This window comes from Halichoerus grypus, chromosome X (genome assembly GCF_964656455.1).
Source record: "Halichoerus grypus chromosome X, mHalGry1.hap1.1, whole genome shotgun sequence".
Classification (NCBI taxonomy): Eukaryota; Metazoa; Chordata; class Mammalia; order Carnivora; family Phocidae; genus Halichoerus; species Halichoerus grypus.
Window position 1 is genome coordinate 131,204,026 of NC_135727.1, and position 71,405 is coordinate 131,275,430.

Sequence of the window (71,405 nt, forward strand, 5' to 3'; positions counted from 1 at the left end):
GTCCCCGCTCCGTCCTTCTATCCAGAGGGGCTCAGCAGCCACCGTGGCCAGGACTCCATGCCCAGGTCCCTCCAGAACCTGGCCAGTCTCCTAGCACTCAGTGAGTGCATGACCCTCCTGTCCTGGGCAGCTGGAGAAACAGAAGCTAACCTTATTGCTTTTTCTCTTGTACATGGAAGGCCAGTGGAGACTTGCCCCGTGAAGGTAAGTTTGGCATGCACAAAGGGACAATGGCGGATCAGCTGGTCAGCAAAGCCAGACACGAGCACGATCTTTCCACTGGAACACTGGTCCATGGAAGCGTGGTGCCCTCTCAGGCTCTGAAGGTCGGTCATTTTTCCTAATGAATACCTACCAGCCTCGGTGCCAAACAGACAACAACCGCAGGTCTTCCCGCCCCTCGTGAAGGCAGCAGAAATCATTCAGCAACCTGTCCCATTGCCATGGTGCATTTTATCAAAGCTTGCACCACCTGCATGACCTTGCAATGATACTTGGCCCGTTCACCATTTTGGGGGACCCTTTTGCATATTGGGGAATATGCAAAAGCTATATTATCCGTGCAAACAGGAGCCCTCCTCCCCTGACCCTGGTCCCAAGCTCGGTTATTTAAAACCGGGTATTTTTCTTCATTGAGGTGAAGTTCACATCCCATAAAACTCACCATTTGCAAGTGAACGGTTCGATGGCATTTAGTACGCTCACTGGGTTGTGCAACCACCAGCTCTATATAATTCCAGAACATTCTCATCTCCCCAAAGGAGACCCCATCCCCATAAAGCAGTCCTTCCCTGTTCCCCTCCCCAGCACCTGGCAGTCCCTAACTCACTGTTTGCCAGTGGATTTGCCTGTTCTGGACATTTCATATAAATAGAATCACACACTGTGCAGCCCTTCATGTGTCTGCTTCTCCCATGAGCATCGTCTGTTCAAGGTCCATCCACGTGGTAACAGGTGTCAGACATTCACTCTTTGTTCGTGGCTGAGTCATATTCCCTTGTAAGCACCCCCCCCCCCCAAGGAAAGAAAACCCGTTATTTTAGCTTTGAAAGAAAGCGATAGGGCATTCTGCTGATTTTGTGAACTGGGTGTGTTTTTAGCACATGAGCTGGGAGCAAGTGTGAAGCCAACAGCGTCCCCCTGCAGACGTCCTACTAGCTCGTGCCCGAGTACCTGTGGGATGGGAAGGTTCAGTCTCTCAAGACGTAGAAACCTGCGCATTGCATTAACGATGACTGGGAACGAGTGATAGGACCCAGCTTGGGCTATGCTACCATCCTCAGGAGTCACCGATGCTACACTCCCTGCAAGAAAAGAGACAGCCCGCCTTAGGCATGGCCATTGGAAGGTGTTGGGGCAGCAAATATGTTTGTTCTTTGCCTTGCATGCCTGCTTTCTCTCTTGGGTCCTCTAGCGGTCAGCTCCCTGCAGACAGATTTGTCTCTGCTCTCCACGAATCATACTAGCAAAGAGGTGAGCCCTCCTCTTCTCAGCTCTTGAGGCCATCCGTTTATGACAGTTAATTTTACATGTCAGCTTGGCTGGGCCACGGTGCTCAGATTGTGGCCAAATACTCTTCTGGGTGTTTCTGTGACGTTAATTTGTGAATGAGATACACGTTGAAATCAACGGGTTTTGAGTAGAGGACATTGCCCTCCCTGACGTTGGTGGGCCCCGTCCAATCAGTTGAAGGACCTACGCGAACAGAAACGGAGCTCCCCCCTGAGCAAGAAGGAATTGAGCCTGCAGAAGTTTTCAGGTTCAAACCGTAAGTCTTCACCGGGTCCCCAGCCTGCGGGTCCAACCTGCAGATTTTGGACTTGCACCTGCACAAACATATGAGTCAATCCCTTAAAATAAATGTCTCTGTGTATCTATCACCTGATTGACCGAGCTCGAATCAGGTGTCTGAATCCAGTATCCACCCTGGTGCCATCAGCAGCTCCGCCAGAGGTCAAACTCCAGATCGGGGCTGGAGTGGAGGAGGGTGTTTCTTAGAGAAAGGTTATCAGGGGAAAATCGGGAGTAGGAAGGATGGCACAAAGAATTCTTTAAAAAAAAATTAAAAGTGAAATCGTATGGTATTTGTCTTCCTCTGACTGACTTACCAAGCAATGCTGAAGGTGGCAAGGAAAATATGGGGTGTCATCCAATATCAAATCCACCAGGAAAAGGCAAACACTGGGAGGCTATAGGGGTAAAAGAACAAAGAGAGAAAAAGTAATGTGGAAAATCAGGTGAACATATAATACATACAGATGTTATCATATATATGCATGAGGACCACATGACAGCTGCGCATCCCAAAAAGACTGCTGTCAGGAGGGTCAGCCAGAGACGGACCCGGAGGGACAGCATGGATTGATTCCTTCTTTTAGGACACAGTTTCTCAGCCTTGGCACTAGTGACATGTGGGGTGGGTCATTTTCTGATGTAGGGCGTCCTGGGCACTGCACGGTGTGGAGCAGGGTCCCTGGTCTCCACGCCCCATGTGCCAGTAGGATATCCTCCTCAGTGTGACTGCCAGAAATGTCCCCTGGGGGCAGAATTGTCCTTTGTTGTAAACCACTGCCATCGATAGATAGATAGAGATGATGGATAGATAGATGATGGATGGATGAATAGATAGATAGATAATAGATGATAGATAATAGATAGATGGATGATAGATTATGGATAGATGGATGGATGGTTGATAGATAGGTAGATAGATAATAGATGGATAGATAGATGATGGATACAAGGATGATAGATAAATGATGGGTGGGTGGATAGATAGACAGATACCTACATAAGTGGATACATAGATAGATGACCAATATAAAAATATTTAAATGATAGATAAACACATAGATACATAGATGATGGATAGATGGAGGGATAGATACATAGATGGATGGATGTATAGATAGATAGATAGATGATGGATGGGTAGATGGATAGATGATAGGTGGATGGATGGATGGATGGATGGATGGTTAGTTGGATGAACAGATAGATGAATGGGTAGATGAATGGATAGATATATAGATGGATGGATGGATAGATAGATGAATGAGTAGATAGATGGATAGGTAGATAATGGATAGATGCATAGGTAGATGGATAGATGATAGGTGGATGGACGGATAGATATGATGGATACGTGGATGATAGATAAATGATGAATGGGTGGATGCATAGACAGATACCTACATATGTAGATACATAGATATATGATTGATAAATGATAGATAAATACATATATAGATAGATGATGGATGGATGGTTGGATGGACAGATAGATGATGGACAGATGGATGGAGAGATATATAGATGGATGGATAGATAGATGATAGGTGGTTGGATGGATGGATGGATGGATGGATGGATAGATGGATGGACACATAGAAATGATTGACAGGTATAGATGATGGATGAATACAGATGACGCACACACACATACAAACGTAGAGAGACAGATGAGGCTCTTTGCCCAGTTTCTGAGCTCTGGAAAACAGGAGAGTCTGAGAAGCAGGGAAGAAAGGCCCCTCAAGCACATGTCTTCACTGTGACGGGAGGACATCAGACGAAGGGTGGCCTCACGCTGACCCCAGAGGAAAACCCCAAACCACATGGGGGTGGGTGCTCTCTGTGTGTGGACCCACAACCGCCAGGTGCCTCAGGTTCAAGCTCTTCACTGTTGCAAAAGTGAGCGGACATCGCCACGGCCCCCAGCCTTGCAGACGAGCCCCCTGTGGGAGCTGAGGGCTTCCGGAAGCCTCTCAGGGAGGAAGTGGGGCTCCGGGGGGACAGCGCCTCAGGAGGCCAACTCACAGCCCAGCCTTCCCACGGTGTTGGGGCCTAAATCGGGGGCCCAGGGGAGACCCCACCTTCCATCCTGGATACCCATGCTGAGGAGTCTGGCTGATGCAGGGGTGAGCACAGAGGGGCCAGGGACCCACCAGCACCGATGCCCGGTTATCCACTGAAGTGTGTGTTCTATCCACATCTCTGTTTCCCAGGACGCCATCCAGGACCCCGTAGGACATCGAGGGGCTCCTCTGGGCTGTGACACTTTCTCAGCTCGCCTTGTTCCTGCTGCCTTTTGGGCAGTTTCGAGGCGTGCTGGTTGGGGAGTTTGTAGGATGTGTCTCTGTTGGGGTTTATTCGTGTGATGTTTTTCTCATGATTAGACTGGGGTTGTGGGTTTCGGGGAGCAAGAGCATAGAGGTGACAGACTCTGTGGTCACGTCGTATCGAGGGCGCCTGCTCTCCGCATGACTCATCCCCGTGGACGCCGACCCTGAGCACCTGGCTGAGGTGTGTGGGACAGGTGTCTCCACTGTGAGGTCATGACTTCCCTCCTTTGGATTCTCTGCTCTTTGGAAGTAGCCCACACTCAAGGGTGGGGATTCAGGTGAGGAGAAGCGATTACCTTAGCACATCATCTCCCTACCCAGGTCCACTGCTCCCAATTCTGTCTCCATTCCGCCTTCCGTGTGGCCCGCTGAAGGCCTTTGCTTAGAGGCCACATCAGTAGTCCAAGCACAGGGGTTAAGTTAGGACACCCGCAGTGGGAAGGAACAGCCCTCCACGCCCAGCCATGCCATCCTATATCCCACACCACCTGGAATTCCACATTAGAGATTCATTCCATTGGCGTTAATGAGCTAGTTCCTGAAGCCTTAATGAACTGCTATTTTAATGGGAGACAATTTAATGAACCCCATTTCCAACCAAGACAAGAATAGACCCAAGATAAGGAATATCCCAAGATCAAAGGCAGAAGGGTGACCTGACTTGTTGGGTCCTGTCTTCACTGCTTGGTGGGTTCAGCAAGCGGGTGACCATATCCCGAATCCCCATTCTGTGCATAGCCACCATTGCGGCCCACGTATGTCTGGTTTTCTCGAGCTCTCTGGGACGCAAGGTGTCTGGGGAATGAGCCAGGCGTGCACGTGGGGTGGGTCATGACCGTGAGCCACCCGCCAGGTTATCAGTGACACCCACCGCGGAGCGCTTCCCAGCGCAAACCCCTGGGTTCAGAGCAGAGCGCCGGTCAGACGTCCCGGCCGACTGTGGCGAGAGAGCGCTTCGTGTTTGCCAGGGAGGGTGTGCATGTGCGCGTGTGTGTATGTGACCATCACGTGTCCGTCCTGGGACGCAGACGCCTCGTTTCAGTGTTAATATTCCACCAGGAAATCATGCATCCACAGTGCTGCTCAACGGCCAACATGGGAAGCTGAGTGTATGCAGACGAGTGGATAAAGGAAATGTAGTGTATATATTATATCGTATTATATTTTATGTTTTATATTATGCTATGTTATATTATATATAGATTATATCATATAGATCATATATTGTATTATACATAGATTATATTTTATTATAATTGTATATATTATATACTATATATACATTATTATATATAGATTATATTATATAGATCATATATAGGTTATATTATATAATATATGGATTATATTTGATTATATATAGATCATATTTGATTATATATAATTATACACTACCTATACTATATTATATATAACAATTATAATCTGGATATAACTATATACTATATATACTATATAATTACATAAAATATGTTCTATTGTGTTATTATATATTATATAATATATTATTTTATATTGTTATAAATTATGAATATAATTATGATATATAAATATAATTCATATATTACAAATTATATTAAGTAAATATTATATATAACATATTATAATTATTACATATGATATATATTATATATTATACATAATTTTGTGTATTTTATATTTTAAGTATATATTTTATATTTTTATATATATTTTGTAAATACGGTTTTATACTTTTTCTTATATCCGTAGTGGAATATCACTCAGCCTTGACGACCCAGGCAGTCCCGCCATTTGCAAGAACATGGGTGGACCTCGAGGGCGTGTCGCTGAGCGTAATACGTCAGACAAATACACATTCTGCACGCTCGCACTTGTACGTGGAATCTAAAATGCTCAGACTCACAGACGCAGAGACCAGACCGTGGTTTCCAGGGGCTGGGGGTCGGGAGACGCGGAGTCGTTGGTCCAAGCGCTCAAACTTTCCGCTAGAACACGAGCGAGTTCTGGGGGACCTCACATACGGTACGGTGACCACAGCTAAGAATGTGGTGGTAATTTGTGACAGACGGCCTGGGGAAGACTCACACACCCGGGGATTTAAAATGGGGATGCTTTTTAAAAAAATTAACAATAAGTAGGTAAATAAATAAATAATAAAATGGGGAGCTTTTAAAAATGTAAATAAACGAATTCATAAATAAAAGTGAAAAATGAAATGGGGATGCTTTTGAGTCCTCTGTGCGTGGGGAGAGATCGGGGGGCCCTGGACATCTGGCGGGAATGGACAGGTGTGGCCGTCGCGTGTGTGGTCTGGTGCGGGGCCGAGTGCAGGGCTGGAAGGCACGGATGGATTCTCATTGAGATACAATTCACGTGTTTATTTACTTTTTTTAAAGATTTTTATTTATTTATTTGAGAGAGCGAGCACAAGCAGGGTGAAGGGCAGAGGGAGAAGCAGGCTCCCTGACGAGCAAGGAACCCGATGCAGGACTCGATCCCAGGACCCTGGGATCACGACCTGAGCCGAAGGCAGACGCTTCACCGACTGACCCACCCAGGTGCCCCCAATTCACCTGTTTAAAATGTACAAGCTTGGGGTGCTGAGCACGTTCCCAACATGGTGCAACCACCACCTCTGTCTATTTCCAGAACCTTCCATCCTCCCCAGAGCAGACCCCGTCCCCAGGCGCGGCCACACGCCGTCCCCCTCCCCAGCCGGTGGGAACCACCCATTTGCTTCCCCGTCTCCGTGGATCTGCCCACTCTGCACGACCACACACGACGTGTCCTTGTGAGTCTGGCCTCTCTCGTGAGCACCGCGTCCTCACGGTCCATGCATGGGGCAGCAGCTGTTGGAGCTCCGTCTTATTCCATCCACGCATGGACCCCATTGCATTTCTCCGTCCATCTGTGGACGCCGGGCTGTTTGCACCATTGGGCTGCTGTGCACGTCCCGTGTTGACCCACAAAGCACTGAACACAACACACCCCCCCTGAGCTGCAGGACACGGGGACACCGGCTCTTCTTCGTCGCCTGCTCCCGAGAGCCTGGGGCGTGGTCGACAGGCCCACACCCCGTGGCCTGGCTGCACGCCACGTCTTCAGGGAAGTGGCACTGCGTGCTGGGCCTCCTGCACCCGCGAGCTCGTCTCCTTGCATGGTCTCATCGATGCCAACCCTGGAGACAAACGGCCACCGTCAGATGGGAGGGCCAGATAGCGCTCTGCGTGCGGTGCACGGGGCGGAGGCTGTGTGGCTTCCCTTCCTGTGTCCTCGCCCCGCTCACGATGACGACAGGATGTACCCCGAGCTGCAGAGATGGAAAGAGCTGACTGGACAGGACAGCAGGACAGCACGCTGCGTGGTTCCTGCAAACCCACGCAAGGGGGGCTCGGCGTCGCCGCCGCCTCTCGGGGTCAGGTTCGTTCGGAAAGGTGATGCTGGTACGGGATCACGACCTGAGCCGAAGGCAGACGCTTAACCGACTGAGCCACCCAGGCGCCCCCCCATCCCTTCACTTTTTGTCAGAACCGCACGGAGCCCCGACTTCTCCCCTCCTACCGCCGGGCGTGAAAACATCGCAGGAATCGGGCAGAAAACGGGCTGCTCGAGGTCCCCCCAGGCTTGTCCCAGCAGGGGCTCGCCCAACGCACGCTTCCTTGTTTCTCCCACCCCTTGCAGCAGAGGGAACCGTGGACTCATGGGGATCTCGGGGTCCCCATTTCCCACAGACAGACGTCTCTATCGCTCTGCACTCACCTGTGCATGGTGACTGTGCCCAGAAGCAAGGGCTCGCCGTTAAGAGGAGCCGGGGTGCGTGCACACGCCCGCCCTTGCACCGTGTCCCGTTTCCACTGCCTGGAGGAGCGATCCAGGGGTGGCACCTCAGGACCCCTGAGGCGCGGGGGTGTAGTGCTCACCCTGGGTCTGCACAGACCCCATGCACAGCCGGGTGTCAGGATTCACGGTAGTGATATCCTACAGAGTCCCCGGGAACCCTGAATTAGCCAAAACTGCAGCAGGGTCCCCCGTGGGGGGGCACCATGGGAGTCACCACGTTTCCATCAACCCGTCCATACATAACCCTCATTTATGGTGTTTCTGCATAAACTCACCTTATTGAATCCCCCCCAAAAAACCCCCAAATAAACAAACCCAAAAACATGGCTCTAAATCAACCGCCAAAGGACACTTTTCAGCAGCGTGAGCCGAGAAGAGAAGGCAGGACATCACCTCCTTCAGCCCCACTGGGAATGTGCCCGGCGGGGGCTCCCATTTTTGGACGCTTTGCCCGTGCTGGAAAAGGACCGAAAATCACCCAATCGAGTGTTGATTTTGGAGGTTCCAAATAGATTGTGTCTGGTGCACGGATTTGCAAATGTGGGATTCACCCACAGTGAGGATGGATTTTAGCTCCCCGGGACCGAGTCCGCGGAGGGGCGTTGAGGTTGGACTGGGACTCGGCAGGCTCGTGACAGGTGCACAGCGGAGTCTGAATGGCGGATTCATGATCTCTTGGCGGAAACTAGCGTCCACGGGCCCTTTGTACGTGAGGTGACATCAGACCGTTCCTGCCTGAGGGCCTCGTCCCCAGCATGGGGACGGGACAAACAGAACGGGGTCCCTGCACACGGGGGAGTAGGACTCGGCCACAAAAAGGAAGGCAGCTCTGACACCTGTTGCCGCCTGGATGGATCTGGAAATCCCGGACGCCCTGTGCGAGACCCAGACGCCCAGGGACAAACCCTGCACGATGCCGTTTACAGAAAACGTGCAGAATCAGAAAATGCACAGACAGACAGCAGGCTCCTGGTGGCCGGCAACTGCGGAGGGGACGGGGGCTGACTGCTCACAGGGACGGGGTCTCCTTCCCAGGAGGGGGATGTATGTGTTCCGGAAGCAGACGGAGGTGGTGGTTGCAGAACATTGCGAATGTACGAAACGTACTAAATGTCCCTGAGTTGTGCACCTTGGACTGGTGAGTTTTCGTGTTGTGTGTATGGAGGTCAGGTTCACAAAGGCACACGAGGGAGAAGAGCCCTTGTCCCCATGTCCCCTGGGCAGCTGCTCAGCTCTGGGTTCCCTGGGCTGTGACGGTCGCTCCGAGCCACCTTGCACGTCTGCCCACCTGCTCCCTGCCGTGCTCCGTCCCAAGGGATTCATGCTCCGCCTGCTCTGGGGACCAGAAATCTGAGATCCAGGCGGGGCAGGGCTGCTGAGATCCAGGTGGGGCAGGACCACTGAGATCCAGGTGGGGCAGGACCACTGAGATCCAGGCGAGGCAGGACCACTGAGATCCAGACGGGGCAGGGTCGCTGAGATCCAGGCGGGGCAGGGCCGCTGAGATCCAGGCGGGGCAGGGCCGCTGAGATCCAGGCAGGGCAGGAGCACTGAGATCCAGGCGGGGCAGGACCGCTGAGATCCAGGCGGGGCAGGGATGCTGAGATCCAGGTGGGGCAGGACCGCTGAGATCCAGGCGGGGCAGGACCACTGAGACTCAGGCGGGGCAGGGTCGCTGAGATCCAGGCGGGGCAGGACCGCTGAGATCCAGGTGGGGCAGGACCGCTGAGATCCAGGCGGGGCAGGAGCACTGAGATCCAGGTGGGGCAGGACCGCTGAGATCCAGGTGGGGCAGGGCTGTGCTCCCTCCGAAGGCTCCAGGGGAGAGTCTCTCCTGCCTCTTCCAGTCTGGGGCTCCAGGCGTCCCTGGGCTCGTGGCTGCGTCCCTCCCGTCTCTGCCTCTGTCTTCACGTGGCTTCTCCTCTGTGTGTGTCTCCTCCTCTGTGTCTTATAGGGACACCTGTCCTTGGATATAGGGCCACCCCGATCCAGGATGAGCTCTTCTCAGATCCGTTACTAATCACACCTCTCCATACCCACAGGCTCCAGAGGTTCCCACTTGGACATAATTTTCAGGCTCCCCCTCTTCCAATTCAAACCCGTGCACCTTCCTTTGCAAAATGCCATTCCCACCCATAAGCGGCAGGTCATCGTGCCGGACGAGAGGGTGCAGCATGGCGGGCACGAGCCCGAGCCCCCTGTGGCCTCAGCCCCAGCGGGGAGCGGTCAGCTGGGCTGACGGCACGGCAGCCGCGGGCAGAGGAGGGGGATGTGCAGGAAGTGCCTGGAGAGCTGTGACAGCAACGGTTGCCATCAGGATGTTTCCTGCTCGCCCTCATCGTGCCCCCAGACAGCTCCCAGGGAGGCTGCCGCGTGCAGTGACCCGGGCACAAACAGGCCGACTCCCGGGCTTCATGCTGAAGCCAATGCTCGCGGGAAGCCAAGGCGTCCTGCACAGGAACTAGATCTGGCCGGACGGACAGTCCTTCTGCAGACCCTCTAGGTCCCCGTGCGCCCCAGCCACGGCCCCTGGGCTCCGACAGAACCCAGGTCTGACCACAGCTTCCTGCACGCAGCCCCACTCTGCCCCCACGGTCACTCCTGGCTGACGTCCCTGGCCACCCGAGGTTGCCACAAAACCCAGTTCTGACCACAATGAGGAAGTCGGCCGCAGGGATGCTGACCAGGAGGCTGCTTTCCTACCACAAGGTCGGACCTCAGAAGAGGGCGGGCTGGCACAGCTCTTTTCCTTTTCCCGCCCTGGATGCAGACATGACGCCTGGTGCTGTGGCAGCCACTTTGCGCCATGAGGCAACAGACGGGGGAGGATGCTAATTTACCAAGAAGGGTGGTGGAAAAGGATAAAAAGAGAGGGGTCCTCGATGACATCATGAAGCTGTCCACCCCACCCTGGAGGGCTTGTCTCTAGATTTCTTATTAAGTAAAAAAAATAATAATAATTATCGTCTCGTGGATTCAGCCACCAGCTTTCAGGACTTGCTACTGGAAGCCTTCTTAATGAGTCATTCTTTGTGCAGAGAGGACGGACATGCTTCTCCAGCCCTCACTTGAGTATTGCACCTGGGTGCGAAGACCCCTCTCAGTGGCCAAGGAGATGGGGTCCCCTGAGTCCACTTAGGATCTGAGACACAGTACATGTCTAGAGACAATTTCAGCTTTCGGAAGGTACTGTGGGGTGTGTGCTTGTCCTGGAGACGCATGAGGACACTAGGTCCCTGCCCTTTTGTCTGGGGTGCCAGGGATTGAAACATGAGTCCCGTACAAGACACTCGAGTGCCCTACAAGATGCGGAAGGAGCTTTGTCAACCCCACTTTGTTTCCCGCTGAGAGAAACTGTCACCCAGAAGGACCAGGTGCTCCCGGTGACTCCATCCCAGGCATGAGAGCAAGTAAATGTGCCCCCACCCGAGGACAGGTTCTCTCTGATCCTCCTCAGTCACACTTCCCTCCTCCACTTCCCTGTGTCCCACACTGTCCATGGGCACCTTCTAGGGGCTGACAGGCCCAGGGGCTGCTTCTGGGGGCTTGCACGCTGGGGACAGGAGGGCGTGCGTAAGAAAATGACTGTGCCGTTGGCAGGTCAGGGGAGCCATATGACCGACATGACCGCCCCCTTAGCAGGTGCAAGTGCCCAGCTGGGGCTTGGGGGTCTTGGGGTGGAATCCCCCACGAGAAGGGAACTCATGACATTGGAAGGAACTGGGCTGGGGACCAGGGCATCTCAGCCTGGCCTCTCTGTCCCCAGCTGGGGGCCTTGGGAGGGCAGCCGTCAACATCCCAGGAACATAGGCATCCATGCCAGATCTTAACGGGTGCTCGGATGACGTGCAGCCTGATTTCTCAGGGCGTGAGCTGCTATTTCGGGTCCTGCTCTCCCTGCGGGACCTGCAGATTCCGCTAAGTTACTCAGAATCCGTTCCCGGCTCCCCAGGGCACATCCGGTCCCTCTGGCTTCCTTGGAACCAACCCCAAAAAGCCAGCTGCAGGGACTCAGTTGGCCTGTGTGCAGCTGGTCCCTGGGCAGATGAATTTGACATTTCTGGGGTCTAGGACACCTTTCAGACCCCGTGAAGGAAATGAGTCCCTTTCTGTGCAAGGTGCACAAACACACAGCACGACCACCAGAATATGCATCGACAGCCAGCCTCAACTTACGAAGCTTTATGCTCAGGGTCCTCACTGGTCCACCTGAGGTCAACCACGTGCATGGGGGGGCCACAGAGCAGGGCTCAAAAACTCAGCCCTCAGGCCTGATCTGGCCCCCACCTTGCTTTTGTAAATAAAGTTTTATTGGAACACTTCTGTGCCCATTTGGTTTTTTTTTTTTTTTTTTTTTTTTTTTTTTTAAAGATTTTATTTATTTATTTGAGAGAGAGAGAGAATGAGAGACAGAGAGCATGAGAGGGGGGAGGGTCAGAGGGAGAAGCAGACTCCCTGCCAAGCAGGGAGCCCGATGCGGGACTCGATCCCGGGACTCCAGGATCATGACCTGAGCCGAAGGCAGTCGCTTAACAACTGAGCCACCCAGGCGCCCACTTCTGTGCCCATTTGGTTACATATCGCCTCTGGCCACTCTCATGACAACCACAGAGTCCAGGGAGCTCAACGGATGCCGAGTGGACCTCGAAGCTTAAATATTTAGCATCTTCTTCCTTACAGCCAAAGGGTTGCAACCCCGAGCTAGAGCTGCATGCTCACAAAGAGGTCTCGACTCCAGGACACGGCCTTGGACGCATTCAGTCAATGAAGACGGATTCAGCAGAGATGTATTCACCTCATCCTTTAAAAACCTTAACTCTTGCCATGGGATTGTTTTATGATTGGCCGCTGCAACCTGCCCCCTTTGGAACTGACAGGACAGTGGGTGCAGGTGAATCCCACCTGGTCTGTTTCAAGATGAGAGAACTTACCTCAGGAAGATGAAGGTACAGTGAGTCACTCAGAGTCCTATAGATCATATCCACCCAGTAGGCCCTACAGATCCAGGATCTAATAGATCCTATTGATAAAGATCCTATTGATAAATACCACCATCCCCCAGCAGCCTGACAGCCTGGACTCTCGAATGGCGACCGTCAACACTGTCGTGGGAGAGATGTGCCCACCCCTTCTGCAACATCTCAAGGCCTCATCCTCTGTGTGGGGCCAACCCCTCCTTCATGCGTGTGGACTTCCAAAATAGGAGCACCACAGTCTGTAGAAGCATAACATACATAAGTGGATAGATAGAAGGATGGATACATGGGTAATAGTTATAGGTAAATAGATAGATGATAGATAGATAGATAGATAGATAGATAGATAGATAGACAGATAGATAGATAGATGATAGATATGATGGATGGATGGATGGATGGATGAATGGATGGGTGGATAGATATGATTGATAGATAGATAGATGATAGATAGATAGATAGATAGATAGATAGATAGATGATAGATAAATAGATAGATAGATGATAGATAGATAGATATGATGGATGGATGGATAGATGGATGAATGGATGGGTGGATAGATATGATAGATAGATAGATAGATAGATAGATAGATAGATAGATGATAAATAAGTAGATAGATAGATGATAGATAGATATGATGGATGGATGGATAGATAAATGGATGAATGGATGGATGGATAGATATGATAGATAGATATGATGGATAGAGAGATAGATAGTTTTGATGGATGGATGGATAGATGGATGAATGGATGGATGGGTAGATATGATAGATAGATAGATAGATAGATAGATAGATAGATAGATAGATAGATAAATGCTTATGATGGTTGGATGGATGGATGGGTGGATGGAAGGAAAGATGGGTGGATGCATAGATAGGACAGATGATAGAGAAGATAAATATAGATAAGTAGATGATGGCTAATAGGTGATTGATAAGTAGATAATACATAGATACATAGATGATAATTGGATAAATATTGATAGGTATTGTTAGATGTATAGGTAGATATTAATAGATTAATAGGTATAGCTAAATATTGATAGATATTAATAGTTATAAATTATCGATACGTATGGATACGCAGATGATAGAATTCACATGGAGATTAAGATGACAGGTAGAAATAGATAAACGGTTGATAGGTAATAGATGGCCGATACTTGGATAATAGATAGATGCCTAGAAATACGTGAGATGATAGAATAATACAGATAATGACAGATAGATACAGTCTACAGATCGTATATCGACGATAGATAGATGACAGATACGTTCAGATAAATGGAAAGTCTATGGAATGCAGATCGATGGATAACCCTGCACCTCCCCGCGGAAGAGCGGCCCCGTGACACCATCACCAGGTCCCCAGAAGTGACTCAACATCCACAGGACACAGGTGCGGGAGCTCAGAGCTCGATTCCCTGGTATATCTTTCCGGCAGCTTCCGCATCTCTCCCGCCGCACGCAATGTGGTGAATTCGCCCTGTTGCATTGTGGAAACGTCTGCCTCTGCCCTCCAGCCCGCCGCCGCTCCCCGCCGCTGTGGATGCCGACCGGCCCCCCCGTGGGACATGCAGGGAATGAGCCAGGAAACCCCCGAAGGCGGGCGTGGCTGTCGCTGCCCCACGGCCGGGCTGTTCTGACCACACACCAAAAGATGTCGCAGTGCACACAGCTTTAAGAATGCAAAAGGAAATATGTTCTGCTAGCAGTTTTTTTCACTTTTTTTTTAATAAAAAAAAAACAGGAATTAGCTCTGTCTGGGTGGGAGGGCATGCTTGTTTCTCTGCCTCTAAGTTAGGAGGATTGTCCTTGATCCCCGCCCGCGTGCACGGGATTGCATCCGGCAGGCGACACTCGCCGGGTGGGCAGGGTCTCCCCACGGCCTTTTGAAAGTAGCCATGAGGTCGAGGCTGTGAGGCGGGCACCCCGCCCCGGGCAGGGCGGTGGGTGAGCCTCATAGGAGGTGGGGGGCCCCATGGGCTCGGCCCTCGACAGAGCCAGCAAGCGAGCAGACGGTTACTTACACAGGAAATTTCAACACGGGTTTCCTCTCTAGCAAGCCTGCCTCCCAACCGTGGCTGCCGCTCGGAGGTGGACCCTGGAGAATTTGCATTTTGCAACGGCCAGGCCATGCCCCCGTGAGACCTGCCGGAGCAGGACGGGACGGCCACGGATCACTCAGGGCACCTCTGTCCGCCCAGCTGGCTTGCAAAATGAGGACTGCGGACTTCCCGACACCAGACACTGAGGCACCGCAGTGGGCGGCCGTCTGAGACTTCAGGTGAGCCCTCTGCCCTGCGCTGCGTCCCTGCATTGTCGGGAATCCCGGCGGTCCGGCGGGGACGGGGTCTCAGCCGTGCAGACGTGGGTGAAAGGGGGTGGTGCCCACCCAGCCAAGCAAACCCCCAGAGAGTGTGCAGAGCCGCTTAGCCGGGAAACCCTCCTGCGAACACTCATCTGGTCCAAGGCACCTGGGCCGGCCGAGCGGGGCCCTGCATTGGGCGGGCAGTTGGGGCCGCCACATTGACAGCCAATGCAGGGGGCCTCGAACGGGGGGGCGGGGAGGCCCTGAGACCCCGCAGACGAGCCCAGGGTGCCGGATCCTGTAAAACCACGGGGCGTTTGAGTCTGTGCCAAGATGCCCCCCAGCAGCGTCTGGGGAGAAGAGGGCTCGCGGCTGGAGCGCCGGTTGGTCTTCGCTAGGGGTCAGTCACACTGGGTCGCAAGGAGGCGGAACCCCAGGCCACGTGCTTCTGCACCCAAACCGAAGACCGTTTCTCGGGGTCCTTGTCCTGTTTGTGCCATGCGGACGGTCAGGGGCGGGGCGCTCACGCCGGGTGCTGAGAAAGGGCATCGCCCCAGGAAGAAGCCCGTGGCCGTGGTGGGGATCGTGCCCGCGGGGCCGGACATTCTCGGATGTTTCCATGCTGGAGGAAAGGCAGGGCGTCGGGGCACGGCCAATGCCAACGTCGGTGCAGGGAGGGGGGTGTGTCCCTGGGAAGGCGGCCCCCAAATCCTGGTGATCGGGTCTGGGGAGGCAGATGGGACCCAGGTCCCCGGAGGAATAAGGAGGATGGATGTGAGCCTCCGGATGGTGCTTGGAGAAGCGTAGGTGGGTCTGCTTGCCGTGGGAAATATCCCCGCTTAGCCACACCCAGGGAGGCAGGCAGGGCAGCTGGACCCTGTGCAAGGCTCAGCTGGGACCCCCGACCCAAGCACACCCTGTGTTGCCATGTTCAGGACAGGGGGACAGGGAGAAAGGGATGGTTGGTGACAGGGTAGCAGCGCACAGTGGGTAAAAGCTGACCACCGCCCTCCTGGAGATGCCCCGTGACCGGGCAGACGAGCCCTTCCACCAACCCACATCCTGGGGTGTTGCTCCGGGTCCAGCCCCTCAGTCTGCATCTCCTCCTCGCTGTCACCACTGGTGGGCAAGGCACTGTGGCTGGGACCCTCCCTTTCACATCCCCCTTCATGTCCCTGGAGGCAATGGGGTAGGCGGGCAGGATACGGGGACCCAACATGCACCTGCCACCTCGTTCCGCCTCCCCGACTGAGGACGGGGCCTCCGGGAGGTGACCCACATCTGTCACGGCCCCTCTCGTCTTCTCCCCGGGGCCAGCAACACCATAGGGAATCGTGGCCCTGTGACCAAGCTCAGGGAGCAGCTACGGGGACGTCCCCGGGGACAGCGCTGGGCTCCCCCCAGCCGTGTGTGTCAGCCACACGGACGGACACGGGGTGCGCCTTCTCTCTGGAGCAATGAACGGATCCCGCAACTGTGTGCTTCTGAGCCAAGCCGGGATCTCCGGGGTGGGGGAGGACTGCATCCCCATCATTCCCCTGCTCCACACGGGGAAACTGAGGCTGGAAGAGGCGAAGGAGGTCGCCCAAGCACACGGGACCCAGGCTTTCTGCCTCCAGAGCCCGACCGCTAGCCTGCCATCCCATTGATCCAGGCACTGAAAAAGTCATCGTGTGCCGGGCTCAGTGCTGAGTGTTTCCGGGAGGGGGAGAAGAATTCAAAATATTGAGCTGCAGACCTGGGTTGCAGGTTGCAAGGATTTGGGGTGGGAAGAAATCCGGGAGGGCTTCCTGGCAGAGGTGGGGCTCGCCAGATCAATGTGTCACCAAGGATGCCGTGAATGGGAGCGGGGGCAGGGATGGGCTCTGTGTGTTCTGGGTGTGGCTGGGGACGAGCCCAGGAGGAGAGTGACATGTTAGCACCCCGCCCAGAAAAGCCATGGAAGCTTCCGGCACTGCTGAGAATTGTGGAGCTGAGCTTTACAAAGAGATCGGGTTGGGGGGTCCTGGTCTGAGTGCCAGGATGAGAGCCGGGTGGGCCCGAGGAGACAACACCACGCACGCAGGTGGAATCTGTGGTTTGCTAGCAGATGACAGGGGCTGCACCAGAGGGGAGGGCGTCCCCTGTGACTCCCAATGGCTGGGAGGCAGGGAGGCATGGACCAACGCAGGACCGTGCTGTCTGTTGAAGGTGGTGCTTTTTGTGCAGCCGCTGGTGCTGGCCGGACCCCCAGAGAGGCTCATGAACGGGTGCTGGGCTGATGGCAGGGGCCCTGGGTAACCTCAGTATTGTTTACGGGGGGACCCTGACAGAGAGAGGGGCTGTGGGAAGACAGGGGCAAGGGGGTGTGTCTTGGGACAGAATCAAGTGTCAGATACACAGGCGAGGGCACGGTCTCTCTGATATGGCACGGGTGGCATTTGGGCTGGGTTATTCTGTTGTGCGCTGTATGGCATTGGGTGGCATCCCCGGTCTGCACCTGCCAGATGCCAGTACCATTTCCTCCCCTCAAAGTTGGAATGTCCAGAAATATCCCCTGGGGGGAGGGGCAAAGTCATGGCTGGTCACAAACCACCATGATAGATGATAGATCGATGGATAGATAGATAGATAGATAGATAGATAGATAGATAGATAGATAATAGGTAGATATGGTTAGACAGATGGATATATAGATAATGGATGGATGGATGGATAACAGATAGCAATGGATGGACAGATGGATAGAAAAATGGAGGAATAGGTAGGTAGATAGATGATAGATATAGATAGATAGATAGATAGATAGATAGATAGATAGATAGATAACAAGTAGATATGGATAGACAGATGGATATATAGATGATGGATGGATGGATGGATGAATGGATGGATGGATGGTTAACAGACAGATATAGATGGATAGATGGATAGATAAATGGAGGGATAGATAGGTAGGTAGGTAGATAGATAGATGATAGATAGATAGATAGATAGATAGATAGATAGATAGATAGATAATAGACATGGTTGGACAGATGGATATATAGATAATGGATGGATGGATGGATAACAGATAGCAATGGATGGACAGATCGATAGAAAAATGAAGGAATAGGTAGGTAGATAGATGATAGATAGATAGATAGATAGATAGATAGATAGATAGATAGATAGATAACAGGTAGATATGGATAGACAGATGGATATATAGATGATGGTTGGATGGATGGTTAACAGACAGATATAGATGGATAGATGGATAGATAAATGGAGGGATAGATAGGTAGGTAGGTAGATAGATAGATAGATGATAGATAGATAGATAACAGGTAGATATGGATAGACAGATGGATATATAGATGATGGATGGATGGATGGTTAACAGACAGATATAGATGGATAGATGGATAGATAAATGGAGGGATAGATAGGTAGGTAGGTAGGTAGGTAGATAGATAGAGTCTCTCATGCTAAGTCAGGGTGTCTCATCTGTGGCTGGATCCCCCCTCTGATGTGGGGCATCCTGGGCACTGTAGGGTGCTGAGCAGTGTCTCTGTTCTCCACCCACTAGATGTCAGGAGCATCCCCACAAGCTATGATACCCCAAACTATCCCCAGACATCACCAAGTGTCTTCTATGGGGCAGAATCACCCCCAATTCAGAGCTGCCGAGGGAGAGGATGAGAAGGAGCAAGGGACAACACAGCCAGAGGGCTGGGAGGAGAAGCAGGACCATGTCACATTCTCTGGGTCTCAGGAAGAGAAGTGGGCTGGGCCAGGGTGCTCTGGGACACTTTCTCCCATTTCTTAATGTTCTGCTGCATGCTTTTGTTTCTGGGATGAAATCATAGTGGTGATAGGGCACAGAGGTGATAGGGCACAGAGCTCATGTACAAAATAAGCAGAAGCAGGCCACACCCAGGGAGAAATGAGCCAGGGTTTACTGTGCACTGTTCCCGTAGGAAAGTCTCTGTGGTGTGTGTGTGCTATCCTATAGCACAAGATGATCTGACCAAGAACAAAACCTGGCTTGAACAAGTGGCATTTTTATTAATAAGGCAGGAAAAATAGGAAAACTTTTGTAATATTCTGTGCCACAAAGAGAATGGAGAAAGTGTGTGGGATTAGGAGGCCTGGCTTCTGGCCAGCCTGGTCACTCACTGCCTTGGATGTGTCCCATCCACCAGAATGTGCAGTCCCCTCCAAGTACCCTGCAGTTGGAGGCACTGAGTCTCCATATGTGTTGCAGGGGGAGGGGATGGAGCAAGGCCACCCCTTCACTCACGACAAGGACAGACCAGCAGGCACACATGTGGGATGGGATGGGAGAGAACCCAGCAGTCATGGCCATAGGCAATGAATGGGTAGGGTAAGTGCATATGCTGTGGCCTTGTAGATGACACCAGAAAAAATCACCATGAGTTTAGTAATTGATGGATGGGTCAGCGGATGGATGGATGGATGGATGGATGGATGGATGGATGGATGGAAGGATGGATGGATAAAGGGACAGACACATGGGTAGATGGTTAGATGGATGATAGATGAATGAATGGGTGTGAATGGATGGTTGGATGGATGGATGGATGGATGGAGGATGTATGCATGGTGGGTGAATAGGTGGATGGATACATCATGGGTGGATGGATGGAAGGATGGGTTTATTGGGTGAATGGATGAATAAATGGAAGGATGGATTGATGGATGGATGGATAGATAGGTAGATAGTATAGATGGATAGATGGATGGAAGGATGGATGAATGGATGATGTATGGATGGATGGATGCATGAGTGAGTGGGTGGTAGAATGGATAGATGATAGATAGATAGATAGATAGATAGAATAGATGAATGGATGGATGGATGGATGGATGGATGATGGATGGATGGGTGAGTGAGTGGGTGGAAGGATGGATGGATAATGGATGGATGAATGTGTGAATGAGTGGGTGGTAGAATGGATAGATATAGATATAGATAGATAGATAGATAGATAGATAGATAGATAGATAGATAGATAGCTGGTATAGATGAATAGATATATGGATGAATGGATGGTTGGATGGATGGATGGATGGATGAATGAATGGATATATATATGGATGAATGGGTGAGTGAGTGGGTGGAAGGATGGATGGATGGATGGATGGAATAATGAATGGATGAAAGGATGGATGCATGGTGGGTGACTAGGTGGATGGATACATTGTGGGTGGATGGAGGGAAGGATGGGTTTATTGGGTGAATGGATGAATAAATGGAAGGATGGATGGATAGATAGATGATAGATGATAGATAGATGATAGATAGATAGATAGATAGATAGATAGATAGATGATAGATAAAATGGTGAGTTGTATCTCAGTGTAAAGCAGAGAGAGCAGAAGCAAACAGCTGTCTGATGCCCGTGCTCTTACTTCCTCACCCCGGGCTATAAACACTCTGCGGGACACATTGCCAGTGCGCTGGGTGCCACAGCTTCTGAGTCACACTCACAGGAAGCCGCTGAAGGGGCGTTCCTGAAAGCCCCACCACAAGATGCCCGTCCCTAGCTACGGCTGGCCCGTTTCCTTCCCTGAGCACTACTCCCTCCTAAATAAACATGGCCATCGCCACTTGTAAACAGGCATGCAAATAGCAGACAGGCAGAGTTTCTGCCCGCGGGGCCGGGCACAGCCCGGTGTGGGCAGTCCCCCGTGTGCAGAGCATCCTCCCGCTGTGCCTTTGATTTCCAGCTCATGCCAGCACCATGGTGACCTTCCTCACCACTGGTTCCATGCTGGTGCTCTGTATGGATGCCAGGCTCTGCGCGCATCGCCGTTGGTGAAAACGGATCATAGGGGAGAGAGGACGGGAGACCAGAGAGATTATTAAGGGACCAGAGAAATTTTTAGGAGTGCAGACTTTTGGGGAACAGAACTTATTGGAGATACATGGCAAAGATCGTGGGCCTGTGATCTGCATTCCGGGATCCCACTGAGGTCACAAGGACCGGCTGAGTGCGCTCTGCCCGAGCACATTAACAGGTCCCGTGTGCTCAGGCACGATGACCCCACTCAGAGCGTTTGACCTCTACCCCAGCCCAACACAAGAATTACCCTTAGATTCTCTTTCCTACTGAAAATAGTTTCCATCTTGCTCAGCGCATCAGACAACTTCCAGAGTGCGTTATACTTGTCCTCAGACTCCGTGAGGAGGGACATCAACCCCAGGTCAGGCGCCCAGGACTTCCCGTAGGGCACTCGGAGGGCACAGGATGGGTGGCTCCTGAGCCCTTGCCCGGTGCCTCCACGTGATGCGTGACATATGCATGGCATGCTCAGACCTTCTCCTTGGACATTCCCTGCTGCCCTGAATGTCTAGCTTCACACCCTCCAAGCACAACCCAGTCCCAGCCTCACAATGCCATGCCTACCTGTCCACCAGGTGTGAACCGAACACCCCATCCCACCTTCTCTGCACTCACCTAGCAGCACACCAGGGACTCCACCCCATTCCCTTGCTCCGTGACCACTTCTCTTCTTCTGATAGTGAGTGTGTGCAGTAGCCCACAACACGCTGGGGTACCACCCACCGTGTAACACCTCATACACCTGGATGGCACGCCCCACAACAGGTCCCCGTTTAAACACAGGGGCCACATGACACATGGACCTTGAGGACATGATGCTTAGGGAGAGAAGCAGACACACACAGTCACATCGTGTGTGCTTCTATTTATAGGAAATGGGCAGAACATTTCTGTGTGCAGCAAACCTGGCAAATGTACAGTGACAAAAAGCAGATTATCAGTGCCGGTGGGAGAGGTAATGAGGACGGGGATGTCTTAGTCCATTGGGCTGGCCATAACAAAACACCACAGGCAGACATTGATTCCTCCCAGTTCTGGAGGCTGGATGTCTGAGGTTAGGGTGAGGCTGATTCTGTATTTGTGGGGATCCCGCTTCCTGGTCAGCAGTGACCTCCATGCTCCCTGCAAAGGGAGGGAGTGGAGACATCAGGTGTCCACAGAAGCACCGCCAGTGGCTGACTTGGCCTGGGGATTAAACAGAATGTTGCTTACTGTCCAAGTGTTGGGGGCCGGGTGACTAGCCATGTAGATTTGCCTGGGAAGCAGAGGGTCCTGAGAGGCAGGACTTTGGGGGCCAAAATGGGGACAGTCTTGGCAAAATGGGTGTAGTGGGTTGAACGGTGGACCCCCAAAATATATGTCCATGTCCTAATCACCCAGAACCTGTCAGGCTTATGGGGAAATACGGTCTTTGCAGATGTGATGAAGCAAAGGATGTGAGATGAGCTCATCCTGGATCAGGGTGGCCCTAAATCCAATGACAAGTGTCCTTCTAAGGTACAGAAGAAGAGACAGAGACACAGAGGAGAAGCCACGTGAAGATGGAGGCAGAGACAGGAGGTGTAGATACAGGATAAGACTGGATAGATAGCTAGATAATAGATATAGATAGATAGATAGATGATAGATAGATAGATAGATAGATAGATAGATAGATAGATAGTCATGCAGATGGATAGATAGATAGGCAGATGGATAGATAGACGGATGGATGCATGGATGGATGGATGGATGGATAGGTAGGTAGGTAGGTAGATAGATAGATAGATAGATAGATAGATAGATAGATAGATAGATATAGGGATGGGTGGATGGATGGATGGATGGATGGATGGATGGATGGTCCTGCAGATGGATAGATAGATGATAGATGACAGATAGATAGATGATAGATAGATAGATAGATAGATAAATAGATAGATAGATAGATAGATGATAGATAGATAGATAGATAGATAGATAGATAGATGATAGATAGAGATAGATAGATAGATAGATAGATAGATAGATAGATAGATAGATAGATAGATAGATAGATGATAGATAGAGATAGATAGATAAATAGATAGATAGATGATAGATAGATAGATAGATAGATAGATAGATAGATAGATAGATGATAGATAGATAGGTAGATAGATAGATAGATAGATAGATAGATGATAGATAGAGATAGATAGATAAATAGATAGATAGATAGATAGATAGATAGATAGATAGATAGATAGATAGATAGATAGATAGTCATGCAGATGGATAGATAGATAGGTAGATGGATAGATAGACAGATGGTTGGATGGATGGATGGATGGATGGATGGATGGATGGATGGATGGATAGGTAGGTAGGTAGATAGATAGATAGATAGATAGATAGATAGATAGATAGATAGATATAGGGATGGATGGATGGTTGGATGGATGGATGGATGGATGGATGGTCCTGCAGATGGATAGATAGATGATAGATAGATAGATAGATAGATAGATAGATAGATAGATAGGCAGGCAGACATAGTCTCTCATGCTAGACCAGGACTTCTCAGCCTCAGCACTACTGAAATTTAGGGCTGAAGGACTCTGAGGCTGGGCCCCATGTGCACTAGGGTGCTGAGCAGCATCTCTGGTCTCCACCCACCACATGCCAGGAGCACCCCCGCACTCTAGTGTGACCAGCAGAAACAGCCCTGGACATTGTAGAGCATCCCTTGGGAGGCCCAGTCACCCCCAGGTAGAAATTCCTTCACCAACACTGAGCCTGGTTGGGCAGGAACATTCCCTATATCTCATGCGCTGATGGTCCTCAGCATTGAGGGACACTGGGCTCTCCTTGGAGTCTCAGGGAACACCCAATTATATTGACCAGAAAAATCCCCATATGTTGTATCCAATGCAGTGTACTAATACCGAGGCCAGCCCTGGGGGTTCTTCCCCCAAACCGCAGGGTGTCTGCCTGGGGCTCCATGATGAGGATGGATCAGGCACAGCCTCTGATCTCATGTGAGGCCCAAGATGTGGCAGGTGCAGACCACGTGCCCCTGGAGGGTCCCGACATGCGCCACACACTGTGTGGTCTCACCATGAGTGTGTGTGTAAGGTGGGGCCTGACGTGGGTTTGCATCTTCTATGCAGATCTTCAAACACCACCAGCTGTGAGTCTGACCATGGCCACGCTGTGACCTAAGGCTTAACCTCTATTTCCTTTTCTGTGACATGACAAGAGTACTACTTTCTCTCCCCTTGTCTTGAGGATGCTGGACTAACACTCAGGCCTCAGGTGATATAAGACCGCACAGGTACAAGGAGCTGACCCCAGAAATGAGATGCCCTTGAACAGTAGGACCGCCAACAAGCTTGGTGGTTTCAGGCCATTGGGTCACCTAACCTCAGCTTAGCGACCTGTATGATGGGTATATCATCACTCCACGGGGCTTCGTGAGTTCAGTCAGCTCCGTGCCTCCATCATAGGAAAACACGATAAATTATGAAGCATGCATTATTAGCTCCATGATGGTGTTCTCTTATCAAAGCTGAGGTGGGTGGCAGTGTTTTCACTGCCCCTGATCCGTGAGCAACAGGGGTTGATGCTCCGCAGGACTCAAGCGAGTCAAGGTGAATCCGTCATGGTCTTGAGGACATGCCCAGGGCACCCTCCATCTCCCCGTCTTCTGGACCCTCCTGGCTTTGCTCAGAGGCAGGTGCACCTGGAGAGGGGACTCCCGGACATTCCTGGTGGTGGGACAGATTTCCAGGGCCCACATGGCTTCTGATTGGAACACCGATGGACCCAGTCCCTCAAACTTTTCCCAAAACCAAGCTGTCGATCTCCATAGCCTTGCCCACCCCCTGGGGCCCCAAGTCTCTGATGCTTCTGGCAAAATCGCATCTCAAGGTCTGCCCATGCCCCATCCATGTTGAGCTGCCCTGATTCATGGTGGGTGCTTCCAAGTTACCTGATTCTGCCATCCATGGAGAGTCTTGTCCTTGAAGACAGGGTCTGGCTGGAGGGGAACGTGCCAGTTCAAATGCGAGATAGGTCATGTCTTTGGAAAGCAGGGGTCTCAGAGGTCAGAGAGAGAAATGCATTCACCTTCTGCATGGGGAAAAATTAGGATTGGCACCTAGGGTCTTGCTTCTCTGAGGGATTGTGTATTGATCGAGGTTCTCAACAGAAGTAGACGGTGGTGGTTAGTTTTATGTGTGAATGTGGCTGGACCTCAGGATGTCCAGATATTTCGGCTAACAGGCCTCTCGGTGTGTCTGTGTGAGATGAGCATTGCATCAGTGGACTGAGTAAAGCAGACGGCCTTCCCCAGTGTGACTGGGCCTCAGGCAATCTTGCAATCCTTTCTCAACCTGAGGAAAACAGAAGGTGGGTAAAGGAGAATTAGCTCCTTCTGCCTCACTGTCTCCAAGCTGAGACATCTGTCTTCCCCTGCCTTCTGACGGGAACATACACAGGCTGCTCCCTGGGCCTCCAGCCTTCAGACAGGAAATCATGGGACATTTTACCCTCCACAATCATGTGAGTCAATTTCTTTAATAAGTCTCTTTATATATATGTGTATATATCCTACTGATTCTGTTTCTCCAGAGAATGCTGACTCCTACAAGAGCCAGAAGGTTGGAAAGATAGATGATAGATAGATAGATAGATAGATAGATAGATAGATAGATAGATAGATAGATAAAATCAATGGATAGGTAAGTAGGTAGGTAGATAGATGGATGGATGGATGTAGGGATACATGGATAGGTGGTTGGATGGATGGATGATGGATGGATGGATGCATGGATGGATGGATGGATGGATGCATGGATGGATGGATGGATGCATGGGTGGGTGGATGGATAGATGGATGCATGGATGCATGGATGGATGGATGGATGGATGGATGAATGGATGGATGGATGGATGGATAGATGGATGGATGGATAGATGGATGGATGGATGGATGGATGGATGGATGGATAGATGATGGATGGATAGATGGATGGATGGATAGATACATAGATGATGCATGGAAAGATCTATGTCTACCTATAGGAGAGACAGAGACATATAAAGGGTAGACCAGCAGGCAGAGGCTCAGGGAAGTGCTGATGCTGCATCTTGAGTGTGAAGACCGTCTGGACACAGAATTCCCGCTTCTTTAGAGGAGGTCAGTCTGTTTCCTCTTAAAGCCTTCAACTGATCAGACAAGACCTACGCAACCCCATTATGGAGGGCCACCTGCTTTACTCAAAGTCCACTGACTGAAATGTTAATCCCATCTAAAAGAAATACACACGGCAACACGTCGACTCGTGTTTGACCGCAGATTTGGATACCGTGGTGCAGCCAAGTGGACTCATAACACTCACTGTCACATGGCGGCAATGCAAAGGGGGCTCTTTCAGGGCACCCCCACAGCTCCCAGTTGAGGAGCTGAGCTTCTTTCTTCCTTTGTGCAACAGACCTTGTGGCTCATCTTACAGGTAACAAGGGCACGAGGGAACGCGGTTTGGTGTATTTTGGCTTTTGCACTAATCTTTGTGTGGACATATCTTCTCCTTTCTTTTCTCCCCCCAGTTTTATTGAGATATAACTTTGCATGAGCCCCAGGTAGACAACATAATAATACAGCATGGGATATATATATGGGAGCACGGTTTCAAAAGGAAATGGAGAAGATTTGTTTGAATCGATAAACACAGTTTTCTGTTACTAAGTTTTAGGAGGGGGTAAGAAAGAACACTCCAGATGGTTTACATGGTGAAACCAAGAAGAATTAGAACCAGTTCACTGGCAAACTCCTCTTCTTGTGTTTTCTTAATCTGATAGTCCTCTGAGCTTTGTCACTAGAAACCAAAGTGACATCTTTCATTACGTCTGCATAGACTCATCAGACATATCAGGACAGGGTAGCGCAATCATTCCATTCTCTTCCATGAGGTGAATGTTGTGAAATCCAGCAAGTGGGTAGCATACGTGGTCATGAAGACCCCAAAGATAAACAGAGAGGCCCACTGTGGGATCCTTGGCCCTGTCTTCAGAGAAAGATAAAGATCTGCTTCTCATGATCTCATCAGTTTCACAACAACCAGCCCACTGGCCTCTACACCACCCAGGAAACCCAGCCCTTCTCCTGCCTCCGAGAGGCCCTGCAGTTCACAGTGGGAGGCGGGGCATGGGGTTCTGAGTCTGCAGGAGCACACGTCTCCCTGGTAGCAGCCTACAGCACAACAAAAGGATGCGTGTGCATGGGGAAGTTGTACGTAACTCACTAAGTAGAGACCCCACAGAACAACAAGGTACCTAGTTAGAGAGGTGCAAGAGCTACGTGTGAATGCAGAAAGGTTGCCCATGTAGATACGGGACTGCGTTATTATGGGCTGATTTCCATCCCTACAAAATTCAGCTGTCGCACTCCTCACCCCAAGACCTCAGAATCTGGCCTCAATTGGAAATAGGATTTTTGCAGATGTAATGAGGCAAGATGAAGTCACACTGGAGTAGGGTGGGTCCCTACTCCAATACGACTGGTGTCCTTAAAAAAGGGAGAAATTCGGACACAGACAAACACACGGAAGGACAACCATGTCAGGACACAGGGGAGAAGACAGGGTCCGCACACCAAGGAGAGAGGCTTCAGGAGGAACCAGCCTCAGCCCCACCTGGATCTCAGACTCCCAGCCTCCAGGACTGGAAGACATAAATGTCTGTTTATTATTCTGTGAGAAAATAAATTGCAGACTCAGGTACTCCATTATAGCAACCATAGGAAACTCATACAATCAACAGTTGGGACAATTTCCTACACAGCATTAGGACTCCAACCACTGCGGTTTTCTTCTCTGCTTCCTGCCCTAACCTGCTATTTCTCAGAAATGGAGAACAATCCCACAGAGGAGAGAACACCACCATCACCTGGCCGAGGATGGCTTGTCTCCATTGCAACCCTCGCTGGCCTCTGAACTCAAGTGTGGTCTGTGGATGGCTTTCAGGAGGGACTCTTCGTATCCAAGACCACCTCCAGCTGGAGCCTCGTCTGGAACAGACGGATGGACATGCACTGCTCCATGGCATTCTCTCTCCCACCAACTATCTAAGGGGGTACCCCATGGGTCAGAGGCCATGAGAAAGAATGTATGGGCAGGCCTTGGCCTCAGGCCACCCCAGATTTCTTTATCTCAACTCCAGACCCCACGGGCATAAGGATTATCTCCGTTTGGTGACTACCGATCTCTGCCCTCAAGAGAATTGAGCTGGAAACAAATAACGAACAGCTGACCAGAGCTTCATCCCCTGCTGGACCCTTCCAAATAACCCACGGGCCGAAGATTGTGATGAAAAGAGAAAAGATTTTGAACGAATGATGTCTCCGGCAGACATGGCCCCAGAGATGCCCACATCCTCACAGATGCTCACGTCCTAATCCCCATGTGGGTAGGCAGAATAATGTAGGTACTTCCAGAATCTGGAAAAGACAAGGAAACAGATTTTCCCTTAGAGCCCCTACAAGGAGCCAGCTCTGCCGATACTTGGACTTTTAGCTGGGGAAACGGATTTTGGGCTTCTGGCCACTATGGTGGTAAGAAAGCAGATCTCTGCTGTCTAAAGCTTGCGGTCTTTGTTACAGTAGGAAGCTCACACAAACGATAATTAAGACACAACGCATCGAAACACGTAAGATGGATCCAAAGTGGTGAAAACAGGCAAATTCATAGCCACGAATCCATTCATTAGACAAGAAGAAAAACCGAATGCCCACGGTCCAAGGTTCTATCTTAAGTACCTGAAAAGAGCTAGCTCCAACCAAAATAAGGTAGAAGGAAGGAGATGATGAAATGAAGAGATCAGTAGAACAGGGGGAAAAAAATGTACGGGGGTTGGGGTGGGGGGGGAGAAAAAATGTGCAGAGCTGGTCCTTATGCCTGTGGGATCCAGAGTTTACGTAAGACTAGCATCTGCATCATAGGGTTGTTTTAAAGGTTGAATACGATGCACCTGTTCAAGGCTGGCTGCTAGGAAATGCCCGGTAAACGCCCACAATTTACAATCAGGTGCTCCAAAGCAAGTGATACCTAGCTTCGTGTAAACACCCTGTGAAGGTAACGTACATTTGCTACTAAGACCATCGCTGGGACATTATCTGCCTCCTGTCCGTACCCATCTCAACAAGGAAGAGAAAAAGAAACCAAACAACTCTTGCAACACTGATAAGATCCAAGCCCAACGGTTAATTTTCGTGATGAATTTATTAAGTGTTTAATGTATTTGTGTTTTCTTCACCGTGCTTAGGACGATAATGACTTCAAGGCACCCAGGTTTGTTGTAAGCAGGAAAGCTACTTGGGGGCAATTGCTGGTGGAACGGTAACTTCTTGCTCCCACCGTCTGTGGGGGGTTTGAGTCGGGGGCTTGGGGGTGGGCACATTCCCTGTAAGATGCTTCCCCCTCGGCTCCCTCACGAAGCTGTTTAACATTTCGACACGCATTTACAGTCAACAACAAATCAAAAGCGGTCTCTCGGACAAGTGCTTTTGCACGCTGCCCCCTCCCCCCAAGTCCCAGTTGACACCCCCTCCCTCTCCTTGCGTGAAGATTGAGCGCAGCAGGGGGTCTTCAAAGTGAGATGCCCAGGGCGCCAGAGACCACCAGGGGTGGGGTGGAGGGGAGGAGGGAGGTCCCCCGCACACGCTTAGTTTTAAAACAATCAACTCGTGACAACAGAAATAAGGTTGTTTCTTTTCCAATCGACATTCAGCTCAAATGCAAGCTCAAGAAAGTTCTAGAATTCCGGGTGAACAAGAGAAAGCAAGCCCTCCTGCAGGACAAATCGTACTCTTACGCATGTCCCCAGTGGCCCCAAAGGAGATGCCCACCTTCTTAATATTCAACCCCAGGTATCCCAACCCTGAAGGGTCCTGTGTCACCCACCCAGAGGCACCTGTGTGGACGGCCGGGGAAGTGATTCACTCACAAAGCAGGTGCACGGGGCCCATGCAGGGGAAGCTCTGCATTCACTGAAGCGGTGGAAATACGGGTATTTTCAGTTTATCACGCTTCCCTCCTCCACGCCCCCAAGAAGATAGAGCTCCCGTTGGACACACTGAGACTTCTCAACATGGCGGGATCATTTCCCACTAGTTTCAAGATTCATGGGCGGGAATCCCACCGACGAAAGTGTTGCACAATTTCCTCCAAACCTGCTACTCTGTGAGTTAGCAAGCCCTTATTGGAACAAATCCTAGCCTATCTGCTACAGGGACATTGAGTCCTCCTCCTGGGGGACCTCGTAAGATGTGTGGTGAATTCAGCGCCTACTGAAAGCGAAAATGCGATGGTAGATGGATCTTCTGCTGCACGAATGTTCCCTTTTACTCGACATGTGGGAAAACCTTGACCACAGTTCACCTCATTCGGGAAGTCATGTCCCATAACGTTTTTTTTTACTGTTAGGTTTAATAATCGTGGATCAAAGCGTGTGACAGATTTATGTCCCTTGCATATATTTGACCACAATGGCCCCTGAGTCAGAGGGAAAGCCTTTCAGCAGGGAGGGCTCGACGGACAGGAAATGAAACACACGTGTGCATCTCAGTACGTGCACCTATTTTTGTTGTCATGACTTGGATGGGATCACAGCCCAAAGAGTTTCGAGCACGTCTCTAAGACACCAGGCTCAGAATCTGCAAAAGCACTGATAACTACAAAAGGCAGTTTGAGGAGAGGGGAAAAAAAAAAAAAGTGAGATTGCCCAATCTTTAAAAAGACTTCCTTCATGGGTTGGTTAAATACATGGTACGGTGTATAAAGCTGATTATCGCTGGACACGCCTTCAAAACGCTCGGCCAGCGTTTGCATTTTTAAACACACGCTTTGTGCAGAACGGTTTGCATCTCTTAAAACTTAACGGTGTTCCCTGCTAATGGCCCAATTGTTTAAGACTGCACAGAGAAAGCCATTTGGGCTAATTTCCTGGGCCAGGCATAACAAAGGACTTCACATGGGTGACTTAAACGACGGAAATTCTTGCTCTCCCAATTCTAGGCCAAAAGTCGGAGATCCAGACGGGGAAAGGCTGCTGAGATCCAGGCGGGGCAGGCCTGTGCTCCCTCCCGAGGCTCCAGGGGAGGGTCCTCCCTGTCTCTTCCAGCTTCTGGGGCTCCAGGTGTCCCTGGGCTCATGGCCACGTCCCTCCCATCTCTGGCTCCGTCTTCACATGGCTTCTCCTCTGTGGGTGTGTCCCCTCCTCTGTCCCTTATAAGGACACCTGTCCTTGGATTTAGGGCCACTCTGATCCAGGATGAGCTCATCTCAGATCCTTCACTTCATCACATCTGCAAAGACCCAATTCCCCCATAAAGCCCCATTCACAGGCTCCGAGGGTCAGGATGTGGACATATCCTTTTGGGGTCAGCTTTCCAGCACCACCGCCCACAGTATTGCAGGCCACGAATTGGGGTTTGCAGGCACAGAGCTCTCCAGCAGGGTGCGTGTGGGGGAAACTTTCTGCCCCTGAAGGTGAGCAGAAAGAGGAAGCGGCAGGAGGTGGGACCAGTCCCTGGCCGGTCGTCAGCAACCCCAACGCCATGTTAGCAGTGCAGGGCTGAGCTGAGAGCAGCTGAGAATAAGGATCAATAAGCCCACCGTCTCTGCAGTCTGCCCTTAGGGACCCCATTCCACGCACAGCCAGCCTAGAAATGGCTCGACGTCCAAATATAGAAGTGAAAGCCAAACAGAGACATGGGGACGGGCGAAGGTCTGAAAGCTCCCTCCCAGGGACGCTGCCAATGTCTTCCCGGGTCGGACATCTGCGGCCCCTGCAGTCTGGTCCCGGGAATCACCGTGCAACCCCCGCCCCTCCTCACAAGGTGTGTGAGCAGAGGTGGCCCCCCGAAACTCAGCCAGCCAGCCCCAAGACACACACCCTCAGCCACGTCCAGGCCCTGCACAGCCCTGTGGCCAGTGAAAAGGTCAGGGTTGAAAATCCCCACCTCCTGTAGGACAGAACCGAGATTTTTGCCTCGCCCAGGGCTGCCGACGGGGATCACTTCCCTCCTGGTGCGCGTGTGTGGGTCTCTCTCGAACACCCCTCTCAGAGGGTGGCCAGCTTGTCTCCGCTGCTGGGGACTCTCCCGGCTTAGCCCTGAAAATCCCTCCTCCTGGGAAGCCCCTGGGTCCCCACCAAGTGGGCCAGTCGCTGGCCACAGCCGAGAGCCCACGCCGGCCACCCGGAGGACCCGACTCCGGGCGTGGGGAGCGAGGTGGCGTCCAGGCTGACGGTGCTCCGGGAGGCCAGGGCTGGAATGACACCTGCTAACGTGACCGTAGCCTCACCTGACCCCTTGCAACCTGCTTTGATCTGGGGACTCCAAGCTGCTCCTGACCCTAAAAAAAAGAAGCACCCACCGCATTTAGGTTCTCTCCCTCCCGCCTGCGTCTGGTACTTGCAAGCAGCAGCGTTTACATCAGGACACCAGCCAAGCCAGGATTCCTGTCCACCCTGCTGAGCACAGAAGACCCTCATCTGTGCGGGCAGCGTCCGGTTATGAGACTGTCCGCAGCAACCGCAAGGTGTCACGGCAGTGGCCCCTGTCCCCTCACCCCCAGGGGGCGATACCTTTGCTGTGTTATGCTACTTTTATCTTAATTTATTTTATCTCCGTTTATTCTTTATTTTTTTTTCTTTTTGTGGTAAGAAGGCTTCATATGAGATCTACGTTCTCAGCAAATCTCTCCAAGCACGATAGCATCCTGCTGTCTATGAGCTCGATGCTGCACACTGAGTCTCGAGGACTCTTTCCTTTTTTAAAATTTTCTTAAAGATTATTTATTTATTTGGGGGAGACAGAGAGAGAGCACGACAAGGGGGCAAGGGGCAGAGGGAGAAGCAGGCTTCCCGCTGAGCAGGGAGGCCGATGCGGGGCTCGATCCCAGGACCCCAGGATCATGACCTGAGCAGAAGGCAGACGCTTAACGACTGAGCCACCCAGGCGCCCCAGAGGACTTTTTTATCTTGCAAAACAGAAAGTCTGTCCTCATTAGACACTCAGGCTGGGGATGAGGATCCCCCAGCCCCTGGCACCCAGCACCTGCCCATCTGATGGCTCTAGGGACCCCGTGTCCGTGGAATCACACAGGATTTGTCCTTCCGTGTCTGGCTCATGTCCTCAAGGTGCAGAACGTCCTCTGTCTTCGAGGCCGCGTCACGTTCCACCGTGTGCGTGGACCACGTTCTGTTTATCACCTGCTCAAGTGATTGAAAACAGAGCTACCGTATGATCCGGCAATCCCAGTTCTGGGGATACCCCCGAAAGAATGGAGGTCAAGACCTCGAGGGCATATCAGCACCCCCGTGTTCATAGCAGCATTAGGACCAGTAGCAGAGACGTGAGAACAGGCCAAGTGTCTACGGAGGATGAGCCGATGCAGAAATTCTGCAGGGTCTGAGAAAGCTCCGGGTGAACCTCTGGCCCACCCCATCCGGGGCGTGCCTGGGCTGTTCGTACAGAACCATACGCTCTATCTCTGGTCCTACAAACTGTAGGGAATGCAAGCAGGCTGGACCCCAACTCCAGGCTGTGGGGAGACAGTGGCCGGCTCTCCCCACTCACCCCAAACGTTCCTAAGCTCTGTCTCCTTCCTGCTCCCCTCTATGACCCCAGGACCCTCACCGTCTGCAAGAGCTCTGCTCCCCGCTTCTGCTCCCCTTGGCCCTACCTGGCTGTTTTCCCCTCATTGTCCTCACTGTGGCCTCCTACAAGCCTGAACAGACCCAGGAGGGAGACATGCCTGACCCCCAGCCCTGCACCCTCTCTCCCTCTGCTATGCACCCAGCCCTCCACGCACATACTATCCACCATTACAGACAGGTATCCGACTTAGCAGTGGGAATCTAGAAATGAATTCTGCATGGCCCCCGCCTGTGGAAGGCAGAACGGTGCACTCACCCCCAAGTATGTCCACATCCTAACCCCCAGACCTGCGCATAGGTCCTGGGGCTTTGCAAAAAGGGGATTGGGGTTTGCCGACGGCATGAAGGCTGGCCATTGGTGGACCTGGATGGAGGTGGGCAGGTGACCCTGGGCTGTCCTGTGTGGGTGGGCCCAATGCAGTATGGGTCGTTCGGTGTGCAAGAGAGCCGCAGAGTAGTGCACATCGGGCAGGAGACTCGAGGGTGCTCAGCGGGCTTTGCAGAGCCAATGCACACGGGGCTGCAGGAGCTGGAGGGCCAGGGAAGGGATCCAGCCATGGCGTCCGTGCCAGGAACTCACCCTGTGCACTCCTGGGTTTGAGCCCAGGGAGACCCGTGTGGGACAGACATGCACGCACGCCGCTGCTGCACATTGCTAGGCTGGGGCTCGGGCGTGTCACCGCGGCCGTGGAAAACCAACACACGGACCTCTCTCCTAGCTGGATTCCACCCCCGCGTTTTGCAATGGGAGTGTTGCTGCCTTAAAATAGTAAACACCCAGTACCGTCCCTCCCCCGGGGCGGGAGTCTCCTGGGGCTTGTTCGTAAAACGCTCACGTGGCAAACCTTCAAGGGAAGCCGTGCTCAAGCTTTCACTCCACGCTGCATGAAATGCAAGCTCTAGATTCGTCCACGGAGCCTCAGGCAGCGGCTCCCTGAACAGATCGAGGCGAAGGACCGTCCCTCCAGCCTGTTCCTCTGCAGAATGGCAGAGGACGAAGGTCCCCAAGAGGACGGTTTTGGGGCCGTGGGAGGGGCTGGATCGGGGAGAAAACAAGTCTCGAGGGGTGGATAGCATCAGCCGTCATGACGAATCCCACCTAGGGGGCTGCAGACCCATGTGGGGGGCCCTCTTAGGTGGCTCCCCGAAACCAAAGCTGGGGAATCCCTTCCCATTAGCGCTGCCCACCCTGTAGCGTTACAACTCCACCCCAAACCAAGGCACAGAGCCAGAATGCAAGGCCTAGTCGCCCCAGGAACAGTTTTCAGGGTTCTGAGCCCAGACAGCGAGATTGCAAGCACGTGTCCTTCTTTCTGTCTGTCTGTCCGTCCTTCACGTGCTTCTGCAATGCCTGGAATTCTTTTCACCAAGCATGCTTCTGTTTAAAAACCCCAGTCGGTCCCCCTCTTGCCCCCAACCTGCCCCCTGGTGAGGGAACATAATAGTCCTCTCGGGGATGCCATTAGAAATACCCCACATGGGGCAGATTCAGCAACAGATATTTATTGATCCCGGTCCTGGAGGCTGGGAGTGTGAGATCCAGGTGGGCCAAGGCTGGGAGTCTGAGATCTGGGGGGGCGAGGCTGAGAGTCTGAGATCCAGGGGGGACTGGAGGCTGGGAGTCTGAGATCCAGGTGGGGCCGAGGCTGGGAGTCTGAGATCCAGGTGGGCTGGAGGCTGGGAGTCTGAGATCCAGGAGGGGCTGAGTCTGGTTGTCTGAGATCCAGGTGGGGCTGGAGGCTGGGAGTCTGAGATCCAGGTGGGGCCGAGGCTGGGAGTCTGAGATCCGGGGGGGCGAGGCTGGGAGTCTGAGATCCAGGACGGGCTGAGTCTGTGAGTCTGAGATCCAGGTGGGGCTGGAGGCTGGGAGTCTGAGATCCAGGTGGGGCCGAGGCTGGGAGTCTGAGATCCAGGTGGGCTGGAGGCTGGGAGTCTGAGATCCAGGAGGGGCTGAGTCTGGGAGTCTGAGATCCAGGTGGGGCTGGAGGCTGGGAGTCTGAGATCCAGGGGGGACTGGAGGCTGGGAGTCTGAGATCCAGGTGGGCTGGAGGCTGGGAGTCTGAGATCCAGGTGGGCTGGAGGCTGGGAGTCTGAGATCCAGGAGGGGCTGAGTCTGGGAGTCTGAGATCCAGGTGGGGCTGGAGGCTGCGAGTCTGAGATCCAGGTGGGGCTGGAGGCTGGGAGTCTGAGATCCAGGTGGGGCTGGAGGCTGGGAGTCTGAGATCCAGGCGGGGCTGGAGGCTGGGAGTCTGAGATCCAGGTGGGGCTGGAGGCTGGGAGTCTGAGATCCAAGTGGGGCCGAGGCTGGGAGCCTGAGATCCAGGAGGGGCTGAGGCTGGGAGTCTGAGGTCCAGATGGGTTTGGAGGTTGGGAGTCTGAGATCCAGGAGGCTGGGAGTCTGAGATCTAGGATGCTGGGAGTCTGAGATCCAGGAGGGGCTGAGGCTGGGAGTCTGAGATCCAAGTGGGGCTGGAGGCTGGGAGTCTGAGATCCAGGGGGGACTGGAGGCTGGGAGTCTGAGATCCAGGAGGGGCTGAGGCTGGGAGTCTGAGGTCCAGATGGGTTTGGAGGTTGGGAGTCTGAGATCCAGGAGGGGCCGAGGCTGGGAGTCTGAGATCCAAGTGGGGCCGAGGCTGGGAGTCTGAGATCCAGGAGGGGCCGAGGCTGGGAGTCTGAGATCCAGGAGGGGCTGAGGCTGGGAGTCTGAGGTCCAGATGGGTTTGGAGGTTGGGAGTCTGAGATCCAGGAGGGACCGAGGCTGGGAGTCTGAGATCCAAGTGGGGCCGAGGCTGAGAGTCTGAGATCCAGATGGGGCTGGAGGCTGGGAGTCTGAGATCCAAGTGGGGCTGGAGGCTGGGAGTCTGAGATCCAAGTGGGGCCGAGGCTGGGAGTCCGAGATCCAGGAGGGGCTGGAGGCTGGAGTCTGAGATCCAAGTGGGGCCGAGGCTGGGAGTCTGAGATCCAGATGGGGCTGGAGGCTGGGAGTCTGAGATCCAAGTGGGGCTGGAGGCTGGGAGTCTGAGATCCAAGTGGGGCCGAGGCTGGGAGTCCGAGATCCAGGAGGGGCTGGAGGCTGGAGTCTGAGATCCAAGTGGGGCCGAGGCTGGGAGTCTGGGATCCAGGTGGGGCTGGAGGCTGGAAGTCTGAGATCCAGGCGGGGCTGGAGGCTGGGAGTCTGAGATCCAGGTGGGGCTGAGGCTGGGAGTCTGAGATCCAGGTGGGCTGGATGCTGGGAGTCTGAGATCCAGATGGGTTTGGAGGTTGGGAGTCTGAGATCCAGGAGGGGCCGAGGCTGGGAGTCTGAGACCCAGGAGGGGCTGGAGGCTGGGAGTCTGAGACCCAGGTGGGCTTGAGGCTTGTTCCTCCTGAGGCCTCTCTCCTGGTAGTGTAGACCCCATGTCCTCCCTGTGTCCTCACATGGTCATCCCTCTCTGCGTGTCTGTATCCTCATCTCTTCTTATAGGGACCCCAGTCCTATGGGATCAGGATGCACCCTACTGACCTCATTTTGATTTAATTACCTCTGTAAAGACCCTGTGTGCAAATACACCCACATTCTGAGGTCCTGGAGGAACAGGGTTCCAGTGTGTGAGTTTGGGGCGGGGGACACAATTCAGCCCATGATAGGAAAAAGCCCTCAGAAAGTATACAACCATCCAGGTGCTTACTTGGGAATAACAAGCAGTCAGAGTAAGCTTTTCAATCATTAATACTAAGAGATCTGTTTACAAAGTAGAATAAAATAATATGAAATGTATCCAAAGAAAGCCACAGTCGAATCTACACCCTGTTCTCACCATCAACTTACCCTCCCCAAGTGGCGCCCTGAATATATTCAGGTGAAACCTTTTTTTTTAATAAAAATTTTTAAAAATGTATATTAAAAAATCTGTGAAATCCCCTGCAGTGACCGACTGCGCCCTGCCCCCCCCCAACCTCCCCGGCAGCCCGCTGTGAAAAAGAGGAACCTTTTCCATGCCCCGGGGCTCCGCCTTTCATAACCTTTGTGTGTTTAATTAAATCTGCCGATGACAGGTTGCCGTTACCAGCCACCAGCTGGGTCCCCTGGGGTGGGGGGTTGGGGACCGTGTCGAGTTTGCTGGGTAGGGGACGGACCACCGCGGGGTCCCTTCTCTAAAGGGAGATCTACCTGTGCACCAGCATAAGGGTCCCCACCACACACAGCTCAGACCAGCTCCACGGGGTCAGCTCGCCCAGGACCGTCGCCGTAAGTCAAGGGGACCAAACGGCGGGGGGGTGGGGGCACGTATGCAAGACAGAGTCCTGCAGAGGTCCCCCTGCTCCTGGGGAGGCAGGGCAGACCCCAGGAGAGGGGATGCACCTCTCCACCTTACAGATGCTGCTTGATTGCGGGGTAGGTGGGCAGCTTGGCCTTTGGGATGTGCTGTTATAATCCCTGGTCGCCCCAGTGTCCGACCGAGTGTTTATGGGGCACACAGGGAGAGCGCAGAGCCTGCCCGGCCGGGCCTCATTGCTCCAAGGAAACCCCCATCCTTGCACATCTCAGGATATGCGAACCAGGAAATAGCTCAGCGTCTCGTGGGTTTTCACACAGATCCTCAGCCTCACGCCCAGCGCCCCTCTGCCCAGTCGCCGTGACTGCCCCGTCTTTCCAAAGATGGACGCTCGCCTTCTTCAATGTGGGTTTTCCCAGAATTCTCTGAACACCTGCCTTTCCCGCTTTCTTTTTCTTTTCTCTCTTTTCTTTTCTTTTTTCTGTCTAGGTTTAATGGGGGTGGAGGCATGTTGTTTTCGGTTTTTATGCACCGTACTTAGCATGGACGGAGCGCTGATGGCCACGCCGGCCCCTTTCCCCGGGGTTTTGTGCAGGGAGTTTCTGACCCCTATTGTCCCGATGGGGAAACTGAGGCCCTCACGGAAGGGACTGGCCCAAGACCCATACCCAGAAAGGGGCGCAGCAGAAGGCTGGGTGCCTCGCACGTCTGGGGCTACCGTGGAATGACGGTGTGTTGGCTGAGGCGGGAGGCGTGGGCTCCGCGGGCTCCCTGGCTGGAATCAGCCCCCTCTGGAATTCTGTCCCCCAACGAGGGGCACGCCGGCTCCTGACGGATGAGGCATAACTCTTGGGGTGGCAAACGATAGACACTTGATTCATGCTCTCTTAGGTCAAGGTGGAAATTGTCTAATTGGGTAGTTAGGCATTTCATGTCAGCTTCAGGCATAGCTGGATCCAGGAGTGTAAATGGTTGTCAGCTCCTGATCTCTCTCTCTTTCTCTCTCCCCTATTTCAGCTCTGCCTCTTCCACCTCCCTTCACTATAGGGTTTAGAGTCTCTGGAGGAAGTCCGCTTGCCCTGTGTGCAAGGAAAGAGGTTCCCTAGCAGGCTGGACCCCCTCTTTGGAGAGCAGGACTCAAAGGGAGCAGTGCCTCTTGAGGGTTGTGATGGATCGTGTCAGGGTCAGAGGAGGGTAAGTCTCGGAAAAGTCCCTATGAGCGCAGGGATGGGGCTCTGTGATGGGACACGCTTGGGCCACATCTCAGTCACATGTGATTGACAGTCCTGTGTGATGGACCACGAAGCTCAGAGAGGGATGGGGAAGAAGGGGGCTAGACTCCAGGCTCCGCCGCGGCGGGGGGGGCGGCGGGGGGAGCTGGACTCCCGGCTCTGCCTCGGCTGGGGGGCGGCGGGGGAAGCTGGACTGCAGGCCCCGCCGCGGCAGGGGGGGCGGCGGGGGGGAGCTGGACTGCAGGCCCCGCCACGGCAGGGGGGCGGCGGGGGTAGCTGGACCGCAGGCTCCCCCGCAGCAGGGGCGCGGCAGGCAGAGTCCGAGGAGCTGGGGCAGGGGGCCAAGGGTGCAGGAGGGGCGCTGGGCGAAGATGCACACCGGCCCCTTTCTTCCGTTCATGCGTGCAGGGCTCACGCGGCGTTTGCGGAGCGCTTCCTGCGTCCTTCATCCCTTCTCTCACTCCTACATTCACCCGTGTGTTCCTCGGTGCGCACGGACGGGGAGCCTCCCGTGTGCTGTTCACCCCGCCCCGTGTGCATTTAGCGAGGGCGCCCCGCGTGTCCGGGCCTAAACTCAGGACAGAGCTGTGTGTCTCCCAGGCGTCGCCTGGAGGAGAGGACCCTCACCTCCCCGAGCCAGCAGTACGGGACCGTGCCCTGCGGATGCGCACAGGTGCTCAGACAGGACTGGCTGCTCGCTGGCCAAGGGACAGAAGGGCAGCGTGGCCGGGATCCCCCAGACCTGTGCCAGTGCGAGGGGTGAGGGGCTGCGTTGGCACAGAGTAGGAACACGGTGGGGGGACTCAGGGAGCAGGTGGGCTCGGCCGAGGGGCTCCTGGGGGGACTCCCCAGACACGGGGACGCTGCCGACACCCTCTGCGTCTTCTGTCCTGTGCTCTGAGCTGTGTCCACGCCCCAGGCTCACACCTGCCGAGAGCAGATGTGAACTCACCTGGTGGCGGATGACGGCCAATGGTCTCACGTGAGGACACGTCCCCGCGTGACGGAAACCCAGGGCTGGTCACAGGCGGGTGGGTGCAGGCCACGGTCTTGGGCCGGCCCCCTTCTGCTCCTCAGCACACAGCGTGGCCCCAGAAATGCCCGCCGGGACAGCAGACGCTGGGACAGGACAGCTAGACTCAGGGCACGAGCAGGGCTCAGACAGGACGGCCAGTGCCGCTCACACATCATTGCGCCGGACACGTCGAAGTTTCTACCCGCGGTCAGAAAACGTGCGCCTGGGTCCTCACCATACCTCTCGCTGGCTGCTCAGCTTCCTGAAGGCCTCCGTGCCTCGGTTTGCCCACTTGCGAGGCGTGTGTTTCGAGGACGGCTCGGGGAGAACAGGTTGCAAACACTGAATGTGGGGCACGCCCAGGAGCACCGCAGACGTGGTCTGAGGGCTCACGGACGCTCAGCCCAAGCCTTCCCACCACCCCCGGGACGCGAGCCAGGAAGAAACTGTCTGCAGCCTTGGGACAGAAGGAAATGAAAACAACAGGAGCCCCTGGGAGCCCTGAACCCACAAACCCTGGCTTCCCGAGGGGAAAGTGTTATGTCACGAGTGAAGGCAGATGTTGTCACCCCTTCCTCTTTACTCTGGTCCCGCCACGGGTTCAATTGGCCACGGCAACCACAGGCCAGGAGACGTGGGTGTCCAGCTCCAGACACCCCAGCCGGGCCCCCAGGGGTGGGGACGCCACAGACAAAGGGAGGGAAGTTTCAGAAGCTGGGGTGAGCAGGGAGCCAGGAGGACACGGGGCCGCGCAAGCCCACTAGAACACGGGGAAGTTCAACAAAAATGTCTTCAGGCTTTTTCCGTGCCGCGATCCCCGAGGCCCTTTGTTTTTACGGAGTTAGAATTCACACAGCACACGATCAACCCTTTAAAAGTAAACAATTCAGGGGGCATTTAGTACATTCACAACGTCGTGCAACCACCACCTCTATCTAGTTTGGGAAGATTCTCGTCGCCCCACAAGGAGACCCCGTCCCCACAATGCAGTCCCCTCCCCGTCTTTCTCTGCAGCCCCAGGTGACCACCAATCTGCTTTCTCTCTGTGGATTTCCCCTCTGGATGTTTCACCTAAATAGCATCACACAGAATGTGGCCTTTAATGTCTGCATCCCTCCCTGAGTGTTGTGTATTCAAGGTCCGATTATGTCGCAGCAGGTGTCAGAATTTCACTCATTTTTCATGGTTGAGTAATATTCCTTTGTATGCATGGACCATCTTCTGCTTATGCATCCATCCGTTGATAGAAATGTGGGTTGTTTCTACCTTTTGGCTGCTTTGAATAGTGCTGTTATGCACATGCGTGTACATGCTTGTGCGTGGACATATATCTTCATTTCTCTTGGGGTTTACGTAGGAGCAGAACTGCTAAGTGATAGATAGATGGGTACATACATACATACATACATACACACATACATACATAGAATGGGTGATGAATGATGCATAGATAGAGATGATAGATAGATACATAGATACACAGATACATAGATTGGGTGGATGGATGGATGGATGAATGTGTAGAGATGATAGATGATAGATGATAGATAGATAGATAAACAGATACATATAGATGAACAGATGGATAGATAAATGGATGGATGGATGGATGGATGGATGGATGGATGGATGAGGGATTATGGATGGATGGAGATGATAGATGATTGATAGATAGATACATAGATACATACATACATAGATACATAGATAGACACATAGATTGGATGGATGGGTGGATGGATGGATGGATGGATGGAGATGATAGATAGATACATAGATACACAGATAAATAGATCAGGTGGATGGATGGATGGATGGATGGATGGAGATGATAGATAGATACACAGATACATAGATTGGGTGGATGGATGGATGTATGAATGGATGGATGGATGGATGGAGATGATAGATAGATACATAGATACACAGATACATAGATTGGGTGGATGGATGGATGGATGGATGGATGGATAGAATGATATAGATAGATAGATAGATAGATAGATAGATAGATAGATAGATGATAGATGATAGATAACAGATATAGATGGATAGGTGCATGGACAGTCTAGATAGGTGGGTGGGAACATTCACATGGAATATTTTGCCCTCCATTGCCTCATTTCAATGCACAGTTCACCATCTTACTTGAGGAAGAACTCACTTTTCATTGAACCCTCCTTCGGAAGGAACCAGCCCTGCTGACACCTTGATTTGGGACTTTTGGCCTCCAGAGCTGGGACAGAAAGTTTCCATTGTTTTAAGTCCCCAACTTGTGGTCACGTGTTGCCGTAGCCACAGGAAAGCAATACTGTCCCATCTTCCATGGTGGAAACTGGGCTCACAGAGGGAGGTCCCTGCCCGGGGCCATCCAGCTCCCACTGAAAGAGCTGGGACTTGAACCCAGGTCTTGCTAACCAACCCCCCCCCACCCACCCAAGGCTAGGCTGCTCATCACCAGGCCATCAAGCCTCCATGGACACACTGCAGGGCAGGCCATCGATTTCACACGGAAAAAAATGTAAATGTGTCCATTTAGGGGATTTCCTCCTCCCCCACCCCCAAGTCACCACAGTCTTCCTTCCATTCATTTTAAGACACTGCTTCTTTGATGAAACAATAAAGTAAACATCTAATTTCATATAAATTTTAACTGTGGATGGGGGGCTTGGAGCAGATGAGTTTTAGTTAACAAGCAAGGTCTTTCTTAAGCAGAATGATGAATTATACATTGAAACGAGGCAAGCAAGGGGAAATATTTGAGGCAAATGTGCTTCACTTTCTCAACCATTTATCTAGACAATCCATCCACCTAACCATTTATATCTATCTGTCTATCATCTACGTATCAAGCTACACCCATCACCCATCAATCATCTATCTATCTATCCATCCATCCATCTATTCCTCTGTACATGTATATCTGTCTATCTGTCTATCCATCCATCCATCCATCCATCATCCATCCATCCATTATCCATCCATCTGTCCATCTATATCTATCTGTTAACTATCCATCTATCTATCCATCCATCTATTTATCTCTCTATCTGCTCATCTGTATCTGTCATCTATTTATCTATCTATACCTATCATCTATCTTATATCTGTCTGTCTATCTAACTATCCATCCATTTATCATCTGTCTATCCATCCATTTATCTATCCATCTGCCCATCTATATCTGTTATCTACCTATCCATCCATCCACCCATCTGCATGCCCATCCATCCATCCCCCTCATCATATCTATCTACCTATCTATCTATCTATTTATCTATTATGTATCTACCTACCATCTATGTATCTATCATCTACCTATCATCTATCTATTTATCCATCTACTTATCAATCTTCTACCTATGCATCCATCCAACTAACTGTATGTATCATCTATCTATTTACCTATCTGTCTAAACCTGTGTTCCATCAGTCATCTACGTGTCTCTATTGTCTATGTATTGATCTGCACATATATGTGATGCCCTTTTTTAAAAGACCCTTCTCTGGAACCCAAGCACTTCCTGACATCACCTGGAGATGCACGTCTGTCTGTCTTCATCAGCATGTTGGGGGAACTCTTTGCATCCACAAGAGAGAGGTTTAAACACTATCTGGAAAACAGGAAAATGTGTTTGCCCAGGGCGTTTCACACCGAACAGCTCCTGTCCCCGGGGGGTTGGAATCAAGAGGACAAGGGAAGGGGCCCATCCTCAGGTTCAAGCAGGTGCGAGACAATTGGGATGCCTTGGCCTCTCCTCAAACGTTCCTTTGGACTGTTTTCTCTTTGGTAGAAACTGGATGAGGACAATGAACCCAGCTGTAGTTAAACTATTACATGGCACGTCGATATATTAACCTAGAGAAGAGATTTGAATTGCTATCTTTGAAAAGAGGACAGCTGTAGTACGTTGACTGTGGACCTACCCGCCCCTCTCTCCATCGACTCCTTCTACAGATCTCGCCAACGTATTCACGCGGTTGCCTTTCTGTTTCCTTCGTGGTGGAGGTGCCTGAAATTCCTGTTACGTGCTGCTTGCAAACTGCTATTTCCCAGCAGGTCCCCAACCCCCAGGCCGGCTGGGTTTTCTTTCACAGAATGGCTGTTCACGTTAATTAATGCCTGCACGCAGTGGCTTCCTGCCTTACAGACAGAAGCTGCTTTGACAGGTGCCCCTCAGAACTGCTAAGGAACATGTGCGTAGGGGGTGCAGCTTGAAAATGGAAAAAAAAAAAAAAAACCCAACAGTGTAATGCAAACAGAAAGCAAGGGGCTTGTTGCACTTCAGAGAATCTGGTCTCTGGTTGGTGAGGTAGCCCTTTGGTTGTGACCCACTCCGGGAAAAAGACACAGAAGGCAAGGAACTGCGATCACGGCTGCTGTCTTGCAGGAGGCGGAGATTAAAATCTGCACACTCCACACACGTTTAGACAGACAACTGGCATGCAAATCATCCGTCATTTACAGTGCACTCGGGTTGTGCAATGCAGAGGGAAATAGGAGAACAGAGAGCGGTAAGACCATCACGTGCGCCTGTGTGCATAGAGGGAAGGATTCTTGCACTGTGATCTGAGCAGAGGGACGGGCCCTCCGTCCCCCACCCCCAGCCTCGTCCACCAGCTGTCCCCATGACTACTGCTCTGCCACCTCTTTGAAGTGCAGAGTGTTCACTCAGAGGTGACGCAGCGGTAATGGATGACTCGGGTCTACAACGGTCAAGGACCTTGAGGCATGGAGGCATTGGTGATATCCTGTCATACTTAAAGAAGATGCCGTGACAGGCTGCAAGGTGACCAGGAGGCCACCGGTGATGCAAAGGCCCCCTTTGGAAGGCCCCTCGTGGACGGAGAACCGTTCCGCATCCTTACCAGCATTGGTTGTTGGCGGTGTTTTTAGACCCCAGTCATACCGATACCCGTCTCATCGTGGTATCTCATTGTGGCACTAACGTGCATTTCCCTGATGACACACCATGGGGGGTACCTTTCAACAGGCTTCTGTGCCATCTGTTATGTCTTCTTTGGTGAGCTGTCAGTTCAGATCTTTTGACTTGAATCAATAATCAGATGGGGCTGTTTGTTCTCTTATGGTTGAGTTTTAACAGTTCTTTGTATATTTCAGATATACATATTTTAGATGTGTGTCTGGCAGATATCTTCTCTCCGTCTCTGGCTTGTATTCACGTGCTCTGGACATTGTCTTTTCCAGAGCAGAAGTTTTTAATTTTGATGAAATCCGGCTTATCCATTATTTTTTTTTCATGCATCGTGCCTTTGGCGTGCTGTCTAAAAAGTTATCACCATGCCCAAGATTATCTAGATTCTGTTCTATGTTAATCTGGAGAAGTTTTATACTTTTCCATTTTTACACTTGGGTCTGTGACCCATTTTGAGTTCATTTTCTGTGAAGGATATAAGGTTTCTGTCTAGATTCTTGGTTTTTTGGGGGCGGTTTTTTTGGTTTTGGGGTTTTGTTTGTGCATGTCCAGTTGCTCCATCAGTATGTTGAAGAAGCTGTCTTTGCTCCAGTATATTAACCTTGCTTTTTTGTCAAAGATCAGTTGACTATATTTATGGGGCTGTTTCTGGGCTCTCATTCCATTTCATCGGTCTATTTGTCCATTGTTTTGCCAATACCACGCTATCTTCATTGCTATAGCTTTATAGTAAGTCACAAAGTCGAATAGTGTTAGTTAGTCCTCCAACTTTGTTATTCTCCTTCAGTATTGCGTTGGTCATTCTAAGTCTTTTGCCTCTCCAGATAAACTCTAGGATCAATTTGTCGATATCCACATCTCGTAAGGAGGTGTTGGGATTGGAGGTATCTCTCTTCTATCCCACACAGGCCATGGCAGGTTAAGGCAAGGGCTTACAACCTCAGCTGGGGGAACAGTCAAGCTCAGATGGGTGACTGAGCTCAGGGATCTCTCAGGTACCATTAGTTTCCAAGAGCTTCTGATCTTATGTTGTGTTTTCTTAGATCCGATCATTCATACGTTCACTCAGCAGACACTAGGCCTGGGTCAAGAGCAGGCGTGATGACATGATTGCCATGACAATTACAAGACAGCTTGGGCAACAGCCTGAGGATGACAATTGGAAACTAAAAAGCTGTGGAAGCACTTAGAAAAGAGGGAGGAGAATAGTTTATAGTTACAGAATGGAAAAGATATAAGACATAATACAGAAGACATCATGGGAAAGATCCTGTGACATAAAGATATAAAATGTTAATGCAACATGAAACACCGCCAACAAAATTAAAAGATGGGTGGGTGGATGAATGTATGAATAGGTGAATGGATCAATAGATAGATGATAGATAGATAGATGATAGATAGATAGATAGATAGATGATATGGATGGATGGACGGATGGACAGATGGATGGTTGGATGGATGGAGAGAGGAAGGGAGACAGGGATGGCCAGATGGATAGATAGAGAGATGACTCTGGGGTGGGACGTCCTATGCACTGTAAGACGTTGAGCAGCATTCCTGGTCTCCATATACCAGACAGCAGTATCACCCCATCCCCACCCAGTAGTGACAACCAAAACTGTCTCCAGATGTTGCCAAGTGTCCCCTGGTGGGTCTAGCAAAGTATCCCAGGTGAGAACCCTTACCCCCGAGCTATATGTATTGTCACCCCTCCAGTACCTTTTATCCATCCAAGAGATCTGTCCTTTTTCTGAATCAATAATCAAAATGTTTCTGTCCTCTTCCATGCAGTTCCTGAGCCTGTGGGTGGGCTCCTCACCTCTCTCTGTTACCTTGCAATCCTGCTCTTTTCATGCCTTATCTTTTCTTGAAGGCTCTTCCCTTTCTTTAATGTAGGATGATCATGGTTCCTATCATTCTTTCATTGACGGAGTGTGTCAATGAAACCCCTTCCCTCTTTTGTGTGTGTGTGTGTGTGTGTGTGTGTGCATTAGTTTCCTGGAAATTTGCTGTATCAAATTACCCCAAACTGGGAGCTGAAACAGCACAAATGTATTCTCTCTTATCTCTGGGCACCAGAGTCTGAGACTAAGGTGTCAGCAGGACTGGTTCTCTCTGGAGCATCTCAGGGAGAGTCTGTTTCATTCCTGTTCTGTCTTCTTGTGGTTGCTGGCAATCCTGGGTGTTCCTTGACCTGTAGGAGCATCACCCTGTCTCTGTCTCCATCTCCACGTGGCCTCCTCCCCACGTGCCTGTCTGTGTCCAAATTTCCCCTTTTTGTAAGGATGCCAGGCATTCTGGAGTCAGGTCCCCTCCTGCTCCAGTATGACTTCTTCTTAATTTAACAACTTGCAAAGTCTCTATTTCTAAGTAAGGTCACATTCTGAGGTGTGGAGAATTAGGACTTCAGCATACAGGCTTGGGGGAGGCACATTTCAGCTCATGACAACCACAGACTTTCTTGTGTCTTTGGTGAGTTGCCCACAGTTGGCCAGAAAACCCAATGCAGCTTCCTCTCCTGGGTCGCATAACAAACATTGGCCAAGTCCTGGGGCTGTGGGCAAGAAGGCGGTCTCCCAGACGAGGCTGGTGATGGGGGTGCATAGCTTCCTGGAGCCCATGTGTGAATGGCCAGAACTTCTGAGTGTCAAGGTCAGATTCGAAACCAGTCTTGCTGCCTCCACCTCTGCTGGCTGGGCATCCTGGGTAGTCTTCTCTCCAAGAACATCCCTCAGCACTGGTGGGGATATCGCTGTTGCTGGGAGCATCACCCTGGGATGCACTGAGGGTCAGCAGCAGCTGGCTGGACGGAGGGTCTCAGGGGGGTGGCTCTCATTCTGATGACACCCCAGGAGAAGCCAGTCCTGATGGACGCTTATTGGCTCTGTCTGTTCATTGAAGGCAGGGGAACCAAAAACACTACAAAGAGTTCTTAGGAATATTCTCCTCCTTGACACGTCCTGCAGTGGGCTGAGTGGGGGGGCCCCAAAACACATGGCCCCCAGAACCTAGGAATGTGATTTGTTGGGAAATAGGGTCTTTGCAGATGTGACTAATGAAGGATCTGAGATGAGATCATTCTGGATCAGAGTGGCCCTAAGTCCTGTGGCAGGTGTTCTTATAAGGGACAGAAAAGGAGACACAGACACAGAGGAGAAGCCACCTCTGTGAGGACGGAGGCAGAGATGGGAGGGATGCGGCCATGAGCCCAGAAACACCTGGAGCCCAAAAGCTGGAAGAGGCAGGAAGGATCCTCCCCTGGAGCCTCGGGAGGGAGCACGGCCCTGCCCCACCTGGATCTCAGCGGTCCTTCCCCACCCTGATCTCAGCAGCCCTGATCCGCCTGGATCTCAGCAGCCCTGCCCCGCCTGGATCTCAGCAGCTCTGCCCCGCCTGGATCTCAGTGGTCCTGCCCCGCCTGGATCTCAGCAGCCCTGCCCAGCCTGGATCTCAGACTTCCGGTCTCCAGAGCTGGGAGGAGGATGGATTCCCATGGTTGGAGCCCCCAGGTTGTGGTCACTTGTTAGAACTCCTCCAGGACATTCGTACAGTTGCTGATCTAGCTAACAACATTTACAGAGCACAGCACGGTTTACAAAGTGTTTCCCTTTCACTGGGTCACCCCATATCACAGCAACCCTCCGAGGATCACAGTCGAAGAGGAGACCGAAGGTCCAGGTGGAGACACCACACTGGGCACTCTCAGTGCTGCCAGATACCCGCGTTGCCCACGTCTGGAGGCCGGTGAACCAAGCTCAGCTCGGCCCAGCATCTGAGTCTGGTGACAACACCCCAAGAGAAGTGGAGTCTTGCCCGTGCTGTGCTCATGTGGGCACGGCTGCTGGGAGCTCAGCCCGTGCGTGCCCAGTGACTGAACATTCTCCGACGTGACTAAAGGCACGTCCCATCTGCATTCTCCAACAGCACCGCATCTCCAACGCTGTGGCATTGGGTGGGGGCCGTCGGAGTCTCCCAGGGCCGCCATAACAAAGCACCACAAAAACCCAAGACACCAGAAGGGAGACCAGCCCACAGTGCAGGGGGCTGGCTCATGGTTTCCTGTCCCCACAGGGAGCTCAGCACCTGGGACAGCCCCCAGCACGCAGGAAACACAAGGCCTGACCGTGAGAGAAGACGCTGGGGACCCAGAAGGAGCACTCATGAGCTTGAGTCCCCGCTGCTCTTCGTCGGCTGCCTTCTGACCCCTGAGGAAGCCCCACCTCAACTGAGCCCAAAGGACCCCCGTGCTCAGTGCCGGGAGCCTCCAAGTATGGGGTCTGGCGCTGGGTGCAAGATCAACAGCATTGTTCACAATCGCCAAAAAGCAGAAACAACCCTAGTGTCCATGCACGGAGGGATGGATAAACCGTATGGGGCCCTTCCTCACGGGGGAATAAGACTCAGCCATAAAAGGGACCAAAGGTCTAACACCCGCTGCCCAGTGCATGGACCTTGAGGGCACAAGGCTCTAGCAGACGCCCCAGGCCACAGAGTGTGTGATCCCGTGTCCACGAAATGTTCCGAACAGGCTCGTCCGCAGAGACGGGAAGTCGATGCATGGCCACCTGGGGTCTGGGGTCCGGGAGGAGTGGGGCTGGGGCCCAGGGGGGAATGGGGCTGCCAGCGCTCCGGTGTGCAGGATTTCCTTTAGGGCGGCTCACAACGTTCTGGGACGGCATTACGCCGATGTCTGCACGTCTGCGAACATATTCAAAACCGCAGAATTGTCCACTTTAAACGGCTGAACTTGACAATATGTAAATGAGGTCTCGATAAAGGTGTGAAGAACCAAAAAAATGAGGCGCATACAGCCGTCCCTGACAGGAGGGCATTCGCCCGCCGCCGTGCGCTCAGACCAGCATGCATTTCCTGTGAGGCAGAGGGTGACAGGCGGTCCCAGCCGCGTCTCTCTGCAAGAGCCCCCTCCGCTCGCCCGTTCATACACTTTCCCACCCCACCACTCGCCGCCGCAGCGCTCAGACCAGCATGCCAGAGCTGATTTCTTTATTAATCACCCGTGCCGCTCAGTGGGCGGCCATGCCGCGTGGAGGCCCAAACGCCTCGGGCCGCAGCTGGGGCTGGGCTAGCGCAGAGGGGGCTGAGTGCTCTCCAGAGGTGACTCATGGGGACGCAGGGGCCGGCGGGCAGGGGGGCTGCTTCACCGAGCCTCTGTTCCTCCCACCACCTGCCACGCACGTCTGCTTTCAAGAGGGCCACACAGCATGCAAATATGTGCGGCTAACAAGCAGCCACCTGCGGGGGGGGAGGGGGGACAATAGATCCCCACGTCCCTTGCTCCGTGAGCAGAAAGGGAAACAGTTCCCCCCCCAGGGCTGCTCTGTGCTGGGAACACCAGGGCAGCGTCCCGCACAGGTCGATCGCCTTCCTGCCAATGCTTGTGGGCTCCAGGACATCCGCTCAGCCCCCTGCACCGGACACGTCCCCAGAGCACACAGCAACGTCCCCACTCACCCTCTCTGCACCCTGCACGGTCTTGGCGTCTGCCCCCCACGTGTGTCCTTCCGTGGCACCCCTGGGGACCCCAAAGAGCATGTATCCCTCTGTCCGGCCCCTGACGCCCCAGCGTGGACCGAGGCCGCCCCAGGGTAACTGTAGGATGCACACCTGAGCACGCTTTAGTGGAACAGAAAGCATCCCACTCAAACTGAAACTCGGGGCCATTTTTAAACCGGTTTGAGGAACCTCTCTGATGCCGGCGGACATTGGCAGGTCCTCGAGGCAGGAAGAAATGCCCGCTCAGGGCGGCGGGTGGAAATCTGCAAGGGCTTTGAAGGCGGTGTGCCAGCCTCTCTGCCATGTGGACCCTGCATGTCGTGCTGGTGGACACCCCGTCCCCTAGGATGAAACGGCCAACGCCCAGGCCAGCTGGCGTCAGGGTGAGGCAGGTCGCCGTGGGGCCTGCCCGGGGAGCCGAGGGCGTCTTTGGGGCTCCCGTCTGCATGAGGGAGGCCTGAGCTACCAAGAGGCCACCCTGAGCCCCACGCCCTGCTCTCAGAAGCCCCACATCTTGCAAGTAGGAAGCCCACAGACTCAGGCCCTGCAGAACAGCAAGCAGGAATCCGCGTCCGGATCTCAAGCCAGCAAAGCTCAGGAGAACGGGCCTTGGCACCTGCCGCCCAAGCCCCAGGCCCTCCTCCCAAGGAATGATTTCCACCCCCACCCCCCCACCCCCAGGAAAAGACCAGCTGCAGGTGCAGATAGCCGGAAGCAACGAGGCTTGCCCAAACAGGACAGAACCAGTCAGAACCAGAACAGCTCACTCGGCGTCCCGGCCTGAGGCCATCAGTATAATGGTGCGGAGGCTCATGGTCCACAAGAACACCAAGGCTTGAGGACATGCTGCACGCTCTGGGCCCATCCAAGCCCCAGCTCTATGCTCACCCCTCTTGCAACCTGTGAGCCCCCATCTGTAAGATGTGACCCTGACGCCCACCTCACCACCTCCGGGCATGGCGGTGGGGACCAGGGAATGGGCGAGGGGCCCTGTGCCGTGCAGTGCCGGCCATTCAGAGAAGTTACCATGACCCGAGCGATCACAGGAGCTCCTGTGCAATCACAGTGTGAGCGGGGCGGGGGGCGGCGGCCTGAGGCCGTCAGCACGTCCATCTCCAGGTGTATAAACATGTAGTAGGTTGTGTGTATACCCACATGCATATATATGAGAGAGAATAAATGTGCAATAGGATGTGCGTATATATACATACATTTACAATACGTATGCATGTATATGCAATGACTGCATACACAATAGGATATTTGTATAAATACACGCAATAGAACATATGTGTGTATGTATATAAACACACACGCACATATAGAAACAGATACAAAAAAACATACATCAAGGAATTAGGCTCACACGATTGCAGGGCTGGTGAGCCTGGAATCTACAGGGCAGGTGGGCAGGCTGCAGACTCAGGAGAGAGCGGGCCCTGCAGCCTGGGGGCAGAACACCTTCCCTGGGAAGGCTCAGTGTTTGCTTCTCAGGCCTTCCCCTGATTAGACAAGGCCCACCACAGGATTAGAGCATCACGTCTTTACTTCAAGGCAGCTGCTGGTGCTCTGCAGCCGCACCTACGAAACCCCTTCACAGACACCCTCGCATGTACACCCAACTGCAGAGATGGGGGCTGTAGTCAAGCCGCGTGGACACATCGGCCAGCACTCCAGGGGGACTTGACCTCACCCCAGGACGCACCCTTCCTTCCCCGGCACAGGCACACTCTCTCTCCTGCGCCCCTGGGCTCCACCAGCATGCACAAGACTGCTTTGCGGCTCTACCCAGTGCGCACGCCACCTCCACCTTCGGCAGGCAGACCTCCACCGGGGTCAGCCCTGCCTGGTCGGCCCCAGCTCACAGACACGGCACAGCTAGGGCCTGACCGGGTGCCCTGGCCCAGGACCCAAATAAATAAACCCAATCACTGTTTCCCGAAAACTTGGGTAAGCAAAACTCCCAGAGTTTGCCGTGTCCTCCACTCTTGGTATATATTCAGATGATTTCATAACCCCACCCCAAAGAGCCCATAGTCTGTTTGGGGAAAGCCACGGGACCTAAGGCAAGAAATCAAGAGTACGAAACAGAGATAAGACCCAGATGGCAATGTGGAGACCGGTCAGGTACTCCGTCTGCCCCAGCCAGAGAGGGCTGCCTACCTGGGCGTCTGGGTTCCTGTACCTGGGAGGCTGGGAGGGCTATGGGGTTTTCAAACCACACTGGAGACGTGTGTGTGTGTGTGTGTGTGTGTGTGTGTGTGTGGTCGTTGGGACAGGTGCATAGGTTTTGTACCTTGAAGCAGGTGCGTGGGGGTTGTTACCTTGAAACAGAGCCGTGAAACAACCGTGTGACAAGTGGGTGCACTCTTCCCTGCACCTGTGGTCATGCACTTAAATGCATGGGTAGAGGGGCTGCGGGGCCATCGGCGACGGAGCAGGGGACTTCCTGCGTGGTCTGCGTGGGGCCCTCCCAGATCCCCCATCAGGGCCTCCAAAGTCCCCCATCGCTAAAAGGTGGCCCCCCCAGTGGGCACCCCAAGATTGGGGCCTCAGCTGCAGGTGAGCAGGACAGAACCGGGCTGGTTCTGTCCCACCCAAGCTGGGGTGTCCAAGCGCGAGGCAGAAGAAAGCAGGAGGCCAGGCACAGGGTGACAGGGATGGACCTACTGGGACTTCAGTGCTAGCGGCACAGCGCCCCCGTGTGGCCAGGTACAGTAGCCAGTCATAGGACGGGGCGGGCGGGGGGGGGGACCCGGGGTGACTCCCTCCACCTTCCAGGGGTCGCAGAGAAACTTCTGCAGCTGGAAACCGGGTTAGCGCCTTGGCAACTCTGTAACCTCGCAACTGTGTTGCACGTCTCCCCTGGCTTCCTCCTGGCCCCAATGGTGAAGCCGCCGCACCCTAGCTTGCAGCACGCTCCCTGCGCTTCCAAGGAGCAGGAAGGGCGCGACTGTCCAAGCAAGCGCCCGGTGTCCCGGCGCACGGGAGGCGTCTGGGTGTGACGCAGCTTCGCAGGATTTAGCGCGCCTCCGCTCCGCTCCGTGCCACGGGGGGACCACGCCAGTTGCGCACAAGTGTGCGGGACAGCGGCGGAGGCGAGCGAGGGAGGCCGGCCGGGAGCCCCGTCGTGCTCCCCTGCTCACCCGGGTGCCCCTTGCCTTCCAGACCCGCGCGCGCGCGAGCAGCAGGTGCCGGAGCAGGATGGATATGAACGTGACGCGTCCGGACAACGCCACCATCCTGATGCTGCGGGACCCGACCATCGCCGTGGTCCTGCCCGTCGTGTACTCGCTGGTGGCGCTGGTCAGCATCCCCGGCAACCTGTTCTCGCTGTGGGTGCTGTGCTGCCACATCGGGCCCAAGTCCCCGTCGGTGATCTTCATGATCAACCTGAGCGTCACGGACCTCATGCTGGCCAGCGTGCTCCCTTTCCAGATCTACTACCACTGCAACGGGAACCACTGGGTGTTCGGGGAGGTGCTCTGCAACGTGGTCACCGTGGCCTTCTACGCCAACATGTACTCGTCCATCCTCACCATGACCTGCATCAGCGTGGAGCGCTTCCTGGGCGTCGTGTACCCGCTGGCCTCCGCGCGCTGGCGCCGGCGACGTTACGCGGTGGCCGCGTGCGCCTGCGTCTGGCTGGTTCTCCTGGGCGCGCTGTCCCCGCTGGCACGCACCGACCTCACCTACACCGTGGAGGCGCTGGGCATCGTCACCTGCTTCGACGTGCTCAAGTCCACCATGCTGCCCAGCGTGGCCATGTGGGCCATGTTCCTCTTCACCCTGTTCATCGTGCTCTTCTTCATCCCGTTCGTGGTCACCGTGGCGTGCTACACGGCCACCATCCTGACCCTGCTGCGCACGTCCGACGCGCACGGCCACGGCCAGCGACGCCGCGCCGTCAGCCTGGCCGCCGTGGTTCTGCTGGCCTTCGTCACGTGCTTCGCGCCCAACAACTTCGTGCTGCTGGTGCACATGGTCAGCCGCCTGTTCCTGGGCCGCAGCTACTACCACATCTACAAGCTCACGCTGTGCCTCAGCTGCCTCAACAACTGCCTGGACCCCTTCGTGTACTACTTCGCGTCCCGCGAGTTCCAGGTAAGGCTGCGCAGGTACTTGGGGTACGGGCGGCTGCCCGCCGGCGGCCAGGACGCGCGCCGGGACGCGCTGTTCTTCACTCGGACGCTGTCGGCGCGCTCCATGTCAAGCGGCCCCAGCGACGGGCTCGACTCGCCCAGCCGGCCCTCGCTCAAGAGGCAGGAGAGCGTGTTCTGAGCCGCGCGCCCCCACAGAGCGCGCAGTGGACAGGTGCGGGACGAAGGGGCGGTGTTCTTCCCCGCCCGCCTGCCCCCCGCAGCCGCTGCTACTGCGTCCGTGCGCAGGGACAGGGTCCCCAGGGGGGGCTCGAGTCGGGTGCCCCAGCACGGCCGCAGGGCGCAGGGACGCAGCGACACCGAACAGCCCGCGCTGAAACGGGACAGGACGCAGCGTGCCAGGCGCACTGGCCCTGCTCCCTGAGGATGACCACCCAACCTGACCTGGCAGAGCGCCCGGCCAGCCCAGCTGCGTCCCCATCGACCCGCAGCATCCGCCTGCCTGGTTCTCTGTGCCTCTCGCTCAGGGACGCCGCTGACACCTGATGCTCCCCAGCCTGGCACAGCCTGGACTTTGTGCTCACACTGCCCTCGGTCACGGTGTGCGCTGGGATTCACCCCCGCCAGGCTGCATGGGCCCCTTTGGCCTCTGTGCTCCCAGGCTCCCCCCACCCACCAGCCCATGTCACCTGGTCCCCCCAGGAACAAACGTTGCAAGGGCTTCCAAAGGGGTTGGTCACTCGGGTTCCTCGAGCCTCACGTTCTACAACATGTCACAATGTCCAGACGGGAACGACATCCGTGCAGGAGGGGTGGGCCGGGCCCCCCACGCGGGAGGAGGGTCTCCAGGCAGATGAGACTCTGCTGAGGTCGAGTTCTGTGAAGGACGATGCTGTCAGCACCTGCGACCGGGCTCTCCCTGACATGATTCGGGGTGCAGCTTGCCCCGAGGTGCCCCCCGGCTGGGTCTCTGCATCCTGCTCCCAGCGGAGAACCCTGAGTCACAGGCAAGGCCTCCCACGGTGTGAGGTTGGCCTCGTGCACCTGGCCTGACCCAGGCACCCAGCAAGACGGCGGACCGCACAAGCCTGTGGGAAGACCAGCGCCCAAGGCCCCTTTGTGCCTACTGGCCGCCTGAGCACACGGGCAGGGGCTTCCTTGTCTCTTCCTGAGCCCAGGACACAGCCGTGCCAGCCCCAATATGCATAGTGCTTCAGGAAGACAAGCAACTGCATCCCCGCGGGGTCCGGGATGCCAAAACAGTGCGTTTCCAGGAGCCTGCGATTTGCCTGAAACAGCAAAGTTTCTGATACTTTCTTCATCGCAAGGGGATGCACGGCTTCGGGCTCAGGGGCCTTCAGGGGGCAACGGCTGCGGGGCGGGCAGCCTCCCCACAGGAGGTCCGAGATACAGATGGAGATTGATAGCTGCCGTCCAGGGGCCCCTGGGGGCACCTGCTCCTGCCATCACTGCTTTGGAAGGAAAACAGACACACCTGTCCTAGAGTGAATAGTGACCCCAAACCCGTGTCCACCCAGGACCTCGGGATGTGATCTCCTGGATCGGGGTGGCCCTAAATCCAATGGCAGGTGTGCTTATAAAAGACAAAATAGGAGAGAGAGATACAGAGGAGAAGCCACGTGAAGAGATGGGGGGGAACATGGCCACCAGCCCAGGGACACCTGGAGTCCCAGAAGCTGGGAGGCAGGAAGGACCCTCCCCTGGAGCCTCTGGAGGGAGCTTGGCCCTGCCCGACCTGGATCTCAGCGGCCCTGCCCGGCCTGGATCTCAGCATCCCCTCCGACTCTGGGATGAATCCCCTGTGGATTTAAGTCTCCAGCTTGCACAGAGAAGGCCGGAGTCCCAGCTGGAACTCTCACCCACGGGCTCCTCAGTCCTCAACACCACGTGGCCGAGAGGTGACCTCTCCCCTCGTCGATGCACACAGTGATGTGCACGCCTGGAATCTGAAAATGATGCAGGTGGCCACCCTTCACAGAGGCGCCCACTGCACACAGTAACTGGAGAGGCACGCACGGTTCCGGCTTCCTGTTACGTGCTGTGGACCCCAGAGGTCAGTGTATAAACTGTGGACCCCGATACCAGCCTGGGGGGCTCCAGGCCCCCTTCCCTGTGCATGGTCCTAGAATGAAACTCAGGTTCCTAGCTTTGCCCGGTGCCCATGCATGTCCGGTGGGGGCAGAGGCACGTGCAGGTGGAAAGTAGGTGAGTGCATGCTATGCTTGCCCTTGGGAACTGTGAGAGTCAGCCTTGGGGGTCCCCCTCGACACCCCCCCCCGCCACGCCAGGGTCGCATATCGTCATTGCCCACCGCCTTGCAGCTAGAATGTCCCCACAGGGGACAGTGTCCAAGCATACTGGTCCTGAATGCCCAGCTGTGTGCACCGAGTTCAGAGCCACCATAGGGACCCTTCAGAGAGACCTACCTGGCGAAGGATTTACCTGGGGGAGGCACAGGTGACTCCAAGAAGGCTGGCATCAAGGACCCAAATTCTGCAGGGAAGGAGCCACATCCCCTATCTCTTCCTGACTCTCCCAAACCCAAACCCTAGAAAGCAATGTCGAGGCAGTAGGATCCAGACTCGGAAATCCTGAGCCAGCAAGACACCCCCACCCACACTCTGGGCGTGGGCCTCGGTGCGTCTGATGCACAAAAGCTGTGAAAACCTCAAACCAGCCGCACAGAACATCTTGGCGGCCCGTGAGAAGCCGCACACCTTGATTCTGGAGGAAGCCTGTCTACATAATATCCTCCTCCACAGGATGTAAGGCCCCTGGAGCCCTCAGGTGACAGAGGGGACTGTCTCCGGTGTCACTGTCCAGTAAACGGGCAGCGCCTCAGCGTGGGGCGTTAGTGGAGTGGGGGGGCGGGGAGGGAAGCAGTCCCACGGGGTCTTTCCCATTGCTGGGGATCCCAATGCACAGGTCCCAGCTTCATGCCACGGTGTTTGTCCTATGGCCTGAAATGCCAGGACTGGTCTTGCTTCCGGTTCAACACGCGAATAGTGTAGTGTGCTGTGTCTGTCTCTGTGTGTGCGTTCCCCAGAAACTCAACCTGTTCACCTGCTAAGTAGCAAATAAAAGTATACACGTGTGTGGGTACGTACAGATGTGAACTTTTTCAAAAGATGTGATACTGGGATTCAGCTCCTGGCTGCACGTGGAGAGGCAGAAGCACCCCGAGACTTATGATCCTTGATGCCAACCCTGATTTTTCCCCGTGCAGAAGGTGAACGCATTGCTCATTCTGACCTCTGAGCCCCCCCTTTCCAAAGACATGTCCCATCTTGCTTTGAGTCGCACATGCCCTCCAGCCAGGCCCCGGGATCTTCAATGCCAAGACTCTCCACGGAGGGTGGAATCAGGTTACTTGGAAGCACACGGCATGAATCGGGGCAGCACAACACGGATGGGGTGTGGGGTGTAATCACGGATTTGTTGCCCCGGATGATGGGGCTCTAAAAAGACATCCTTTTTTTGTAAGAGATACATGTGTAAATATTCATGTGTCTAATGATATGATGATTGATGCTTGGATTAAAATACCACAGCAAACACATGCATACTCACACATACATGCATGCATGCACACACATGTACCCATATTCACGCAGGTATGCGGGCATCCATCACGCACAAATGCACACAATGTACCCATGTGCATGCATGCCGGCATCCATCTGTGCATGCACACACATGCACACACACACGTGCACATCATGTACCCATATACACGCATGCACACATGCAGGCATCCATTCATGCACACACGTGCACACACATACGTGTACACAATGTATCTATATGCACACATGCACACATGTGGGCATCCATCCATGCATGCACACACATGCATACACACACGTGCATACAACGTATCCATATGCACACATGCACACATGTGGGCATCCATCCATGCATGCACACACACGCATACACACACATACGTGCACACAATGTATCCACATGCACACATGTGGGCATCCATCCATGCATGCACACACAGGCATGCACACACATACGTGCACACAACATATCCATATGCACACATGCACACATGTGGGCATCCATCCATGCATGCACACACACGCATACACACACATATGTGCACACAACATATCCATATGCACGCCTGCACACATGTGGGCATCCCTCCATGCATGCACACACACACACACATACATATGCATGTACATGGGCATGCATGCAAATTTGGGGGGCTGGAAGAAAAATGGCAGAATGCTGATCACTGGTAATGCTTGAAGCTGGGTGAAAGGAATGTGGGGTTCCATTCTATAATTCTCTTTCCTTTGAGCATATTTGAAAATATCTATACTTAAAGTGAGGTATATTGGGAAATGTCACACAAAGACATCGATTTCTGCCCAGTGTCGCCTCTCCGAATTGCTGAATGTGGAAGAAGTAAACATTCCCAACCCAGCTATTCTTTTTTTTTCTTTTCCTTCCAATTTTTTTATATTGTGGTAAAATACATACACACAAAATTTACCATTTTAACCACGTTTGAGTGTGCGGGTCAGTGGTATCAAACACATTCACGGTGCTGTGCCACCGTCCCCAACATCCGTGTCCTGAATCCTTCATCGTGTCGAACGGAAGCTCTGACCCCAGGAAACAAGGAACCATTCCCATCCCCCACCATCTGCTCTCTGTCCCTATAAGAGTGACGCCTCCAGGGGCCCCATATATACATGGAATCACGCAGCATTTGTCCACTTGTGTGTGGCTTATGTGACTGACCATCACGTCCCTCCAGCTTCGCCCACGTCACCGTTGAATCAAGGTACCATTTACCCACCACACAGCTCACCAGGTATTTAATACGTTTGTAGAGGTGTCCCAGAAACACCACAATGCAGCTATGGGACATTTCCAGCACCCCAAAAAGATGTCCGATGCCCGTTTGCTCTCCGTCCCTACAGCCAGCCCCAAGCAAGCGCACAGTACACTTGCTGCTTCTGTAGATGTGTCCTTTCTGTCCCTGTGACATCAGTGGGATCATACAGCACAGGGGGTGCTTTTTCTCAATACGGCATTTCGGGGTTCATCCGCGTGGTAACGTTTATCACTATTCTTCCCTCTTTGCTCCATGGGCTGGGTGAGCACCGCCTGTCTCTCATGCGAGAGACAAAATCCAAATAGCCCTAGTTGGGCACATTTTGACCTCAATCTCCAACAAAGGGTCCAATCCAAATACCCAAAACAATGGGGCTGAAGTAGCTGGGACATCGAGAACTCTGCCTCTTTCACAAGGTGCCGGGAACATATTTCTACCCTGCACTTTTCACTCTTTCTGGAATAGACAGCCAAGAAAACGCATCCCCCACTTACCAAGACTTGAGAACGTCATAGTTATTCAGTCAATGAAGAAATAATTTGGGTTCAGAATGACTTAGTTAAAAAGCTTCAATGTTTGACCTTCGCTTTTTTTTTTTTTTTTTGAAGTCTGATCTCTTTGGAAATCTGTGCGATTCTGCAAATGTCCATGAAGGTTTTTTTGTTTTGGTTTTTTTGTGTGTGTCATGAAAGTACTTCTAGGGTAGGAATAAATCCAAGTGAAGGCACAGGGAGAGGGTCTCCGGACGAGGATAAGCCATGTAATGGGTACGCTAGTTTCTGGGATTCACGGATAAACCCCACACAACGGGCAGCCTTCATAGGATAAACCCCACACCAGGGCATCCCCCTGTCTATCACGTGGATGAGCTCCTCCGTCTCACTACAGTGGGGTAAGTGTTGGGTCCATTTTGCAGAGGAACAAACTGAGGCATGGAGAGGTGGAAGGACTTGTCCGCGGTCCCAGAACCGGCGAGTGGGACACCCTGGGTTTGAACCTGGCACCTGTCCCCAGAGCTCCAGCCCACGTCCGCTGGAGCCCAGGCAAACCATCAAAACACCAGCCAGCCTGTTGGCAGTCCCAACAAAGAAGCAGCGGGGGATGGGGGGCCTCTCGGGGAAAACGACATTCCTTTAACCAGATCGTGGAAGGGTGCTGGGCAAACGGGCTGCCTTTGATCGTGGTCTGGGGATGCGCCCGTGCCGGCTCGTATTTGCGACCAACGCACCACGTGATGGGAGGGTGTTGTCAACCGGATAGGGAAGGACGTGACAGGTGTGCGGGGACCCTCTGTGCTATTTGGGCAACCTCCCCGAGAGCCTAAAAGGATCGCAGAATAAACCGGCTCTTCTTTAAAGAAGGAGATGAGTGGCTTGTGCGCAGATGTGACGGGGATCTTGAGGGAAATGTCAAGCTCAACCTACCAAGGACTGACTTCCAAAATACATGGGATGCTTGGGGCAGGCTGCCCTGGGTGAGGCCAGCCCGCGATCAGAACCGCTATCAAGGGGCTGGCTGGTGGGCGGCCCTAACCAAGAGAGGCTCCCTGCAGGGGTCTGGGGGGCTGGGATGGACAGGCATAGGGATGGGGGGAGGAAGGGGTGGGATTACCTGCATCCTGCCCTCCTGGTTCTCGGGCTCTCTGTGGGGAGGGTGCCGGGGACAAGCAGAAGGCACCACTGTGGTCTGTATGGAAGGTCCCCAGGCTCTGCCCACCACCCCAGCCCCCTCCATGTGTATCACGACACGGGCTATGGGTATCTAAACCTGCTTTGACCCCTATCCCGTGCCTCACGGGGGATCAGCCAGCGCAGAACATTAAGGGGGAAAAAATGAGAAGTAACAATGCCATCAAAATATATCGTAGGCTGCCACGTAGAAATACGTCTGTGCCATATATATACATAGACCTACTTATGTGCAATATGGGTTTGTATGCACATGTGCATATTCGTCTGGGGGACATTTCTGGTGGTCTCAACACTCGGGGGCGCTACTGGCATGTGGGAGATAGAGACAGGGACACTGCATAGCACCCTCCGGTGCCCAGGACGCCCCACATCAGAGTCAGTCAGCCCCAGACGTCAACAGTTCCCAGGCTGAGAAGGTCGGACCTGCATGAGAGGCTCTGTCTGTCTATCCATCTATCTATCTACTCATCCAACCACCATCCATCCAGCCATCTATCATCTATCTGTCTGTCTATCTGTCCATCCATCTATCTACTCATCCATCCACCATCCATCCATCCATCATCTCTATCCATGCATCCATCCAAAATATCTATTATCTATCCATCCATCCATCCATCTCTATCCCTATATCTATCATCTATCATCTATCTATCTATCTATCTATCATCTATCTATCTATCATCTATCATCTATCTATCTATCTATCTATCTATCTATCTATCTATCTATCTATCTAGCAGGTTTATGCTCAGGGTTCTCAATCAACCGCTATTCTTTCCCCGGGGACCCCGGGGCAATGTCTGGAGAGAATTGGGGTTGTCACAACTTGAAGGGAAGACACTGCCATCTAGTGGCAGAAACTGGGCATGCTGCTAAATATCGTGGTGTGCGCAGGTCGCCCCCACAAAAATCAATCATCCGACCCCCCAAACGTCAGTAGTGCTGAGGCCGAGAAAGCCCCCTAAAAACGTTAGCAGGAGAGACTCTCCCTCTCTCTCCCTATCTACCTGTTTACCTATGTATCTGTCCATATGTGGCAGGGTTCTCAACCAGGCCCCCAGGGAACCCCCATCTCTGCCCCTCCACCGCCTCCCGGGGACACCCCCATCTCCGCACCCTCCGCGGTGCCCCGGGGACCCCCATCTCCGCACCCCCATGCCCGCGCCCCTCCACCGCCTCCCGGGGACACCCCCATCTCCACGCCCTCCGCGGTGCCCCGGGGACCCCCATCTCCACACCCCCCATACCCGCGTCCCTCCACCGCCGCCCGGGGACACCCCCATCTCCACACCCTCCGCGGTGCCCCAGGGACCCCCATCTCCGCACCCCCATCTCTGTCCCTCCATCGCCTCCCGGGGACACCCCCATCTCCGCACCCTCCGCGGTGCCCCGGGGACCCCCCTCTCCGCACCCCCATGCCCGCGCCCCTCCACCGCCTCCTGGGGACACCCCCATCTCCACGCCCTCCGCGGTGCCCCGGGGACCCCCATCTCCACACCCCCCATACCCGCGTCCCTCCACCGCCGCCCGGGGACACCCCCATCTCCACACCCTCCGCGGTGCCCCAGGGACCCCCATCTCCGCACCCCCATCTCTGTCCCTCCACCGCCTCCCGGGGACACCCCCATCTCCGCACCCTCCGCGGTGCCCCGGGGACCCCCATCTCCACACCCCCATGCCCGCGCCCCTCCACCGCCTCCCGGGGACACCCCCATCTCCACGCCCTCCGCGGTGCCCCGGGGACCCCCATCTCCACACCCCCCATGCCCGCGTCCCTCCACCGCCGCCCGGGGACACCCCCATCTCCACACCCTCCGCGGTGCCCCGGGGACCCCCATCTCCGCACCCCCATGCCCGCGCCCCTCCACCGCCTCCCGAGGACACCCCCATCTCCGCACCCTCCGCGGTGCCCCGGGGACCCCCATCTCCACACCCCCATGCCCGCGCCCCTCCACCGCCTGCCGGGGACACCCCCATCTCCACACCCTCCGCGGTGCCCCGGGGACCCCCATCTCCGCACCCCCATGCCCGCGCCCCTCCACCGCCTCCCGGGGACACCCCCATCTCCACACCCTCCGCGGTGCCCCAGGGACCCCCATCTCCGCACCCCCATGCCCGCGCCCCTCCACCGCCTGCCGGGGACACCCCCATCTCCGCACCCTCCGCGGTGCCCCGGGGACCCCCATCTCCGCACCCCCATGCCCGCGCCCCTCCACCGCCTGCCGGGGACACCCCCATCTCCGCACCCTCCGCGGTGCCCCGGGGACCCCCATCTCCGCACCCCCATGCCCGCGCCCCTCCACCGCCTCCCGGGGACACCCCCATCTCCCCACCCTCCGCGGTGCCCCGGGGACCCCCATCTCCGCACCCCCATGCCCGCGCCCCGCCGCCCGGGGACACCCCCATCTCCCCACCCTCCGCGGTGCCCCAGGGACCCCCATCTCCGCACCCCCATGCCCGCGCCCCTCCACCGCCTGCCGGGGACACCCCCATCTCCACACCCTCCGCGGTGCCCCGGGGACCCCCATCTCCGCACCCCCATCTCTGTCCCTCCACCGCCTCCCGGGGACACCCCCATCTCCACACCCTCCGCGGTGCCCCGGGGACCCCCATCTCCGCACCCCCATCTCTGCCCCTCCACCGCCTCCTGGGGACACCCCCATCTCCACACCCTCCGCGGTGCCCCGGGGACCCCCATCTCCACACCCCCATCTCTGTCCCTCCACCGCCTCCCGGGGACACCCCCATCTCCACACCCTCCGCGGTGCCCCGGGGACCCCCATCTCCGCACCCCCATGCCCGCGCCCCTCCACCGCCTCCCGGGGACACCCCCATCTCCACACCCTCCGCGGTGCCCCGGGGACCCCCATCTCCGCACCCCCATGCCCGCGCCCCTCCACCGCCTCCCGGGGACACCCCCATCTCCACACCCTCCGCGGTGCCCCGGGGACCCCCATCTCCGCACCCCCATGCCCGCGCCCCTCCACCGCCTCCCGGGGACACCCCCATCTCCGCACCCTCCGCGGTGCTCCGGGGACCCCCATCTCCACACCCCCATCTCTGTCCCTCCACCGCCTCCCGAGGACACCCCCATCTCCGCACCCTCCGCGGTGTCCCGGGGACCCCCATCTCCGCACCCCCATGCCCGCGCCCCTCCACCGCCTCCCGAGGACACCCCCATCTCCACACCCTCCGCGGTGCCCCGGGGACCCCCATCTCCACACCCCCATCTCTGTCCCTCCACCGCCTCCCGGGGACACCCCCATCTCCACACCCTCCGCGGTGCCCCGGGGACCCCCATCTCCGCACCCCCATGCCCGCGCCCCTCCACCGCCTCCCGGGGACACCCCCATCTCCGCACCCTCCGCGGTGCCCCGGGGACCCCCATCTCCGCACCCCCATGCCCGCGCCCCTCCACCGCCTCCCGGGGACACCCCCATCTCCACACCCTCCGCGGTGCTCCGGGGACCCCCATCTCCGCACCCCCATGCCCGCGCCCCTCCACCGCCTGCCGGGGACACCCCCATCTCCCTGCCCTCCGCGGTGCCCCGGGGACCCCCATCTCCGCACCCCCATGCCCGCGCCCCTCCACCGCCTCCCGGGGACACCCCCATCTCCGCACCCTCCGCGGTGCTCCGGGGACCCCCATCTCCACACCCCCATCTCTGTCCCTCCACCGCCTCCCGAGGACACCCCCATCTCCACACCCTCCGCGGTGCCCCGGGGACCCCTATCTCCGCACCCCCATGCCCGCGCCCCTCCACCGCCTCCCGGGGACACCCCCATCTCCCCACCCTCCTCGATGCTCCGGGGACTCCCATCTCCGCACCCCCCATGCCCGCGTCCCTCCACTACCTCCCGAGGACACCCCCATCTCTGCGTCCGCCCCCCATGGCTCCCAAGGGGTCCCGCGACGTCGGGTTCCCGGAGACCGTACGCAACGACCTCCGCCCCCAGCCCCTCGGCGGGCGCAGCTGGTTTTGAGGCGCAGGGCGGAGGGGACGCGCAGCCTAGAGTCCGGAATAGGAATGCAGGGGCGGGGCTCCGGCGGGCGGGGCCGGGGCCTGGGCGGGGCGCCGCGCGGGGCGGGGCCTCGTTAGGGGCAGGGCCTCACTCGGCTCAGAACGTGGGGCGCGGGGCGGGGCTCCGGCGGGCGGGGCGGGTCCTGGGCGGGGCGCCGCGCGGGGCGGGGCCTCGTTAGGGGCAGGGCCTCACTCGGCTCGGAACGCGCGGCGCGGGGCGGGGCCTCGTTAGGGGCAGGGCCTCACTTGGCGCGGAACGCGCGGCGCGGGGCGGGGCTCCGGCGGGGGCGGGGGCGGGGCGCTGCGCGGGGCGGGGCCTCGTTAGGGGCGGGGCCTCACTCGGCGCGGGGCCGGGCTCCAGCGGGCGAGGCGGGGCCTGGGCGGGGCGTCGCGCGGCCCGGGCCTCGTTGGGGGCGGGGCTTAAATAGATCTACAGCGCGCGGCGCGGGGCGGGGCCTGGGCGGGACGGCGCGCGCGGCGCGGGGCGGGGCTCAGGTGGGCGTGGCGGGGCCTGGGCGGGGCGTCGCACCGCCCAGGGCCTCGTTGGGGGCGGGGCCTCACTGGGCCGGAAGCGCGCGGCGTGCGGCGGCGGGTCGGGCTCCAGGTCTGGCTGCAGGCCCCGTGCGCGGCGCGGGGGTCGGGCCGCCATGGTGCTGAGCCCGGTGATCGGGAAGCTGCTGCACAAGCGCGTGGTGCTGGCCAGCGCCTCCCCGCGCCGCCGGGAGATCCTCAGCCACGCGGTGAGCCAGCGGCCTGCGCCGGGCCTGGGCCGCTGTCTGCGGCGGGGCTGGGGGCCGGGGGTCTGGTGGCCCGGGGGCCTGGTGACTGTGGGCCTGGGGCCGGGGTCTGCGGCGGGGCTGGGGGCCGGGGGTCTGGTGACTGCGGGCCTGGGGCCGGGGTCTGCGGCGGGGCTGGGGGCCGGGGGTCTGGTGACTGCGGGCCTGGGGCTGGGGACTGCGGCGGTGCTGGGGGCCGGGGGTTGGTGGCCTGAGGTTCTGGTGACTGCGGGCCTGGGCCGCTGTCTGCGGCGGGGCTGGGGGCCGGGGGTCTGGTGGCCCGGGGGCCTGGTGACTGTGGGCCTGGGGCCGGGGTCTGCGGCGGGGCTGGGGGCCGGGGGTCTGGTGACTGCGGGCCTGGGGCCGGGGTCTGCGGCGGGGCTGGGGGCCGGGGGTCTGGTGACTGCGGGCCTGGGGCTGGGGACTGCGGCGGTGCTGGGGGCCGGGGGTTGGTGGCCTGAGGTTCTGGTGACTGTGGGCCTGGGGCCGGGGTCTGCGGTGGGGCTGGGGGCCGGGGGCCTGGGGCCAGGCGCCTACTGGCCTGGGCACCTGGGGGGGCCTGGAGCCTGGGGGCCTGCTGCGGGGGGGGGCGCCTACTGATCTGGGGCACCTGGGGCCGGAGGGTCTGGTGACCTGGGGCTCTGGTGACTGGGGGACTGGGGCCGGGGACCGGAGAGCCTGGTGACTGGGGACCTAGTGATCTGGGGGCCTGGGGCCGGAGGGTCTGGTGACCTGGGGCTCTGGTGACTGGGGGACTGGGGCCGGGGACCGGAGAGCCTGGTGACTGGGGACCTAGTGATCTGGGGGCCTGGGGCCGGAGGGTCTGGTGACCTGGGCTCTGGTGACTGGGGGACTGGGGCTCCAGGTGATTGGAGGTCTGGTGACTGGGGCTTCTGGTTCTGGTGTGGGGGCGGGGGGGGGGCTGGTGAGCCAGGGACCTATTGATCTGGGGGCTGGTGGGCCTGGGGGGGAGGGGTCTGGAGACCTGGGAGGTGGGGGGTGGTGGGGGGAGGTGTGGAAGAGGGAGGTCTTGGTGACTGGGGGATCTAGTGATTGGGAGCCTCGTGCCTGTCGGCCTGTTTCCAGGGGCCCGGTGACCAAGAGCTTGGGGACCAGGAGCCTGGTGACCAAGAAAGGGCCTGGTGCCAGGTGGCCAGGGGGTGGTCTGGTGACTGGTCCCTGGGGCCAAGGGCCCTGGTGATCCAGGATGGCCTGGTGCTGGGGGACCTGGTAACTGAGGGCTTACTGACCAGACCAGTGGGGCTAGTGCCAGGGGTCCTAGTGACCCTGCAGGGCCCTGTGACTGGGGTCTAGTGACCAGTGGCTCCAGGCCAGGAGCTGGGGGCTGCAGGCTGGGGAGAGTAGGACTCTGTGTGATCTGGTAGCCGGGGTCTGCAGACTGGGGTCTTTGTTGGAGCCATGGCATAGTCATTCAGGGTCCCAGTGACTGAGAGTAGTTGCAGTCTGTATGGTCTGGGACCAGAGTCTTCAGGCCAGGCCAAGCAGCCTAGGACCTGCCGGCCAGGGGGCTGGGGGCCGGGGTGGGGGGCGCTGCCAGGCCAAGGCCATGTCTGTGCCTGAGCTGGGTCCATCCTGGAGCTGGTAATGGGGGAGAGACGGAGCCAGAGTGGAGGGGACGTGGTCACCGTGGGGAGGCCCTGTGTGGGGGGCAGGGGGTACTGGAGATAGGAGGAGGGGTTGGGGGGTGGTACAGAGCAGAAGATGGGGTATAGGAGGTCAAGGACCAAGGAGGGGGCCCCTCAGAGAGGTGGGGGCAGGGATGGTCAGAGCCTCATGGGAGCTCTGTCTGGGGGCTGCCAGTGGGGTAGGGAAGTTTGACTCTCTGTGTTCAAGGCCCACAGTCCTGTCCGCACCAACTCCGGGGTGTCACTTTCTGCATGACCAGCCCCCCACAGGGGACTGCCTTGCCTGTCCACACGTGTTTGGGGACCACGGTCAGTCCCCTGTGGCATTTTGTGCTGGCGGGATGTTTTCAGCTGTTTGTCCACTGTGGGGGGTGAAATGCTGGCCTCAGGGACACTCTGGGAGCCCTTTGACCCCGCAAAGCCTCAGACCCCTGCGCCCCAACCAAACTGTCCTGCTGGCCTCTGCGTGGCTGCCCCATGTACCGATGTCTTCCCACCAGGTCTGCTGGTCCCCGGCCACGCGTGGGCCGGCACTGGTCAGTGTTTGGTGATCACTGGTCCGTGTTTGGCTCCTTCCTGGCATGTGGGAAAGGCCACATTTACTATAAACCTGGCACATGCTGCTCAAGGTCCTTGGGTTCTTCCTGTCATCCCCCAAGACCCTGTTCTCCGCTCTTTCAGGGTCTCAGGTTCGAGGTGGTTCCTTCCAGGTTCAAAGAGAAGCTTGATAAAGCGTCCTTCCCCACGCCTTATGCCTACGCCATCGAAACAGCCAAGCAGAAGGCCCTGGAGGTGGCCAGCAGGATGCACCAGGCAAGGGGGCTCTGCTTCTGCGTCTTTAGGGAGTTCTCTTGCTGGGTTTTCAATGGACATGTCATAAATAAATGCCATTTACCGTATCCTACGCCATTACTGTAGCTGATCTATGAATGAGTGTTGCCGTGTAGCATACTATTATAATTAACGTGATAGTACCTTTGATGTAACAGTTTATCCAACTGTTACTCTGTGGCATGCTACTGGGATTAACAGAATGGTATCATTTATCATAAAGGATTAATGTAGCTTATTCATTACTATGTGCTACCATGTAACATACTATTACAATTAATATTACAGTATCACTTACAATAAAGAATGAGTACAGCATATCTGTTTTTGTATGTTACTACGTAAGTCATACTGTAAGTCATATAATGGCATCACTCATGATAGAGAATTAACGCCCAGGGTCCTGGGATTGAGCCCTACGTTGGGCTCCTTGCTCAAGGGGAACTTGCTTCTCCCTCTCCTCCCAGCTCGGTGTACACACTGTGTCTCCCTCTCTCAATAAATAAAATCTTTAAAAAAAAAAAAAAGATATAGAATTAACGGACCTAAATTATTATTATGTGTTACTATATAATATACTGTTACACTGAGTATAACATTGTCATTTATGATACAGAATTAACGGACTTAAACTATTATTATATGTTACTATATAATACACTATTGCAATGAGTATAACAGCATCGTTTATGATACATAATTAAGGTAGATTATTATTGCTAAGTGTTATAATAATATCCTATTGCAACTAACGTAATATAACAAATGCATTGTACCTAATGCTATAATGAGTATTGGTATAAATAAACAAGTATCGATCCATTGATTTTCGACAGTGGAAAGGTTAATTTTTAAGTACAACCTAAGTTCAAGGTTCCGTATATATCCCAGACGAGCGTGTTCAGCCCCAAGCCTGAATTTTCCACTTGGATTTATTTTATTGTCTGGAGTACCTTTTCTTCAGCTTACATTGAGCAGGTCAAAAAACCGGCTTTGTCCTTAATTCAGGATAGCTTGGGGAGGATTTGGGGTCACACTCATGTTCTTACTGGGGACATTGAGGACACCTGCATCTTAATTTCCGAAGTGAGACAGGCCTCGTATCCACCCGTCACGCCACCAGGGTATTTGCGCAAGACCACAGGATCGTCGTTTCTAAAGCTGGGTTCGGATTTCTTGCAGAAGGACCTCCGGGCCCCCGATGTTGTCGTCGGAGCAGACACCATTGTGGTGAGTCCCCCCTCGGGGCCCTTGTCTGGCCTCCAGTTTGGTTTGTGTGTCCTTGGTGACTGAAATCAAGGTGTGGACAGTGAGATCTGGCTTAGTGAGAGTGGACCCCTCCCTGGTTCTCTGGCAGACGGTCGGGGGGCTGATTCTGGAGAAGCCGGTGGACAAGCAAGACGCGTACAGGATGCTCTCCAGGTGGGTGCAGACTGCGGTCCCCCTGGGAACAGCACTGGGGCAGGGTCCATGCGCGGGGTAGGGTCAGGGCCCAGGATGGGGTCCACACCTGGGGCGGGGGCAGGGCTTAGGGTGGAGTGAGCACCTGGGTCTGGGTTAGCGTCCCAGGCAGGGTCAGCACCTGGGGTGGGGTTAATGTCCCGGGTGGGGTCAGGTCCACAGGTTAGGGTCCCAGGCAGGGTCAGCACCTAGGGTGGGGTTAATGTCTGGGGTGGGGTCAGGATCTCAGGTTAGGGTCCCAGGCAGGGTCAGCACCTGGGGTGGGGTTAATGTCTGGGGTGGGGTCAGGTTCTCAGGTTAGGGTCCCAGGCAGGGTCAGCACCTGGGTGGGGTCTGGTTCCCAGGTTAGGGTTCCGGGCAGGGTCAGCACCTGGGGTGGGGTCTGGTTCCCAGGTTAGGGTTCCGGGCAGGGTCAGCACCTGGGGTGGGGTCTGGTTCCCAGGTTAGGGTCCCAGGCAGGGTCAGCACCTGGGGTGGGATTAATGTCCAGGGTGGGGTCAGGTCCTCAGGTTAGGGTCCCGGGCAGGGTCAGCACCTGAGGTGGGGGTAATGTCCAGGGTGGGGTCAGGTCCTCAGGTTAGGGTCTGCACCTGGGACAGCATTCAGGTCCAAGGCGGTCCATGTCTGGGTCACACCTGAAATGGGGTCCGAGCCTGGGGAGGGGTCTGCACTCAGCCTCCATGGCCACTCTCCTGGTTGTCCATATGTCCATGAGCTTTTAGTCCTGGTCTTGTCCTCCTGAGTGATGGCCTCCCCGTGCCCACCTCCATGTGACCGGCTTTCCCCATGAGCTTCTGCTCAGGCAGAGGGCAGACGGGCAGTCTCCTTCCCGGCGGGGCATGTCCACCCACCCATCTCAGGGCATCGCATCCCGCAGGCCCTGCTGTGTCCCGTGCACTGGTGTCTCACTCCACTGCAGGACAGTAGGCAGACGCAGGCTGAGAGCTGGGTGGCGGGAACGTGCTGCGTCCGCGAGGCGGGGGGGACACGTCATACTGATTGCATCTTACAGGTTGAACGGGAAAGAGCACAGCGTGTTCACGGGCGTCGCCATTGTCCACTGTTGCACCAGAGGTACAGTGCCAACAGCACCCTCCCCAGGCCCGGGGCCACCGCGGGAGGAGCACGCTCCTCCGTCCCCGCAGACCTGCACCCTCACTTCTGCCTCCGGAAGTTGGGGCTGCATGGAGGCCTCGAAGCACCTGACAGAGATGGGCTCGCCCGCCCAGCGTGACCCACACAGGTGCTTCCCTCCAGACCTTCTGCGGTCCGGAAGGCAGAGGGGA

General features: G+C 55.0%; 2 protein-coding genes across 7 annotated transcripts in view; both read left to right on the plus strand.

Moving 5' to 3' along the window:
• Positions 1-14,690: 14,690 nt before the first annotated feature.
• Positions 14,691-59,349, plus strand: P2RY8 (P2Y receptor family member 8). 3 transcript variants are annotated; one of them, XM_078064702.1, is made up of 3 exons: positions 14,691-14,794; positions 14,990-15,214; positions 53,879-59,349. In XM_078064702.1, exon 3 carries the CDS (start codon positions 53,915-53,917, stop codon positions 54,989-54,991), a length of 1,077 nt encoding a protein of 358 aa, XP_077920828.1. In that variant the 5' UTR covers positions 14,691-14,794; positions 14,990-15,214; positions 53,879-53,914; the 3' UTR covers positions 54,992-59,349. The 3 variants fall into 3 exon arrangements, with proteins under 3 accessions (XP_077920828.1, XP_035975170.2, XP_035975171.2); XM_036119277.2 differs by lacking the exons at positions 14,691-14,794; positions 14,990-15,214 and adding an exon at positions 37,759-37,981; XM_036119278.2 differs by lacking the exons at positions 14,691-14,794; positions 14,990-15,214 and adding an exon at positions 38,920-39,203.
• Positions 59,350-65,945: 6,596 nt separating this feature from the next.
• ASMTL (acetylserotonin O-methyltransferase like) overlaps positions 65,946-71,405 on the plus strand; it is a 24,854-nt gene continuing 19,394 nt past the window's right edge. Inside the window, exons 1-5 of one of the 4 annotated variants that reach the window (XM_036119261.2) lie at positions 65,946-66,145; positions 68,509-68,640; positions 69,841-69,888; positions 70,016-70,080; positions 71,132-71,193. In XM_036119261.2, coding sequence (XP_035975154.1) covers positions 66,053-66,145; positions 68,509-68,640; positions 69,841-69,888; positions 70,016-70,080; positions 71,132-71,193 — 400 coding nt within the window. In that variant the 5' untranslated portion in view covers positions 65,946-66,052. Of the gene's footprint in view, positions 66,146-68,508; positions 68,641-69,840; positions 69,889-70,015; positions 70,081-71,131; positions 71,194-71,405 lie in introns of those variants that run through there. The other 3 variants (XM_078064422.1, XM_036119260.2, XM_078064423.1) reach the window with 3 other exon arrangements.

What these genes read in the sequence shown, in the direction of transcription:
- P2RY8 (XM_078064702.1), top strand. Translation starts at nt 53,915, where the DNA reads ATGGATATGAACGTGACGCGTCCGGACAACGCCACCATCCTGATGCTG.